We start from the raw sequence: 68,005 nt of genomic DNA, 5'->3' as shown, positions 1-68,005 counted from the left end.
ATCCCAGCCATGGAACTCTGGACCAGCTCTATACCCTCTACAGGGTGCTCGAGGGTTCACTGGAGTTTGCCCAACCAGTCCACATGTGTTTTGTGGACCTGGAGAAGGCATTCGACTGTGTCCATCGTGGTGCTCTGTGGAGGGCGCTCCAGGAGTATGGAGTCGGGGGCCCTTTATTAAGGGCCATCCACAAGCGGAGCAGGAGTTTGGTCCACATTGCCGGCACTAAGTCGGAACTGTTCCGGGTGCATGTTGGGCTGCCTTTGTCACCGGTCCTGTTCATAACTTTTATGGACAGGATTTCCAGGCGCAGTCAAGGGCCGGAGGGGGTTTGGTTTGGGGACCAGTGGATTTCGGCTCTTCTTTTTACAGATGATGTATCAAACAATTGAGGAGTGCTTACCTGTATAATTCCCTTTTTACCAGGCAACATTAGAGCTCTTTGAGAGAAGGGTCTCAATCCCAAGAGTAATCCCCTTAATTAATGAACATGCTTGCACCATGCAGTACTTGCAAAATCCGGAAATGTCACCAGTGTTTCCGTCAGAGAACATGTGGCAATTATAGAATCCCTAAGCATAATGACAATGGCCACATTACTTGACCCCAGGTTTAAAACTCTTGGCTTTCTCAGTCAAAACAAGGCACAAGAGGCAGTATGGCGGCTAAAATCTGAATGTACTGCACTAGCAGTGAAGCTCCATTTCCACATCCATCAGATGCAGGAGAAGGCACTGGCAACTCTAGTGAGTTTTTATTTATTCTGTATATTCCTTGACCTTGACATATTAGTACTGCTGTATTTCAGCTGCTGGTGTATGATTATATGTAGTTTTTTGTTTTTTTTCTTTTGCTATTTATAGGTGAACTGAGGGCTGCTAGATGAAACAGTGGACCAGAAGAGACGAAGATCCAATCCCACAGCAGATGCCGTAGTAGAGGTGGAGCGATACCTGGCAGAAGTTAACTTGAGGAGACATGAGGACCCCCTGGAGTCCTGGCATACACAAAAACGTGTATCCCCAGCCAAACAGTTCCTTGTCACACCAGCCTCCTTTGTTCCCTGTGAAAGAGTATTTTCCAAAGCTGGAGAAATTGTCTCAAAAAAAGAAACCATTTGAGCCCGTCTGCTGTGCAGAAATTACTTTTCTTGAATAAAAACACCTGAAGTAACACAAGCACCCTCTTTATTACACCAAGCACAATGTCCAAAAACAGTCAGTACACCAAGCACACTCCCAGAGAAAATATGAATGACAAATCAAAAAATGTCACTTCATTCATATTTTATTTGTAATTTATAATGGGACAGTGGAATTTCATAAAACATATGACAAATCACATTAAAGAAGCCATCTGTAATCCCCTACAGTTCACATTCTTTTTAAATTATTATTTTTTCATGGGTTAATTACTAAGAATCTTTAATGAGTTACTAAGAACACATATGTACAACACGCATATATACATACATAAGTGCCATTATTTACACAATAGATGCATCACATTTGCAGGGCTTCATTTGGTGCAACAATCACTACTGCCAGTAGATGTCACCCAAGGGAATTGAATGAACCTTCGGGTAGTGAACCACTTTATGACACAATGGTTCAAAATGATTCTATGCTTCAAAAAGCATAATTTTGACATCACTACTGACAGCTCCACCTTTTTATACTCCTCCAGATCATGATAATTGGCAGCACCTGTTCCCCTCAGCACCGGAGGCTCTTGGCGGCATCTAGTGGTGAGTAAGTGTTTGCAGCAGGCAATAAACAATACATAGAACTCCCAGACTCCGACAGAGACTGGGCTTAAGGTTCACCTCCCAGCAGGTCAAGGATCTTAGACATACAGCTAGAGCTACAAGGGGTCAGCTTAAATCCAACATGTTAACCACAAGGCCCACAGGTCACATTCAGCAAAGATACTTTCATTTATTTATTAATGTAAAGTATCACGCTCACACCAATCACACTACATATCCCATAATGCATAGAAACTGCTACTCATGGCTGGAGAAGAGGGTGCACAAGTTGCACATCCAGATGGAGCTCCTAGAGCTGCAGTTTAACAGCAGACTCAAGCATGACTCTGTGGGTCAGGATCAGTTTTTCCTCTTCATCCCTGAGACAATGCTCCAAGTTCGCCTCAATGCTCTGCATGATTGGAGATACTTCTGCCAGCAACCATCCTCTACCTCTAAAGATTTTAAATGTTTTCACACATCAGAACTCAACACTAAGCATGAAAGAGCATGTTGCTAATCAAGGAACCTAACATGCTGCTCAAACAAAATGGCATACAGAGCAGAGAAAAGAAAATAAGTTCAGTTGTTAACATTTAAATCTGAACTTTGGCAAGGGCAGTCAGAAACATCATTTTTTCTCTCACCAAGGATTATCTTGAAGAATCTGGAAATGAAGTTAAGTTAGTCTTGGAACCAACTTAGGCAATAATCAGCAAATGTTTAGACAACCGTTCACAATGCAAGATCAGATAAAATATTATTTTAATAAAATAATGTTTTAAGAATGATCTGCTGAATAAAACCAATCTTCTGGATGACCATTTCTCAACGGTGTCTAATTAGCTGCCTTTATTTATTAAAAATAATATTTAAAGAAATATTATTAAGGGAGTATTTTGGAAAAGAGCCAAATCTTTCTGGAGAAATGTGGCTTAATGGTGTTTACTTAGTTATCAAATTTAGTAAAATGATGTTTAGGGACTATTATTCACTTGCTTGAAAGCTAACAACCTTTCTGTTCAATACTCTTTAGTAGCAAGCACGTGTTCTTACCGGTTAGCCGTTGAGCTAACAAAGAAGCTAATAGCTTATCACCAGAATTAACACATACCTTTAAAATACCATTAATAAAAGGGTTAAAATGCATAAGCGCGGACGGCGCGTTATGATCAACCTTCTGTTTAAAATCACCCTTTAAATAAAGTTTGTCTTAACTTTAAAAACTACGGTGGCCGGGGGGTGCAAAACACTTTTACAAGTACCAAAACAAATGTACATTTTAGAAAACAAATTTACATTTCAGAAAACAATTTAACAAGATGCGAAACAAATTTACATTTCAGAAAACAAATTTACATTTCAGAAAATCAACCGGAAAGGGAATGTACCAACGCCGAGGCTGACCCGGAAGTCAGCCTCAGGGGCTGCATCCTTCGAAGGCCGTATTTGTAGGCTGACTACGTTACAGCGCGGCGACGAAGGCTGTCCCAATTCATGAATCATTCCGAGCAAATGCTGCCGACAAATGTGTCCTTATTTTGCCCAATTTGAAGGATGGGTCGTGAGTATCCTTCGCGGCCCATCATTTCCCATCATTCATTGCGGGTCGAAGCGGAGTGGTCAAGCAGGGGAAGCCATGGCGGACCATAGCAACAAAAGCTGTGAGTAAATTGTGGAAAATTACACTTTCTGTGACACAAATTAACTTCTACAATGTTTTTAGTGCGGGAATATAACTATGTAGACGTGAAATACCTGCTTGATTTATCTAGACATCGCTTAATTTCAAATGTGCTCCGACGTGTTCGGAGTTTTGCGTTCCCGGTGTAGTAACCGGCTCGCCTCGCCAGCCCTACCGGCAGTGAGGTGAGATAGCCCGATAGAGATCTGACCGGACTATCGGCACTAAGCTCCCGCTGGCAGTCATCACAGTGAACGTTTAACACAAGTGATTTCTAACAGTTTATGTTATTATTTTAATTGTTACTGAAAACCGATTTAACATTTCAGGTGATATTAAGGTTAACCAGAATAAATGGACAGTTTTATGTAATCCAACTGTATCACTGGAGAGTGTGATTGAGAATAAATGAGCTTTTCAATATTAATTTTTAATGAAGAAATGTGCTATATGTTTTAAAAGTTTATTTATAATTCAGTTAGCATTATAATTTCTGATTCCAGGTACAATCCAGAGACAATCATGTTCAGGTAAAAAAGATGTTTGATTTAACTAGCCAATAAACAAAGAGATAGCAACTTTATGGCTAATGTATGTCGACATATTTTATATATATATATATATATATATATATATATATATATATATATATATATATATAGTATGTTAATCACTGTATGGATATTTATGAAAGTTAGAAAGATAGGAGTTATTGAAACTGGACAGAAACTGACTGCAAAGAATGTTGTTATTGTACCTCCAAGCCACGGTGGCTGAGTTTTTTGTTTTTTTTTCGTTCTCTGCTTAACTGTCTCATCAGCACAGCTATTTCTCCTATGGAAGACAGAGTTACCCAACTCTATCCGTTATTTAAACATCAGGATGACGAAGATGAGGATGTGACTGACTACTTTTCTGGCCTGTATCCAGATCCATCTCTATATGATTCTGTGATTTAAATGTCATTAAGTACCTCTGAGTATAATTGTCTTTGTACTCATGAAAATAATCTTATAGTTAAAAATCTAAGAGAAGTGGCTGTTTAAGCGATATGAGAATATGAGCAGATATAAGACAAACAGGGGGGAAATGTTGGAATAATTGAATAAAGATTTTGTCTTATATTTTCTCCTATTCTTTAACTTGGCTATTTGATTATATAATCTTTCATGATGTGTGTGAGTAAAAAATGTGATGAGTTGTCTGCAGGCAAAGGTCATAAATGGAGCTGAACTTGCTAGGAGGAAGCGGTCCAGTTGAGGAGGTCATAAAGATGAAGGCTGATTGCGCTAACCAAATGATGCACTGATCCTGGAAGATGGGGGAGATTGTGGAAGTGTGTTGTTAAAAGATAAAGGAGTTTATGACCTGTTTACGATGCAGCTGTTGTTTCCCATCCTTTAGAGAACAATGTTTTTGTAAATAGGGACCCTCAAAGATAATAAAAAGAGAGGTACAGGCAGATGCTGTTCAGAGCAGTGCGAGATTTGTAACTGAACACATCTTGACCGTTCTCCTCGCTATGAGTATATAACTAATTCTTTGTCTCTCTCTTCTTTTTGTGATGTTATAAGTATTGTAGGTTGTTTAAACCTGACACTAGGTTCTTCAAAGTAGCCACCTTTTGCTTTGATTACTGCTCCACACACTCTTGGCATTCTGTTGATGAGCTTCAAGAGGTAGTCACCTGAAATTGTTTTCCAACAGTTTTGAAGGACTTCCCAGAGATGCTTAGCACTTGTTGGCCCTTTTGCCTTCACTCTGCGGTCCAGCTCACCCCAAACCATCTCGATTGGGTTCAGGTCCGGTGACTGTGGAGGCCAGGTCATCTGGCGCAGCACCCCATCACTCTCCTTCTTGGCCAAATAGCCCTTACACAGCCTGGAGGTGTGTTTGGAGTCATCGTCATGTTGAAAAATAAATGATGGTCCAACTAAACGCAATCCGATGGAATAGCATGCCGCTGCAAGATGCTGTGGTAGCCATGCTGGTTCAGTATGCCTTCAATTTTGAATAAATCCCCAACAGTGTCACCAGCAAAACACCCCCACATCATCACACCTCCTCCTCCATGCTTCACGGTGGGAACCAGGCATGTAGAGTCCATCCGTTCACCTCTTCTGCGCCGCACAAAGACACGGTGGTTGGAACCAAAGATCTCAAACTTGGACTCATCAGACCAAAGCACAGATTTCCACTGGTCTAATGTCCATTCCTTGTGTTCTTTAGCCCAAACAAGTCTCTTCTGCTTGTTGCCTGTCCTCAGCAGTGGTTTCCTAGCAGCTATTTTACCATGAAGGCCTGATTCACACAGTCTCCTCTTAACAGATGTTCTAGAGATGTGTCTGCTGCTAGAACTTTGTGTGGCATTGACCTGTTCTCTAATCTGAGCTGCTGTTAACCTGCGATTTCTGAGGCTGGTGACTCGGATGAAATTATCATCCACAGCAGAGGTGACTCTTGGTCTTCCTTTCCTGGGGCGGTCCTCATGTAAGCCAGTTTCTTTGTAGTGCTTGATGGTTTTTGCGACTGCACTTGGGGACATTTTTTTCCCAATTGTTCGGACTGACTGACCTTCATTTCTTAAAGTAAAATGGCCACTCATTTTTCTTTACTTAGCTGCTTTCTTCTTGCCATAATACAAATTCTAACAGTCTATTCAGTAGGACTATCAGCTGTGTACTGTATCCACCTCCTGCACAACACAACTGATGGTCCCAACCTCAGGTGATTACCTCTTGAAGCTCATCAACAGAATGCCAAGAGTGTGCGGAGCAGTAATCAAAGCAAAAGGTGGCTACTTTGAAGAACCTAGAATATAAGACATATTTTCAGTTGTTTCACACTTTTTTGTTCAGTATATAATTCCACATGTGTTAATTCATAGTTTTGATGCCTTCGGTGTGAAGCTACAATATTCATTGTCATGAAAATAAATAAAAATCTTTGAATGAGAAGGTGTGTCCAAACTTTTGGTCTGTACTGTATAATTGTTGAAATTTGGGAAAAAGAAGGTAAATGTAAGATAATTGATTTTTATAATCCATGTAAAACATTATCAATGGAGTTGATGGAAGTTGATGGATGGTGTGGGGATTTTAATGCTAATAACACAAAATGGGGAAAGTGTAATGATAAAAACAGAAGTTATAGAAGAAGTGATAGAAACAAAATATTTAGTATGTCTTAATGATGGAAGGGGAACAAGAATTAATCTAAGAGCAGGAGAAGAGTCAACAATTGATTTAACCTTGGTATCAAATTCATTAGCTGGTATATGTGAGTGGGATATTGATAAAAATACAACTATAGGTAGGGATCATTATCCCATTAAGGTCAGAACAGGATTAACATTAAACATTAATAATGTAAAAATAAATAAATGGAATTTTAATAAGACAGACTGGATTAAATTTCAATATTTGAGTGAAAAGATCTAGGAAAAATAGACCTGACAATGGATGTAAGTAATATAAATGAATGTGTTTGTAAAACAATTACAGAAGCTGCAGAAAATTCAATAAAGAAAGGAGGAAGACGGTGTGATAAGAAAATGGTACCATGGTGAACAAGTGAATGCAGAGAAGTAATAAACTTAAGAAAGGAATGCAAAAATAGTATATTGGAGGAATTTTTGTAGTATGATAGGGAGAGAAACAAAAATTTATAAAATATGGAAAACAATTAAAATAATGAATGGTATTAAGAAAAAATATGGATATCCAATATTAAAAGTAGAAAACACAACTATAATAAAAGATGAAGAAAAAGCTGAAATACTAGCTAAAACATTTGGGAAAATTCATAGTTCAAGTAACATTAGTGATGAGGGACGGAAAGGGAGGGAAGCTACATAACTGAAATACAAATATTTACTACAGAATAATGAAGGAACAAATAACTTAATGAATGAACCATTTACAAAGGCAGAACTGAACTCTGTGCTCAGGAAAATTAAGAATACGGCACCTGGTAAAGATCAGATTTGTTACACAATGATACAACATCTCAGTGAAACATCCAAAGACATCATATTAGAGCTTTATAATAAAAATCCTATGGAATATACATATTCAGAAAGTGATAGATAAATGTAAGAAAGTATTAAATATTATGAGATGTTTGGCTGCCAGTGACTGGGGAGCAGACAGGGAAGCATTAAAACAAATTTACACAGGATTGATCAGATCAAATATAGATTATGGAAGTATTATATATGGTTCAGTAGCAAAAACACATCTGGAAAAATGTAATATTATACAACATCAAGCATTAAGACTTTGTACAGGAGCTTTCAAAACAACCCCAACAACAGCATTGGAAGTAGAAATGGGAGAAATGCCGTTAGATTTTAGGAGAAAACAATTAACAATAAATTACTGGATACATTTACAAGGCAATAACCTGGATCATCCAACACGAGACATCTTGAAGCCATGCTGGGAAAAAATTTAAAAAGAGACAAGACGTTTTGGATGGATCATTAAAAAAATAACAGGTAGATATGTCATTAATGGGAAAAAAGAAAAGAACATGTATATTAGAGTTAAATATGATACAGGAATATGTAAACAATTATTACCAATACCTTCAGATTTATATAGATGCATCAAAAACAAATGATAAAATAGGAATAGCATTTATAGTACCGGAATTTCAAATAAAAATAGGAAAGCGAATCACAAATGGTTTATCAGTAAACACAGGAGACATGTTAGCAATAGTTTTAGCAGTACAGTGGGTGGAAGACAAAAAAACCTTTAAAAACAATAATTTGTTCAGATTCAAGCTCAGTATTATTGAGTTTAAAACATAACCATTCAGACAGTAGGCCAGACATTTTACTAGAAATACAGCATACTTTATTCAGACTACAAATGATGGGTTAATCAATAGTATTTTTATGGGTTCCAGCACATGTTGGGGTTAAAGGAAATGAGATGGCAGATAAGATGGCTAAGAAGGCAACACAAAATCATATAAATTTGACAGTACATTTAAGTAAGAAGCAAAGAGCATCATCAAACAAAAACTGAAGGAAGAATGGCAGAAAAGGTGGGATGGAGAAAGAAAAGGAAGATGGTTTTATAGGATCAGAAAGGCAGTCGGTGAAAAAGAACTGGAAGGAGTAGAAAGGAGGAAAGGATAATAACAAGACTAAGATTAGGACATAAAGAACTGAATTATACACTTTTTAAAATACATAAACATAATACAGGAAAATGTGACCACTGCGGGAAGGATGAAACAATTGAACATATTTTTATAGTGTGTCAGAAATATGAGCTGGAAAGAAGAAGAGAGAGAATTTGAAAGGATTAAAGAAAAGTTTAGCATAATAGATTCATTACAAAAGAACATAGAAAGCAAACATATACAAATTATTTTAAGATTCCTAAAAAGAACAAAATTATTTAATAGAATTTGAGTATATATATTAATCCATGTTGAACCACACTCCATACCAGTGGTGGAGGTAATGCACACCTACAGATTCTTCCCAACCGCCATTAAACACCAGAAGAAGAAGAAGAAGAAGAAGAAGAAGAACAAGAACAAGAAGAAGAAGAACAAGAACAAGAAGAAGAAGATTGCTGACCAGAAATGAGGTGGACAGGGCTGAGTGTCGGCGGAGCGCGAAACTTCGGTCTGAAAACGCTGGTCTACTTAGAACCCCACAGTGGTAGAAATTATTTACTTTTGGAAGTGGCAGTAAAAGGCATAAACTGGTATGTGAATGGTTTAGAATGGATACACAGGAGGATAATATGGACTTTAATGAATGGACGCCAGTAAGTAGAGGGAGAGGAAGAGGAAGAGGTAAAGCAGAAGAAGGGAAATTGTTAGACAGCCAAAGGAGTAAAAGAGAGCTGGAAGAAAACAGTTCTGAAGAAGAGAGAGTAGTTAGGAGGAAAATCGGAATGGAAGAATGTAAAATAATATTAAAGATAAAAAATGAAGAAGAAAAATAGAACCTGAGTCCTATTTCACTATCTAGAGAAATAAAAAAAAAAAGATAGGAGATGTTGAAATGGTGAAGGTCTTGAGAAATGGAAATATACTGGTGGTGTGTAAAACTGAAGAACAAAGAAGAAAGGCTTTACAAGTTGAAAACATTTGCAAGAAAACGGTGACAGAGAGGAAGATTATAGGAGAAGATAAAATCATTCAGGGGGTAATTTATGGCATTCCTCTGGAGGAAGATATAGACAAGTTAAAAAAAAGCATTGTTGCAAAGATAAAAAATCTCAAAAGACTGACAATAAATGTAAATGGAGAAAAAGTAGGAACCCTGTCAATTTTAATAGACTTTGAAGAAAAGGTGTTGCCACAAAATGTTAAAATATGATATCTGAGTTTTTCTGTGAGGCCTTTCATTCCTCCACCACTAAGATGTTTTAAATGTCAGAGATATGGTCATATAGCAGCTGTCTGCAAAGGAAAACAAAGATGTCCAAAATGTGGAGAAGATCACAGAATTGAAGATTGTGGGGAAGAAGTGCAGGAAAAATGTTGCAATTGTGGAGGGCAACATAGAGTCACATTCGGGGGATGTGAGGTAAGGAAGAAAGCAAAAGAAATTCAACAAATTAAGATGACTAAAAACATAAGCTATGCTGAAGCAGTTAAAAATGTCCAGAATGAAAGATCAAGGGATGAAGGTCAAATTAGGATTCAAGATTATCAACAAAGAAAAGTAGAATCAGAGGAAAATGTTACAATGTCTGTGGAAAAACTGATATTATTCATAGCTTATGTCATTAACTGCACTGAACAGGCTAAACACAAAACAGAAAAGATTAAAATAATAGTCAGAGGAGCAGAAAAGTTCTTAGGGTTTAAAGAAGGATCTTGGGAAAACATTAATAAGTTGGAAACAAATGGGAGGCAAGGAGGAACCCCAGCTGATAGAAATATATGATAATATTACAGTGGAATGAAAGAAGGTTAATTGCTAATGGACAGGAATTTAAATGGTATATAGATGGAATTGAAGAAAAACCAGAAATTATATGTATACAGGAGACGTGGTTAAAACCAAAACTAGATTTTGTAGTTAAAGGGTATAATAGTATCAGAAGGGATAGACAAGAAGGAAGTGGAGGAGGATATGGAATATTTATAAAAGAAGGGATACAATATCAGATATTAGGAAAAGGCAAAAATTTAGAATACATAGTAGTTGAAATTTACAATAAAAAAGAAAAATGTAAAATAATACATTTTTATAATCCATGTAAAACATTATCATTCGAGTTGATGGATGAATTAATGGGGTATTTAGAAGGAAAAGTAATCTGGTGTGGAGATTTTAATGCTAACAGCACATTATGGGGAAAATGTAATGGAAATAAAAAATTTGGTATGTATAAATGATGGAAAAGGAACAAGAATTAATGTAAAAACAGGTACAGAATCTGTGATTGATTTAACAATAGTATCAAATTGTTTAGCCAATAACTGTGAGTGGGACATTGACAAAGATACAACAATAGGCAGTGATCATTACCCCATTAAAATCATAACAGGAATATTAATAAATAACAGGAATACAGGATTATATAAAAGATAGAACTTTAATAAGATTGGGAAAATTTTTTATATTTAAGTCAAAAGAAATTGGAAGAAATAGATGAGTCAATTGATATAAATTGTTTAAATATAAATATCTGTAAAAAAATCTTACAGGCTGCAGAAGAATCAATAAAAAAAGGAGGAAGAAAGAACGATAAAAAAATTGTGCCATGGTGGACAAAAGATTGTAGTGAAGTAATAAAATTAAGAAATAAAGCATTTAAAATGTTAAAAAGTAATCCAATTTATCAGAATTTAATTGAGTACAAAAGAAAGCAGGCAAAGGTAAGAAAGATCATTAAACATACAAAAAGAGAATATTGGAGAAACTTTTGTAATACCGTAGAAAGAGAAACAAAAATTGATCAAATTTGGAAAACGATTAAAAGAATGAAGGGTATTAGAAATGAATATGGATATCCTATATTAAAAATAAATAATACAACTATAACGGAAGATAAAGAAAAAGCAGAAATATTAGCTAAAACATTTAGCAAAATTCATAGTTCAAATAATATTAGTGAAGAAGGAAAGAAAGGTAGGGAAATCACAAAGATGAAATATAAAGAATTAATGCAAAATAATGTCGATACAAATAAATTAATAAATGAACCATTTACACAAGGAGAATTGAACTTTGTTACCAGGAAAACAAAAAATACATCACCTGGAAAAGATCAAATGTACTATATGATGATAAAACATCTTAATGACAAAGCAAAAGACAAAATATTATAATTATACAATAAAGTCTGGGAGGAGGGAGAGTTGCCACAGAGCTGGAAGGAAGCAATAATTATTCCAATAGCTAAACCAGGAAAAGATAACACAAAACCAGAAAATTATAGACCAATCGCATTAACATCAAATATTTGTAAAATAATGGAAAAAATGATTAATAATAGATTAACATATTATTTAAATATTAATGGATATATATCTAGAAATCAAAATGGGTTTAGAAAAGGGAGAAGCACAAATGACTCTGCATTATGTTTAGAATATGAAATTAGGAGAGCACAAATAAACAAAGAAAATGTAGTAGCTGTATTTTTCGACATAGAAAAAGCTTATGACATGATGTGGGTTGAAGGATTATTAATTAAATAAAATAAAATGGGTATTACTGGAAAAATGTTTAACTGGATTAAAGATTTTTTATCAAATAGAACAATACAAGTAAGAATTGGTCAAGAATTGTCAGGTAAATATATAATAGATAATGGTACTCCTCAAGGAAGAATTATAAGTCCGTTATTGTTTTCTATAATGATAAATGATGTATTTAAAAATATTGGTAAGGAAGTCGGTTGCTCACTATTTGCAGATGATGGAGCTATATGGAAAAGGGGTCGTAATATCAAACTTATTGAAAAGAAAATACAGGATGAGATTATTAGAATAGAACAATGGGCAAATCAATGGGGATTTAAATTCTCAGTGGAAAAAACAAAAGTAATGGTGTTTACACAGAAAAGGAAACAAGAAAATATAAAACGAAAATTATACAATCAAGTTTTAGAACAAGTAAAAAATATAAAATTTTTAGGTATAAGGTTTGATGAAAACATTATATGGAAAGTACATATAGAAAGAATCATAGATAAATGCAAAAAAATATTAAATATTATGAGATGTATGGCTGGTGTTGATTGGGGAGCAGATCGAACATCATTAAAAATAATTTATACAGGATTAATTAGATCAAATATTGATTATGGAAGTATAATTTATGGATCAGCAGCAAACACTCACCTTATAAAATTAGACAATATACAACATCAAGCTTTAAGAATTAGTACAGGAGCAATCAGAACCAGTCCAATAGCAGCACTTCAGGTAGAGATGGGAGAGATGCCATTAGATCTAAGAAGGAAACAGTTAGCAATAAATTACTGGATAAACTTACAAAGCAATAATCCGGATCATCCTACACGTGATATTTTAAAACCATGCTGGGAAAACTAAAAAAAACAAGTTAAGAGTTTTGGTTGAATTATCAATAATATAGCAGAAGAATTTCAAATATATGAAAAAGAAATAAGTTTAATGTTGCCTTTGCCAGTAGTGCCACCGTGGCTGTTACCAGAAGCAGTGGTGGATATGGCGTTGATGGAAAAGAAAAAGGATCCAAAATGTAGATTAGATTCAAGTATAATACAAGAATATATAAACAATTACTATCATTATGTCCAGATTTACACAGACGCATCAAAAACAGATGAAAAAATAGGAGTAGCATTTATAATACCAGAATTTGGAGTGAAAGTAGGAAAAATAATTACAGATGGATTATCAGTATATTCAGGAGAATTATTAGCAATATTGTTAGCAGTGCAGTGGGTGGAGGATATAAAACCATTAAAAACAATCATTTGTTCAGACTCAAGTTCAGCATTATTAAGTTTAAAATATAATCATTCAGAGGGTAGACCAGACATTTTGTTGGAAATAAAACATACTTTATTTAGAATACAAAGAATGGGATAATATTAGTGTTTTTATGGGTACCAGCACATGTAGGAGTTGGAGGGAATGAGAAGGTGGACAGGATAGCAAAGAAGGCAACACAAAACAACATTAACTTTATAATTAATATTAGTAGGTCAGAGGCGAGAAATATAATTAAACAGAGAATCAGGAAAGAGTGGCAAAAAAGGTGGGATGAAGAAAAGAAAGGAAGATGGTTTTACAGAATCAACACAATAGTAGGAGAAGTAAGAACAGGAAGAAGGAGCTGAAAAGAGGAAAGATTAATTACAAGATTAAGAATAGGACATACAGGACTTAATTCTACATTGTTCAAGATAAAGAAACATAATACAGGAAAATGTGATCATTGTGGAGAGGAGGAAACATTAGAACATGTAATATTGAAGTGTCAGAAATATGAACAAGAAAGAACAATTTTAAGGAGAGAATTTGTAGGTATTAAAGAAAGTTTTATTTTGAGAGATACTTTGCAAAGAAGTTTAGGTAGCAAACATATTCAAATTATAATTAGATTTTTCAAAAAAACTAAATTAATAAATAGAATTTGATTGTTGTAATAGTAAATAAGATTTAAAACCATGAAGAACCACACTCCATACCAGTCGGTGGCGGTAATGCACATCATAACGTTATTTGCCAACTGCCAAAAAATAACACAGAAGAAGAAGAGGTCCCTCCGAGGACGATGAGAACCAGGAGCTCCAAGAAGGGACACATAGCTCTGATTCTGGCTAGAGGGGGGAGCAAAGGGATCCCGCTGAAGAACATCAAGAAGCTGGCTGGGTTCCCCCTCATCGTCTGGGTGCTGAGAGCGGCCATCGATTCCAAGATTTTCGAAAGGTGGGTTCTACGTTATGTACCGACTTCTGGACTAGACTGCTGCATCCCATATTTGACTGTTATATTACTTTCCTGCTTGTCCCAATACCCACACTACACCCTACGCCCCTCTATGAAGTGTTTACTTTGTACAAGTGCATGTAGGGGTTGAAGTGCGCAGGTTACAAGCGTGCAAAATTGGAGAATAGGGACAGTAGGGGTTACGTCATCGACTTGCACCTCTGCACCGTAACTGCAACATCAAAAAGGGCGGGAATCGGCGCTGTTTTCACAGTCTTGCTGCTAAAAAAACATATTTTAAAACTGCAACAAGCAATTGTTTTGAGGAGAAGAAAGTGCGGGAAGCAAATGAGGTTTATACACCAGACTCTCGCCGCGCCAGTGTTTGTTTGAAAGGTAACTTCAGTGTTATGGGCAACTGACTGCCCAGACTCACTCTGAACCCAGTGGTTTCTTACAATGTTGAGCCTGGAAAACCAGTAAAAATATATATTTGTCGGCTTGCTGTCTAAAGTTTACGCAGTTCTTATTATTCTGATTGTTTGGCTGGTTACGTTGACGGTTGTGATTTGGTTTTTGCTCAGGACGTCATCTACAGCAGTGAATTGTGGGTAATATACTTCTACGAAGTCGGCTTCGATGCGGGCTTCGCCGAAGGGCGGATGTGGGGCACAAAGGGGGCGGGGCTAAGGACCACTATGCACTCGAACCCATCAACGGGAACGCGCAATTCAGGGACACAAGGGTGGAAGTGCGAGTATTGGGACAGGGCCAGTCTGCACCTGGGTCCCTTTGACCAGGCTCGCAGTTAGACCTGGACTTCCTCTGTCGTGAGAGACACTGGGGGAAAAAAACAGCCCAAATGTAACCTTTTCCATCCAAATTACGTCAAAAATGTTCTTCTAACTGTTTCAATCTGACTGTCACCAGTTGATCTAAGTCTGTTCTCAAAAACGTCAATAGCTGTCAGTTAATATTGAACTGATAACAGCAATTACTGCTGCAAGTCTCTTGGGGTTTGCCTCTATCAGTTTTGCACATCGAGAGACTGAAATTCTTGCCCATTCTTCCTTGCAAAACAGCTGGAGCTCAGTGAGGTTGGATGGAGAGCGTTCGTGAACAGCAGTCTTCAGCTCTTTCCACAGATTCTCGATTGGATTCAGGTCTGGACTTTGACTAGGCCATTCCAACACCTGGATACGTTTATTTGTGAACCATTCTATTGTAGATTTGGCTTTATGTTTTGGATCATTGTCTTGTTGGAAGATAAATCTCCGTCCCAGTCTCAGGTCTCTTGAAGACTCCAACAGGTTTTCTTCCAGAATGGTTCTGTATTTGGCCCCATCCATCTTCCCATCAATTTTGACCATCTTCTCTGTCCCTGCTGATGAAAAGCAGGCCCAAACCATGATGCTGCCACCACCATGTTTGACAGTGGGGATGGTGTGTTCAGGGTGATGAACTGTGTTGCTTTTACACCAAACATATCGTTTTGCATTGTGGCCAAACAGTTCGATTTTGGTTTCATCTGACCAGAGCACCTTCTTCCACATGTTTGGTGTGTCTCCCAGGTGGCTTCTGGCAAACTTTAAACGAGACTTTTTATGGATATCTTTGAGAAATGGCTTTCTTCTTGCCACTCTTCCATAAAGGCCTGTTTTGTGTAGTGTACGACTGATTGTTGTCCTATGGACAGACTCTCCCACCTCAGCTGTAGATCTCTGCAGTTCATCCAGAGTGATCATGGGCCTCTTGGCTGCATCTCTGATCGGTCTTCTCCTTGTTCGAGATGAAAGTTTAGAGGGACGGCCGGGTCTTGGTAGATTTGCAGTGGTCTGATACTCCTTCCATTTCAATATGATTGCTTGCACAGTGCTCCTTGGGATGTTTAAAGCTTGGGAAATGTTTTTGTATCCAAATCCGGCTTTAAACTTCTCCACAACAGTATCTTGGACCTGCCTGGTGTGTTCCTTGGTCTTCATGATTGTCTCTGCGCTTTGAACAGAACCCTGAGACTATCACAGAGCAGGTGCATTTATACGGAGACTTGATTACACACAGGTGGATTCTATTTATCATCATCAGTCATTTGGGACAACATTGGATCATTCAGAGATCCTCACTGAACTTCTGGAGTGAGTTTGCTGCACTGAAAGTAAAGGGGCTGAATAATATTGCACGCCCCACTTTTCAGTTTTTTATTCGTTAAAAAAGTTTGACCAATAAATTTCATTCCACTTCATGATTGTGTCCCACTTGTTGTTGATTCTTCACAAAAAATTAGAATTTTATATCTTTATGTCTGAAGCCTGAAATGTGGCAAGAGGTTGAAAAGTTCAAGGGGGGCGAGTACTTTCGCAAGGCACTTTTCTACGCAGCTCAGCTGCGACTGAAAGACGCGCCATCAAACCGTATTTCCACGTCCTAATCGTTGCATGATATGTAGCTGTCTGGGTTGTCCCTGCAGGGGTCATGCAGAACTCGGTGTCTGAATTAGTGCCATGGTTGTCATATTTGCACTTGTGTGCAAATATAAGTGGTATGTCTTGAATAATATATGGATTTATATTTGCTTTCAGGAATTTACATACTGGGAGGACTTGTTGCTCAAAGATATCTGTTTCGCTTTACAGTATATGGTAAGCAAGAGGAAAGAAACTCCATTGTGAAACAGATTTTTTGTTTTTTATTCACAAGTACGTTTGTCACTAAACGAAGACAGAAAAAGTGTTGCTCAATAAACCAGTAAAATATCTCCTGGTTCCAGTAAGACAGTAGAAAGTGTAAAACTAAGCCTCCCTCTTCTCTTTCATATCTTCTGTGCTGATTCTAAACATAAAGTTCTGGGTTTAAAGATGCAGGATAATTAAGAAATAAATCATAGCAATTAATCACAGGTGGACCATTGATTAGTTAACTATTTCATTTTTCTAAATTACACATGTAATATTATATAAACTAAACTACTTAAATGAGGATACAGTTTTACTGAAGGTGAGACATACATATCATATGTATACAGTTATTAATAACTGTAATATTAGTACTGATAGGATGAGGCTCTATGCTATATTTTAAACACCACAACTTAACCTTTCCTCTCAATGTTTAATAGTAAGAACTGCACTATTGTCTCTCATGCTCAGTGCAGAACAAAAGACTGTGTTGAAAAATGTTTCATTTATTATTTTTGGCAGGACAAATTTCTCCAGAAATGGAACGAAGGGTTGAAAAGATGGCTGTAAAAGAGAACAGGTTCATAAAAGAAACATTTTAATGTTAATATTTCGAAAGCTCTCGGCATAATTAAAATAAATAAATGTGCGTCAGGATTTTACCATTTGACTAAGACTAAGAAAATCAACTTTATACCAGTTTCCTTTTTTGAAATGTAAGAAGACAATGGAGCCTTAGGAGTGGAACACTGATGAGAATGTAACGTTTAAAAAAGTAATTTATGTAGATGAGAAAATAAGCACATTTATCTGGTCCATAGTAAACGTCTTTGAGTTTAAGAAATAGTTTGTCAGCAAAAATTCAGATACCACAAAATATGTCATTATCTGATTCTGTTTCTCCACACTAAAAACTGCTGGGTTAAAAATAACCCTATTTGTAACCCATTGCTGGGTCACATTTGGACCGAGCCAACCCTGTGTTGTTTCAACTCAACAGGGCTGGGTTATTGGTTTGACCCAGCATACTGGATTAAGACAACAGTGGAAAGATTGCGTTAAAATGGGTTAAAATGAATAGTCCATCAAAAGGGATATTATACCACTATTTGCACAGGGCAACACAGGGACATGCATTCACACACTCATACCTAAGTGCTATTTAGTAATCAGCTAACCTAGCAGTCATGTTTCTGGACTGTGGAAGGAAGCCAGAGTACCCAGAGAAAACCAACACATGCACAGGGATAACAAACAAAGACCATGCTGAAAGATCCCAGGCTGGAATTCGAACCTCGGACATCCTTGCTGCAAGGCAATATTGCTACCAACTGCACCACTGTGCAGCCCTAGAATAACCCAATAATTTGCAATTCACAAAAACCCTATCTCTTTTAAATTGTTAGAGTTCACTATTTACTTACTGTGTTTTACATTAGAGAAAAATGTCAGTTTGTGAAGATTGATGTTGCTTCTTCTGAGGCTTGTCTTCAACCCAACCAATTGGGTAAAAGTTTGAGCCGAAGACTCTTTCCCAGCAGCTGAGTTATGAAAATAACCCAGCATTTGTTAGTGCTTCCTTTCCTTCATTCAGCTTCTAAACCAAGTAAAATTGTTATAAACCTTTTTTGTGTGATTCACAATAATTAACATGGAGTCTAAACCCAGCCGAGACAGAGAACTGGTACAACATGTCCTATGTTATTTTAACGTAAAATGACTTATAAACTGTCTTATGGAAATTTAAATATTTTAGGTTTGGGCTAAAGCCCCCAATGTTTTTAGACCCTAAAAACACCCCTGCCTTTGACACAAACATGCTCTTTTGTAGCCATAGAAATATGTGTTACCTATAAATACACTGCTCAAAAAAATAAAGGGAACACTAAAACAACACAATATAACTCCAAGTAAATCAAACTTCTGTGAAATCAAACTGTCCACTTAGGAAGCAACACTGATGGACAATCAATTTCACATGTTGTGTAAATGAAATAGACAACAGGGGGAAATCTTTGGTGATTAGCAAGAAACACTCAATAAAGGAGTGGTTCTGCAGGTGGGGACCACAGACCACTTCTCAGTACCGATGCTTTCTGGCTGATGTTTTGGTCACTTTTGAATGTTGGTGGTGCTTTCACACTCGTGGTAGCATGAGACGGACTCTACAACCCACACAAGTGGCTCAGGTAGTGCAGCTCCTCCAGGATGGCACATCAATGCGAGCTGTGGCAAGAAGATTTGCTGTGTCTGTCAGCGTAGCGTCCAGAGCCTAGAGGCGCTACCAGGAGACAGGCCAGTACACCAGGAGACGTGGAGGAGGCCGTAGGAGGGCAACAACCCAGCAGCAGGACTGCTACCTCCGCCTTTGTGCAAGGAGGAACAGGAGGAACACTGCCAGAGCCCTGCAAAAGGACCTCCAGCAGGCCACAAATGTGCATCTGCACAAACAGTTAGAAACCGACTTCATGAGGATGGTATGAGGTCCCGACGTCCACAAATGGGAGTTGTGCTCACAGCCCAACACCGTGCAGGACGCTTGGCATTTGCCAGAGAACACCAGGATTGACAAATTCACCACTGGCGCCCTGTGCTCTTCACAGATGAAAGCAGGTTCACACTGAGCACATGTGACAGACGTGACAGAGTCTGGAGACACCGTGGAGAGCGATCTTCTGCCTGCAACATCCTTCAGCATGACCGGTTTGGAGGTGGGTCAGTAATGGTGTGGGGTGGCTTTTCTTTGGAGGGCTGCATGGCCCTCAATGTGCTCGCCAGAGGTAACCTGACTGCCATTAGGTACCGAGATGAGATCCTCAGACCCCTTGTGAGACCATATGTTGGTGCGGTTGGCCCTGGGTTCCTCCTAATGCAGGACAATGTTAGACCTCATGTGGCTGGAGTGTGTCAGCAGTTCCTGCAAGATGAAGACATTGAAGCTATGGACTGGCCCGCCCGTTCCCCAGACTTGAATCCAATTGAGCACATCTGGGACATCTTGTCTCGCTCCATCCACCAACGTCACGTTGCACCACAGACTGTCCAGGAGTTGGTGGATGCTTTAGTCCAGGTCTGGGAGGAGATCCCTCAGGAGACCATCCACCGTCTCATCAGGAGCATGACCAGGCATTGTAGGGAGGTCATACAGACACGTGGAGGCCACACACAATACTGAGCCTCATTTTGACTTGTTTTAACGACATTACATCAAAGTTGGATCAGCCTGTAGTGTGTTTTTCCACTTTAAATTATTTGTGTGTGACTCCAAATCCAGGCCTCCATTGGTTAATAAATTTGATTTCCATTGATGATTTTTGTGTGATTTTGTTGTCAACATATTCAACTTTGTACAGAACAAAGTATTCAATGAGAATATTTCATTCATTCAGATCTAGGATGTGTTATTTGAGTGTTCCCTTTATTTTTTTGAGTAGTGTATATCTTATACATCTTAACCTTCTACCCTCAATCATGATGCACACCGTTCTGTACCACAGCCCCCAACCTTTGGCTCTGGTCCGAGAAACACGCACCAAGAGGGAGCCCCCGTCTAAATTTCTTCTGAAATTTTCTAATTTATTACTATTATTATTGTGTGAATGCTGAAGAGTGAATAATTTTAAACAGCAATTTCATAGACTTTTGAATATAGGCTGTAGTAAGCATTAGCAGTTTAGCTAATTTTAGCTTATACATTGCTTTTTCCATGGTAGATGGGTTAAATTAATATCAGCATTCATGCTAGTGATAGCCAATATGCTAATGTTATCATTTTAGCTTCTCTTTCTCCTCTCTTCTCTCTTAGCTGAAGAACACATTTGCGTTTTTTAGGCAACTTCTTGTTTGTTTTTGTGTTTTTTCAGCGTATTTGTTGTTAGTTAATTTTTTTCTGAAATTTCTGCAATTTTTTATGTTTTTTACCACTGACTTCAACTTCTTAGGCTATATTTTTTCTTCAGTCTGCGTTTTCAGCTCATCTATGGCAGCTCTTTCCTGCTTTTTTAAGTTTTTGTCAGTTCTTGCATTTCAACACCTCTTTCAACAAGTAGGTTTGAGGTAACTTTACATTATTAAGCTGTTTTATAGCTAATAGTCTTCCTGCTCAAACAGATCAGATGACAGTTTTTCTTTGCTGTTTCTGCTATTTCTACTAATTTATCAGATTTAAGCAGATTTTCTGCAGTCAATTTCAGCTTGTTTCTGTCAACTTTCAACTAAAAAAATTCAGCTTACACTGCATTTTCACAGGAAATGCAAATTTTTCTAGTTCAGATCTAGGATGTGTTATTTGAGTGTTCCCTTTATTTTTTTTGAGCAGTGTATATATCTATGTTTACAATTAATGCCATTATTAACACAAGTCCTCATGATCTAAAAGAAGAATTATTGATTAAAAGCCATTTGATAGGTGCATATTTCAGGGAAATTCCTGCAGGGCCAAGCTCAATTTGTGGCAGTGGCAGGTAAAATTGGCCACCGGAAGTGTCACAGCTTGCTGGATCTTGACAGGGGATGTCGCGAGGATGCCAGAAGGTGCCAGACCGGCTATAAAAGCCTGCCTCGGCAGCTGACGCTGTTTTTTGTGGAAACTAATGCTGATTAAAGGCAAACGGGATGTCATTATAGGTACTACTGCCTGTGGAGCTGTCAACGGAAGTGCTGTCGCTGTTTTTGTGGAAACACTGGCACTCTGTGGAAGTCCCTGGCCACAGGGGTGCCAGAGAGACAAGACTGACGCCTCTGTTTTGGGACACTGTAAGTTGTCGTCTTTGGACCGGAGTCTTTGAAAAAGAAACTTAGTCAATCACTCAACCTGGATGGCATTAAATTGACCTCTGATGATAATGTAAAAAACCTTGGTGTTATTTTTGACCAGGACATGTCATTTAAATCCTATATTAAACAGGTTTCTAGGATTTCCTTCTTTCATCTCCAGAACATTTGTTACTTCAAGGCTGGACTATTGTAATTCTTTACTATCAGGATGTCCACAAAATGCAGTTAAAAGCCTTCAGCTGATTCAGAATGCTGCAGCAAGAGTTCTGATGAAAATTAAAAAGAGAGATCATATTTTTCCTATTTTAGCTTCCCTTCATTGGCTCCCTGTTAAATCCAGAATATAATTTAAAATTCTCCTCCTCACATATAAAGCCCTTAATGATTTAGCTCCATCATACATCAGAGATCTGATTGTTCCATATGTTCCTAACAGGGCACTTTGTTCTCAGACTGCAGGTTTACTGGTGGTTCCTAGAGTCTCTAGAAGTAGAATGGGAGGCAGATCCTTTAGTTATCAGGCTCCTCTCCTGTGGAACCAGCTCCCGGTTTTGGTCCGTGAAGCAGACACCCTGTCTACTTTTAAGGCTAGGCTTAAAACTTTCCTTTTTGATAAAGTTTATAGTTAGAGAGGGATAGGTTATCCTGAGCTATCTCTGTAGTTATGCTGCTATAGGCTTAGGCTGCTGGAGGACATAATGACCACTTTCACCCTCTTCGCTACATTCTCATACTACTCTCCAATTTTGCATTATTTGCTGTTATTTCAGCTTTTAACTTTCTGTTCTCTCTGTTTTTTCTCCTCCTAGAAGCTACACCTGGCCTGGCTCTGTGTCTACCTGTGACACCTCCCTACACTTGGCTCTGTCTTTTAGTGTTTAACCCTATTTTTCTCCTAGACATATCTACTGACTGAGCTTAACTGTAACTAATTATATGTGCTCTCTTTCAGACTCTAACCTTGAAAACTGGCTCAGAGTTTATCTGTTCTTTCTTTCTAGATGAAACGACTAAAGGAGCTACATCCATTAACATTTACTTTTCCTTCCCATAGAAAGGACTCCTGGATCAGTGCTTCTTTGTTCTTTTTGTGTCTCTGCTCTGTTCTCTCAAACCCCCAGTCGGTCGTGGCAGATGGCCGCTCACACTGAGCCTGGTTCTGCTGGAGGTTTCTTCCTGTTAAAAGGGAGTTTTTCCTCTCCACTGTCTCTACATGCTCATCTGGGAGGAGGGAATGCTGCAAGTCACTGACTGGATGCAATCTGCTGGGTTTCCTTAGACAGAAAAAGTTTTTATCCAATTTGAATAAATAACTGAATCTGGCTTCACTGTTCAATTGTTAGGATTAATTGTAATGTATGTACCTGACTTGGAATCTGTATGATTCGATTGAATTGACGTGGTAAAGTGCCTTGAGACGACATGTGTTGTAATCTGGCGCTATATAAATAAAACTAAATTGACTTGAAAATCATCTGAACATGGGTTTTCATTCTCCAGGTATTGTTCGAAACTCTAGTCTGTTACTCATTCTTAAACCTAAATTTAAAGTTACATTTTTTTTAAGAAGAAACATTGACAGACATACTTTTGTGACCTCTATTGCTCAATAGTCCATAGCTCAGCTTCCTTCTGCATAGTTTGTCTGTGGCACTTAAATTGCTTTTTTTCTGTTTGTGTACATGCTTTAGGATTTATTTATGATATTCAGTTTGAGAAATACAACATGACCTCAACCTGGAGCTGGCACTTCTGGAAGCGGCACTTCAGCTGCCACCAGAAGTGCTGTTTTACCACTCAAAAACATCTCAGCCATGGCAGCATGTTAAAGGCCTTTACAGCCGGTCTGGCACCCCGTTGCATCCTCATGGTATCCTCTGGCACCCCCGTGGCAACCGTGTGGCCAGGGACTTCCACAGAGTGCCAGTGTGTTTTCAAGCAACAGTAACTGGTCAATGCTCTATAATAAACCGACTGTTTGTGCAATGAGTCTTTGTAATAACTAATGACATCCCGTTTGCTGATAATCAGCATTAGTTTCCACAAAAACAGCAGCAGCCACCGTGGCAGGCCTTTATAGCCGGTCTGGCACCTTCCGGCATGCTGTGACACAGCTGAAGCTGCCACAGGAACTGACATAAATTGAGCTTGCCGTCTCTCGGAAATTATACAGGTCCTTCTCAAAATATTAGCATATTGTGATAAAGTTCATTATTTTCCATAATGTCATGATGAAAATTTAACATTCATATATTTTAGATTCATTGCACACTAACTGAAATATTTCAGGTCTTTTATTGTCTTAATACGGATGATTTTGTCATACAGCTCAAGAAAACCCAAAATTCCTATCTCACAAAATTAGCATATCATTAAAAGGGTCTCTAAACGAGCTATGAACCTAATCATCTGAATCAACGAGTTAACTCTAAACACCTGCAAAAGATTCCTGAGGCCTTTAAAACTCCCAGCCTGGTTCATCACTCAAAACCCCAATCATGGGTAAGACTGCCGACCTGACTGCTGTCCAGAAGGCCACTATTGACACCCTCAAGCAAGAGGGTAAGACACAGAAAGACATTTCTGAACGAATAGGCTGTTCCCAGAGTGCTGTATCAAGGCACCTCTGTGGGAAGGAAAAATGTGGCAGAAAACGCTGCACAACGAAAAGAGGTGACCGGACCCTGAGGAAGATTGTGGAGAAGGGCCGATTCCAGACCTTGGGGGACCTGCGGAAGCAGTGGACTGAGTCTGGAGTAGAAACATCCAGAGCCACCGTGCACAGGCGTGTGCAGGAAATGGGCTACAGGTGCCGCATTCCCCAGGTCAAGACACTTTTGAACCAGAAACAGCGGCAGAAGTGCCTGAACTGGGCTACAGAGAAGCAGCACTGGACTGTTGCTCAGTGGTCCAAAGTACTTTTTTCGGATGAAAGCAAATTCTGCATGTCATTCGGAAATCAAGGTGCCAGAGTCTGGAGGAAGACTGGGGAGAAGGAAATGCCAAAATGCCAGAAGTCCAGTGTCAAGTACCCACAGTCAGTGATGGTCTGGGGTGCCGTGTCAGCTGCTGGTGTTGGTCCACTGTGTTTTATCAAGGGCAGGGTCAATGCAGCTAGCTATCAGGAGATTTTGGAGCACTTCATGCTTCCATCTGCTGAAAAGCTTTATGGAGATGAAGATTTCATTTTTTAGCACGACCTGGCACCTGCTCACAGTGCCAAAACCACTGGTAAATGGTTTACTGACCATGGTATCACTGTGCTCAATTGGCCTGCCAACTCTCCTGACCTGAACCCCATAGAGAATCTGTGGGATATTGTGAAGAGAACGTTGAGAGACTCAAGACCCAACACTCTGGATGAGCTAAAGGCCGCTATCGAAGCATCCTGGGCCTCCATAAGACCTCAGCAGTGCCACAGGCTGATTGCCTCCATGCCACGCCACATTGAAGCAGTCATTTCTGCAAAAGGATTCCTGACCAAGTATTGAGTGCATAACTGTACATGATTATTTGAAGGTTGATGTTTTTTGTATTAAAACCACTTTTCTTTTATTGGTCGGATGAAATATGCTAATTTTGTGAGATAGGAATTTTGGGTTTTCATGAGCTGTATGCCAAAATCATCCGTATTAAGACAATAAAAGACCTGAAATATTTCAGTTAGTGTGCAATGAATCTAAAATATATGAATGTAAAATTTTCATCATGACATTATGAAAAATAATGAACTTTATCACAATATGCTAATATTTTGAGAAGGACCTGTAATATTAACAGAAGTCCTCAGTTGATAGGTGCATAGTGCAGGAAAATATATCTGTGTCCAATGTAAAACAACAAAACGTTATTTTAATACCAGCAGAAATCCCATTTAAAGAATTGCACTGTAGTAATAAAAATGGCGACTAAAGAAGATTGATCTATTTAACTTAAAATCCTTCTAAAAGACTTAAACATGCAGAGCAGTGTGGCCCCAGGACCAGGATTGTCTCAAAGCTGTTAATGCCATAAATTAAAGAAAACGGAGGATGAGACATTTCTCCTTTTTTCTCATTATTTAGCCTCCAAGCAGCTTGTTTTTCATGTGTTCTTGAGCAACGTTTCTCCAGGCTTTCTGAAAGGGTTTAATAGTTGTTCTTTGGACTTTTGCTGTTTTTTTTAATACTGACTTTTAGTTCAGTTTCTAGTTCAGATAAATACCACAAATCTCACATTTTTATTTATAATAATATTGCAAACTATGTATCCATTTTTTTCAATTTCACAGTTATACATGACCTAAAATCCCAAACAAGTTGCAATATGAGTAAATGTGAAAAGGTTCAAGGTGTACGAATGCTTTTGTAAGAGATTATATATTATTGAATTATTCTGGACTGGGAAGAAACGTGAATTAAATTGAGTTTATGATGTTTTTATGTCTTGTTTTCAGTGTCTGGGTGTCAACAGACCACGATGAGATTGAAAAAGTTGCCAAATCCTGGGGGGCCAAAGTCCACCGCAGGAGCGAGAAAGTCTCCAGGGACTGTTCCACTTCTCTGGAGACCATACAGGAGTTTCTCAAGAACCACCCAGGTATGAGAAGCTCACCTGGACACAAGATGTCTGTCACTGAATTTATCCCCGGTGTGACCCAAAGGTTCAGGGTGAAAAATCACAGATTAGTGTTTTTCTTTTTACAGACGTGACGGTGGTCTGTAACATCCAGGCTACATCTCCGTGTCTCCACCCGTCTCACTTACAGGAGGCCCTGAAGAAGATGATTGACAAGAAATGTGACTCAGTCTTCTCTGTGGTCCGGAGATACCAGTTCCGCTGGAAGGAGGTCAGGAAGGGAAGTGAGTCAAACAAACTCCTGACCTTCAGGATGAACTTCATCCTCCCCAGTTTGACTCATTCAGGTTTCGGTTCTGCTGTAGGTTTTAAAGAACCTACAGCAGAACATGTTCTCCATCTGAGGTTCTCTGTGTGAATGCTTCTGCTGTCGCCTTTTCTTCAACCTAAGATGTTTCTCCTCCTTCCTTCCAGGCAACATAAAAACTAAGCCGGAGAATCTGGACCCTGAGAATCGTCCGCGGCGTCAGGACTGGGATGGAGAGCTCTATGAGAACGGCTCGTTTTACTTCGCCACCAGAGACCTCATCATGAACAAAACGGGGCGCTTGAAGAAGAATAGATGCTTGCAGGTTAACTCTCAGCCCCTCACATCTTAATCTAGAAGCCTTCCTGTGATGGAGCTCCAGTCATGAGTTTACATAAAATCCTCATCTGCATGAATGTCTGTAAATTAGGGCGTTTAAAAGAACATTTGAAGCATCGAATGATTTTACACTATTTAAATAAATGTCCCTTAGCAACCTGCAGAGCAACAACACGCTGGGATGTAATCATCTCCAAGCTGATGTTTGGATGGACCTTTGAACCTTGGACCTTCTTGAAAGTTGGTAGTTCATTTTGGTTTTCTAACATGGACTCAGCTTTTCATCAGTCCACACATTTCTGGTCTGGTTTAGGTTGCAATCATTCTCCAATCCTAATCGAGTCTCCTTCATTGATTCCAAGTCCTGCCCTGATGTGTGTTTGTAATCATTGTCCTGTTGTTTCTAAGTTTCAACCGTCCAATGGTTAGTGAGTTGAAGTTTGGTCTTCCTCCTTCATCATATCATCCACTTTAAGCTATACATCAGAACCATGGTACTGCCACCTCCATGCTAATCAGGTGGTGCAGCTTTTTGGGTTCTTTAGGCCTCAATGTGACTCCTCCAAACATACATCTTCTTAATGTGGCAAAATAGCTCAGTCTTCGTCTCGTCCGACCATGAAACTTTTCTCTGGAGGACATATGGCTTGTCCACGTGGGCTGCTGCACGTTTTCACTTGTGCTTGAGACGAGGCTTTTATCATAGTGAGCGCCTTCTCAGTCCTGATGAAAAATGATCTTCTCATGTTGCAGCATCTTTAGGTTCATGGCAGGCTTGATCCTTGGTGGCTCCTGATCAAGCCAACTGGTTTCCTTACATCTATGTTGGGGTCAGTTGGTTGAAATTAGACACATGTGGATGTTCCAGCAGGACAATGAGCCCAAACACTCGGATAAAGGAAACCAACAATACACTCCTGGATCAGCTGCACGTTTAATCCAAGTTTAAATTTATACACTATACCTAAAAGCCACGTCTGGGCCAGAAACCAATCAGTTTGAATGAGCTCTGTCTGCATCTTTCAAAAGAATGTTAGAAACTTAGATGTGGACGGAGTATTTTATTTCAACCAGATTTATCTAAAATTATGAATCTGTGCATTGATCCAGAGGGGTCAGGGCAGATTGTAGAGGTATTTCCTGTTGATCCCTAGACAAAGCCTCTTTAATAGACTTATAAATATCATATTTAGCTTTATTGATGCTACGCAGCAAACAATTCCAGCTAGATGCACAATCGTCTCTAAACGCACACGTTCTCCCATTATTTTGTATCCATCCTACTGTGGCTTCAGACAGTTTCTACATATGTTCAGGAATACAGACCTTAGCTTTTTTTATCACTCTCAACATGAGCATCAGGCTTAGGAATGTGCTAGAAGCCATTGTATCATCAGACATCGAAGTATGAATTGAAAAACAAAGTGAACAGAACTGATCCTGTTGTGTTGCTGCTGGGAGCTTGAGAGTAACGTAAAAAATAGTTGTTAGATTAATCAAAAAAATAATCGTTGGACTAATACCTAAAAAAATAATCATTGGGTGCAGCTCTAGTTTATTTACCACTAATACCTGTTAATAGATATTCTTCACATGCCAAGGATCTATTGTAAACACTTTGTCACCATCTAGTGGTCAGAGTTATGCTCAGTTATGCCTGATTCACAAATTTTCACACTGAAAACCTAAAGTCATGTTTGTTACAGTTGAATCAACAATTAACTTAGAATCCGTTTGACAACAAACAAGCAAGGTTCAGGCAGTAAGGGGTTAAAATTCCCTGAAAATAATGGTTCAATAAAATTATATTCAACATGTTATGACCAGATGTTTCACCAGTAGTGTGTTGATCAGTTTTAAACGTTCAGCTGCTCTGATGTTGGTGTCGGACTCTCTTCAGGGCGGTAAGGTTGCCTACTTTGAGATGGAGCCACAGCACAGCGTGGACATCGACGTGGACATCGACTGGCCCGTGGCAGAGCTGAAGGTTCAGAGGTGAATTTAAACCTGTATTTAATAGTTCGACTGCTTTAACTCTTAAAAGAAATTATTATTTCGGATTCTTCAGCTTTTACCTTCAAACCTTCTGTTTTAAATTCTCCATTTTATATTTCAGTCATTTTTCTGTCAGGAGGTCCTGCTGTACTTTTTTCTGCTATTTATTTTTGGTTCTGTGCTTCCAACAGGTACGGTTACTTCGGCCGGGAGAGAGGAGCTACTGAAGGATGTGTCCCTACATCGGTAAAAACCTGGACTTTTAAAGTATTTATGACTTGGTCAAGTTAATGTTTAAAAAAACACTTAAAATTTTGGGATATTTTGAAAGACATGAATGTTTGAACTGTCAAATATCTGTTTATAGTCTTTTATCAAACAAGCTGCTGGTGCTAAAATGAAAGAAATGTACTTAATCCTCCCTCAATCTTAGAGGGGTCACACTGGGCTGCAGGGAGCTCTCCACATCACATTTCCGACCATTGCTCTAGATTTTTGGTCCTGAGGGGGGTCAGAGCAACTTCGGGCACAGTTCTTTCTGGCGCCTCCCGTGACTTCCGCCTCGCTTTGTACTAGCGCTTAGCCAGGACTGCAGGAGGGACTGACAGCTTTTGGAGACGTCAGAACATTTTGGGCTGTTATTTAAACTTTATTTAAACCAGTTAAAACATTTTCTTCAGTAAAAACATGATCATTATTTTGATATTTACTCACTAAAACATATTTTAAAGTCAGCATGATTTAAGGCAGAGCTGTGCTCCCAGACGGGTACAGATCTGCAGCCCCTCAGTCTCCCAGCAACCAGCGCAGCCGAGCCTCAGCACACTTTGAGGTTGGACCATCCTTTTCCAAGAGAGCAGAGCATATTGCTCCCAAGGGTCAAGAGGTCATGTTGGCTTTTCAGCATTAATGTGGAATAGTTTATTTCTTTAAATATTCCTGGATTATTTTATGTTCAGCAAAAGGATCTTTTAACTGGTTAAAAGTGAGAGGATTGTTTAATGTCTGCTCATGGAGACAAGATGGCTGTTCTTCCACTCAGTGTAGATCTGTGAGTTAAGCTTTAATGTAAATGCAACAAACTATAAACTGACAACAAAGCAACTAAATCCGACGACAAGGCAGCAAATATACTTTAACCCTCCCGCAGTCTTGGCTAAGCGCTAGTACAGAGTGAGGCAGATGTCACTGGAGGCACCTGAAAGAACATTCTTCCTGGAGTTGCTCTGACCCCCCTCAGGACCAAACATCTAGAGAAATGGTCAGAAATGTGATGTGGAGGGCTCCCTGCAGCCCAGCATGTGGGAAAACCATGAAAGAGATGGGGGGGAACTCAAGTAGCACACGCAGGGTCTGTATGCAAAGCACTAAAACCTCTTCTGTTTGTTGTTTTGTACCGTCCACCAGGCCCTTACTCTCAATTTTTAGATCAGCTTTCAGACATTGTATCTGATTTAGTGTTAAATACAGATAAAGTTATTATAGTGGGGGATTTTAACATTCATGTTGACATTGAAAGTGATAGCCTAAATATAGCGTTTAATGCTATCTTAGACTCAATTGGCTTTGCTCAAAACATTAACAAATCTACCCACCTTTGTCTTCATTCTCTGGACCTTGTGCTGACCATATGGCATTGAGTGTAAAGACATAAAAATATTCTCTCATAACCCTGTCCTGTCTGACCATTTCTTAACCTTTGAGTTTAATTTAACCGAGTACTCCACACCTGAAAGAACATTTCATTTTAGTAGATCATTATCAGGCGATGCTGTAACAACCTTTAAAGAATCTGTTCCACTTTTAATTTCCTCATTATCACTGAAAAGCACAATGAAGGGCAATAATTCTGTTTCTGCCCCTTTACAAATTGATTCTCTTGTTCATAGTGTTTCTTCATCATTGCGTGGTGCATTAGACAATGCAACCCCCTTGAAAAAGAAGGTAATCATTAATAGGAGGCTAGCTCCTTGGTTTAATTTAGATCTGCGTACTTTAAAGCACAATGTAAGAAAATTGGAGAGAAAATGGCGCTCTGCACACCTAGAGGATTCCTACTTAATCTGGAAAAATAGCCTACTGTTGTATAAAAAGACGCTTCGCCAAGCTAGAACAGCTTATTTCTCATCATTAATAGAAGAGAACAAGAATAATCCTAGGTTTCTCTTTAGTACAGTTGCAGTTATGACTTTATGGGATTCTTCTTAAAACAAATTGATTCTATTAAAAATTAAATCTTTGACATACTCCCGGAGATAATTACTTCATCCTCAGCAAGTGAGACAACATTGGAAATAACTGCAGAACCTGATCTGTGTTTGGACTGTTTTGATCCTGTGAAGCTTCCTGAGGTATCAGAAATATTAGCTTCATCTAAACCTTCAACTTGTATGTTAGACCCAATCCTGACCAAATTATTTAAGGAAGTGTTCCCTCTGATTACCAGCCCCATTTTAGATATGATTAATCTATCTTTAGTAAATGGATATGTACCACAGGCTTTTAAGTTAGCTGTAATTAAACCTTTACTTAAGAAACCTTCGCTTGATCGAGATGACTTGAAAAATTACAGACCTATATCCAATCTTCCATTCTTATCTAAAATTTTCTGCTTCTAAATTCAGACAAGACAGAAGTAGCGTCTTTGGACCGGGGTCTTTAAAAAGGAAACTGCTTAGTCAATCACTTAACCTGGATGGCATTAAATTGACCTCTGATAATAAAGTAAAAAACCTTGGTGTTACTTTTGACCAGGACATGTCATTTAAATCCCATATTAAACAGGTTTCTAGGATTTCCTTCTTTCATCTCCGGAACATTGCCAAAATTAGAAATATCCTATCCAGGTGTGACGCTGAAAAACTAGTCCATGCATTTGTTACTTCAAGGCTGGACTATTGTAATTCTTTACTATCAGTATGTCCACAAAATTCAATTAAAAGCCTTCAGCTGATTCAAAATGCTGCAGCAAAAGTTCTGATGAAAATTAAAAAGAGAGATCATATTTCTCCTATTTTAGCTTCCCTTCATTGGCTCCCTGTTAAATCCAGAATAGAATTTAAAATTCTCCTCCTCACATATAAAGCCCTTAATGATCTAGCTCCATCATACATCAGAGATCTGATTGGTCCATATGTTCCTAACAGAGCACTTCGTTCTCAGACTGCAGGTTTACTGGTGGTTCTTAGAGTCTCTAGAAGTAGAATGGGAGGCAGATCCTTTAGTTATCAGGCTCCTCTCCTGTGGAACCAGCTCCCAGTTTTAGTCCATGAGGCAGACATCCTGTCTACTTTTAAGGCTAGGCTTAAAACTTTCCTTTTTGATAAAGCTTATAGTTAGAGTGGCTTAGGTTATCCTGAGCTATCTTCCTTATTTTTTACCTCCGTCTTCTTCCCTCCCTGTTGGTTGGAGTAAGGGGGAATCAGGTTTAGCCTAAACTGGCTCAGTTATGGTTGAGGTGCAAACACACCCTCCATTTCTGCTACCTGTATGACCCCTTCTCTTTTCCAATGATTATAATCAGTCTGACAGAGGGAGGTATCCCAATCATTGTGGTTTTTAGTATAACAATGACCATCAGTGGGACCCTTTGTGGGGTGCCTTGAGACGACATTGTTGTAAATAAGCGCCGTTTAACTAAATAATCTGAACTGAAACTATCTGTGTAGTTATGCTGCTATAGGCTTAGGCTGCTGGAGGACATAACGACCACTTTCAGCCTCTTCGCTACATTCTCATACTACTCTCCAATTTTGCATTATTTGCTGTTATTTCAGCTTTTAACCTTGTTCTCTCTTTTCTCTTCAGTGTGAGCGGCCATCTGCCACGACCGACTGGGGGTTTGAGAGAACAGAGCAGAGACACAAAGAGAACAAAGAAGCACTGATCCAGGAGTACTTTCTATGGGAAGGAAAAGTAAATGTTGATGGATGTAGCTCCTTTAGTCGTTTCATCTAGAAAGAAAGAACAGATAAACTCTGAGCCAGTTTTCAAGGTTAGAGTCTGAAAGAGAGAACATAGAGTTTGTTACAGTTAAGCTCAGTCAATTTCCATGTCTAGGAGAGAGAAAGGGTTAAACACTAAAAGACAGAGCTATGTGGATCATCAGTAGAGGGTGAGCATTAAGTTGTTGCCAGCAGAAGCTCGGACGATGCCCCTCTCCAGAAAGGTGTCACAAGTTGAGGTGCAAGCACACCCTCCATTTCTGCTACCTGTGTGACCCCTTCTCTTTTCCAATTGTTGTGATCAGTCAAAGTTTATCTGTTCTTTCTTTCTAGGTGAAACGACTAAAGGAGCTACATCCATTAACATTTACTTTTCCTTCCCATAGAAAGGACTCCTGGATCCGTGCTTCTTTGTTCTTTTTGTGTCTCTGCTCTGTTCTCTCAAACCCCCAGTCGGTCGTGGCAGATGGCTGCTCACACTGAGCCTGGTTCTGCTGGAGGTTTCTTCCTGTTAAAAGGGAGTTTTTCCTCTCCACTGTCGCTACATGCATGCTCAGTATGAGGGATTGCTGCAAAGTCAACGCCAGTGACTGTCCACTGTCTCTACATGCTCATCCAGGAGGAGTGACTGCTACAAGTCTCTAACTCGATGCAATCTGCTGGGTTTCCTTAGATAGAAAAACTTTTTATCTAATTTGAATAAATAACTGAATCTGACTGCACTGTTCAATTGTTAGGATTAATTGGAATGTATGTAACTTACTTGAAATCTATATGATTCGATTGAATTGACTTTTGTGAAGTGCCTTGAGACAACATGTGTTGTGAATTGGTGCTATATAAATAAACTAAATTGAAATTGAATTGTGACCCCTCCAAGACTGGGATAGTTAAACAGATGCTTCCAACCAATCTGTCAGAATATTATCTGTTTTTGTTACTGTTTTTACCTGATGAGATGGTGAATAATATTAACAATATATTCACCGTAATATTAACAGACTGTGTTGAAACCTTGGATCCAGGGTTAGTCTGGAAAAATATTTAATTAGTGTTTTCAAGTCTGAATAACTGTTGGAAATGAAAAATAGAGAATGGAAAATTATTGGATTTTATGGCTTCAGTGTCTGTTCCTTTGCCTAAAAGTTGAATCTGTCCATTCATCCATCCATTAGTCTGCCAGATCATCCGCCCATTTGATTTTTACAGGTTCTACATTTAAACCCTGACCAGAGTAGAAATATCTGCCACAGATCCACATTGAACTAAAACAGACAAGGAACTTTAGAAATTAGCATGTGGAGAAGTCTGTATTTTGCTAAACTAAACCCACAGTAAACCAGTCTTTCTAATGGCTGAGTTATGTTGGTGGAGCAGTAAAGTGTTTGAGTGTAATTATTTTCTTAAATGTCCCCACCCAGGCAACGATACAGCAGACGCCAGCTGTCTGAAGCTGGCGGGTCTGAGAGCCGTACCTGCCGACGCTCCATTCACATTGACAAAAACTTATCGGGTAAGATCGGGCGCATCCCCGCAAAGGAACGAGCAGCGAGAAGAGGAGCTTGCAAAAGGATCGCACCCACCCTGTCACCTGAGTGTCTTGTTTTGAGAGTTCTTTCTTGGTGGTTTAGTTCCTGAGGTCAACAAAAGAAACAGAAATAAAACTATTATATCTGTATCAATGTTACAGCAAAGGTGTGTCTCTTTTTCTCCATATAAAATTGCAACGTTCTCACCGTGTAGGTGTTGGTTTCACGCTTTCGTCGTTTGTCATAAATATCTGCAAATTTACATTTTAAACGTTGCAAAATTTTGAAATTATAAACTGTATTTCACACAGGAACTATATATTACAGATCTCACTGAAGGCATGAATTAAGTCCCAACTGGCCAAAAATCGATGTTTTTCTCTGCGAAAAAAATCATTATGGCCAATATGTCCTGACCAATGAAATGTAATTTCTGCCATAAATGACTGCTTTACTGATGAGCTGAATTTCACACCTCTCAGAATGCACTCTGTGCACTTTTAAAATAGCCATATATCTACCGTAGGTTTTTTCCTCTGCCAAAAATTGATTATGGCCTTTTTTCTCTGACCATTGAAATGTAATTTCAGCCTAAAGTGCTCTGCTTCAGTCTGGGAAATTATATTTTACTGAATTTACTGAACACTGCCCATTCCACACTAAACAAAATGCATAAAATGAAAAATACTGCACTGCATGTGAAGTTGTCCTGAGTGCAGTCCTGTGTTTGACAGATCATGTGAAAATAATCAGCAGAGACAGGACTTGTTGAGGGTGGACTAGATAAATGAAAATATGAAATGTTGCTCCTCCCCATTCCTAACCGATGCAGTGATGTTGCCTCAGATAGCAGCTTAGAAGAAATAAGATTGGTTTGTTCACTTTTATACAAATAAACTACCAGTTACACAGAACAGAACATTCAGGTTTAACAACTCACTTCCCAGAATACTATGAGAAAAAGATCCAGAATGGTAAAGGATAACAGCCAAATCACAGTGATAGGTGATTCTGAAGTGACCTGTGCCCTTTGACCTAATTCACTTTCAAACGTTTATGCAGTGTGCATAAAGTTGCAAACTGATCCTTTTGACAACGCCAAAACACGAAGCACAAGAGTTTTATATCTTGGAAGGTGCTAGATAAATAAAGTTTTACTCTCAGTCTGTAATAGTTCAGTTTTTTTAAAGAAAACAATGGGAAGAAGTCTATAAAGACTCAATGCTCATCGGCAAAAAATATCTTAGATGAAGGACATCTACAATTAAGTTTTCTCCAAAGGACTGAACTAAAATGAGCACCAAGACCCCCTGGAATGATCCCTGAATTCAAATCCAAATCCAGGATTAAGAGGTTCAGTGAAGGTGGTGCTGAAGGTGTGGAGGTGGATCAGTGTGTCTGAGGAGACTCTGTAAAAGGACAGGGTCCCAGCATGATAGTCCACATAGACTGCTACTCTGCTGGAGGAGGAGGGGGAGGAGGAAGAGGAGGAGGAGGAGGAAGGAATATAAGCTGTACGATTATGCCAAACGGTGTAACCATCATCTGAGCAGATTAGACACCAGGAGCGATCATTAAATCCAAACCAGGAGTCGTCACTGTGTCCCTTTCTTTTGATTCCTCTGTAACTCACTGATACGTCAACCCTCCCACTCCACTCCACCTCCCATTAGTCTTTTAGCATGAATACAAGGAGATTACACTGTTGTTAATGATACGACTAATAGATGTTTCAACACTTTTAAGTACATCCGAAACTGAAAGTAGAACGACTCGTTGAGTCTTAATTACTGTTCACATTAAACTTATATGGACACCCATGAAGAACAAAAGACTTTTTGGATAGATGTTTTGATAATTTAGTTTTCTTGGTGAACATTAATGAACAAACTTCATGATGAAGACCAATGAACAGAGGAGACGGGGTCAGTGATAAAGTTAGAACTTATAATTGTCCTTGCAGTTTAGAATTAAGGTGTTGTTGTAGTTGTTGATTAAATGGTGCTGGTGTCTCACATAACATCCATTAAAACGTAGTTATAACCTGACAAAATGTGAAAAGGTTCAAGGAATTTTCCAAGCTGCTTTAAATTACTTCAGTGTGAAAGAGACTGGTTCTTTTTGGAGTGAACCGGATGCTTTATTAAGTCAAAGACAATCCATGTAATTAATGACACCAGTAATCAGTAATGCTGATCATTGTTGTACCCAGTATCTAACAATAAGCCACTGTGTTGCTGCAGCAGAGGTTTCCCTACTTGAGAGTCTCCAGCTTCCAGTCTGCATTCATATCTCCAGCTGCCAGAAGCTGAACTCCTGCCTCTCCTGGATGATTGTAACTCAGGTCCAGCTCTCTCAGGTGACCATGATTCAAGGTCAGAGCTGAGACCAGAGCAGCAAAGCCTTCCTCTGTGATCAGACAGCCAGAAAGCCTGCAGACACAAAAAACATAGAAATCTATCCAAAGCAATGCAGAAGTATTAATTAATAATGTCCTATAAAACCTGCCTGCTTGTTTTTCCCCTAATATCTTTATTGGAATTTTCTGTTATTTAATTTAAAACAAACATTGTGGCTGCTTGTTTATAATCAACAACTTGCAGAGTGTTTTGAAGTTTTCTCATGATTTAGAGGCAGTGGAGAGGAAATGGTAGGGATTTGGAAAGATATATTATCATATAATAGCAACTTTATAGCAAGCCATTTGTCTTTTCAACATCGCCAATATCAAGTGGTCTTTTTGCCAGAAACAAATTCTTAGCTTTAAGCAGTTCATGAAATATGTTTTGTGCCTGAATGATAATATTTTTATTAGCCCTACCCCATCTGTAAGTGAATGTGAATTTATGAAAATAAAGCATTTTTATTTAATATATGTGTGTAGCACTTTCAATATCCACAGCTAGATTTAGCGCTCGGGGTTCTATTTATTTTAATTTGCACCCCAAGAATATTGGTTTCATTTTACTTACCCAACACCCATTTGTTGATTTTATAACCATCTGCCCATGGTTGACTTAATAATAACTGACCCAACTTACTAGGACTTTGTAAAATTAAAGTGTTTATTTGCAAAGCTGCAAAATTAAAGTTGACCAAATATGAAATCTCAGAAATAAACCGTCCAACTAAATATTGCTGGAAACAGACTATATGTCTGGCAGAATAATTAAAAATAAAACGCAGGTAAACAAAACAGGGTCTGACAAATACCCTTTTCAGAAATAGGGACACTCCTTATTTCTTATATGAACCTGTAAAACATTTTACAAGTTATTTGAACTACGATAATATGTTCAACTAGGCATTGGCTGGTAATGGACTAGTTTGCAGGCTCTAATAGTAGTTTAACTACATGCACATAACCTTTCTGTTTTACAGCTTTTATCCTTGATTCAGTCAGAGTGCAGGAATAGCCCCACCATGTGGCTATAATCTGAGTAAAAAAGGTCTTAAATGCCAGCTCTGTGTGTGTGTGTGTGTGTGTGTGTGTGTGTGTGTGTGTGTGTGTGTGTGTGTGTGCCCTAATCTTGTCACATTTCCCATATTGCAACTGCTGCCTCTCATCATTAGCGTTTTCTGCTTTGCATGTGTGTCGAAAAAGGCCAAAGTTTGTTTACAGAGTTTATATTTGAGGATTAATATACTTTAGGAAAAGTGTTTTTTTTTTCCTTTCTTTAATAAAAGGTTGTGACACAGGGCAGCTCCTCTGAGATAATGATCAGTCTCTCCCTGATCAGCCAAAGATAACTTTGACTCGCTTGTGTCTTCATTGCATACCTTCTCTGAGTTTATCAGTGTATCTAACTCTGACATTTCTTTTGGACCTTTCGAGCCGGACCACAGGTGTCCCTGTTCGGGGGAGCCTGCTGCCTGACTGAGGGTTAAGTCTGCATGCAGCCTCCAGAACAAAAATCCTCCACAGTGAATTCTGTGTGGGTAACCGCTCCGTGGGCCGCGGGACTCCGGACTGTGGACCAACGTGATCCCGAACAGAAGGTGTGATTGAACACACGAGGTAAAAAGTTAAACCTAGGTAAAACGCATGCAGATGGGCATGGCGTCCACGGTAAAAAGAGTGAAAAGGATAAATAAAAATCAGTTAAGGTAATCTCAGCCCCCTTAAGGAGACTCAAAAGCAGCTGACTCCTTTGAAAAATCCTCACTCTAGAAATAAGTAAACATAACCCCAGTGCAATAGTGGCTTGTTTGAAATTCTTGGATGTTTGGTTTGACAAACAATCGCCACAACAAACTCAAAAGATAAAAGCGATTATTTGTAAAGTCAGACGTATGTCAGCATCCATGTTATTAAAACCTGCAGTAAGATGTTCAGTCTGTGTTTATCTCATGAAATCAGTCTGACTCTCAGTCAGCTGACACAACTCTGTTATTTAATATGGTGAACAACCGTTTACAGAGATAATATATTTTATTACCTTGCATTGATTTTGCTTTCAAACAGTAAACATGTTGTTAGATTATTTACTGTATTTTATAAGCTGTTGTTCAGATGTTGTTCCTCTCTAAGGACCGAACATTGATTCTCTCCGAGGTGTCCTTGAAGGCAGCATTTCTCTGTTACTTTTTACCATCAATGATTTGTTGCAGCACTTTCTCATTCACAAACCTTTGGGCTGAGAAGATGGTTGGATTCACAGAACATCTGGATATGTCTGATTTATTTATTGTCTGCCAGTTTTTATCTGTGTGAAGCTTTTAGAACCCAACCAGAACTCAGTAGAACCTCTGCAGACTAACAGATCGGTTTCTACAGCAGGAAGTCATCACAGCACTGATAGAAACATGTTACCTCTCTGTGTTTCTAAATGCAGCTTCTAGGTCAGTATATTAGTGAGAACATCCTGATTTTAGATCTTCTACAACTGGTTTTCTTTTCTTCCTCAAACTGATCAGCAGACTCAGATGGATGAAGGTTTCTGATGAAGATGATCAGACTTATTTCTACAGAGGTTTCCTGGTTAGTTTCAGTATCTGGATGTTTTTGATCAGAGATGATGGACTGTGGAGAAAAATGTTCCCATCATTCATAGCAACAACTTTGCTACCAGGACAAAGAAGATAACAATAAAACTTTGCTGCTAAAGATATGAATAAGTAAAGAACCAGAACAAAACGTGATTGGTTGGTTTGGTTTAAGAGGCGGGGTCTGTTGCTCCACCCCACAAAGTAGTCTGCATGTAAATACAACTGTTAAGTGATCAAAACGTTGGAGCTATAAATCATATAGCAGGACATCAGTACGAATGTAAAAAAGACAACAACGCAGTGAACAAAACACTTTATAAAATGTTTCATCAGAAAACCAAAACAGAGAGAAAGTATAAATAAACTATAATATAATCCAAACTGAAGCTCTTAGTAAAGCTCAAACAACAAAGGAAACATTAAAGGGTATGTAGTTCCTTATTCATGCTGCAATACATTTTACCAAATGCTGAACACAACACTTCTGTAAAACCTCCTGAATATTTGAACTGCTCTGAATTATTTTCCCTCTGATGATGGCAGAAACTCAGATTTAGTTCTTTTAAATTATTATTGATGATCACCTTAGAAGTTTAGAATACTTAGAAATGTTTTATTTTATTACAAAATAATTTAAGATACATTTAAATAAAGAATTAAATTGGTGTTTTGTTTGAGGTTTAGTTAGTTACAATTGAAAGAATAAAAATCACAAATCCCTGCAGTAATTAATATTTTTAATAATGATAATGTTCTCATCTCATGAATCGTGGCAGAAAGATTTAACCTCCATAAAAAAGTTTAAAACTTTCTGCTCTGACATCAGATTAAATTTAACTTGGAGTCAGATTTAAATGTTTGCAGTTTTAGACCCGAAACCTGCTGCTGTATTTATTTATGTCCACAAGGTAGCAGTGGTGATCTTTTTTTAGGTTCTTGAAGCATTTAGTGGCAATTTTAATAGATCCATTTTATTTTTTTTTACACATATTACAATTACAAAGTAAATTTTTCATCAATGTTCCAGATATTGAAGTTATTAAGTTCAAGAGTTTCTATCTAATGAAACTAAAAGTTAGACTGTAGATATTCCCAAAGTATTTGTCTACTTTTACATGTGCATGAACTTTGATGATATCCTATTCTTAATCTATGAGGTCCAGTTTGTCAATGGATCCCCCTTTCCGGTAATAGCAATAGAAATTATAATTGTTGGTCCTTAAAGAAAGCTAGGGTCATTTTGGCTGATCCTAGCCGTCCTCTGGGAGCAGAGTTCTCACTTTTACCATCAGGACGGAGATGCCATGTTGTAAAATGAACAGACTGAAAAAGTCCTTTATCATTGCTGTTATTAGCCTGGTCAATTCCAGGTCCACATTGTAAGGACAATTTTTTTTTCCTTTTTGTGTGTGTGGTTGTTTTTTTTATGTTTTTACTGCTGTCTGCACTACTAATTGCTCCTTGGGGATAATAAAGTTTACTTGACTTGATAGAACTTAAACTATTCAGTAAACATCTTCCACAAGGTTTAGGAGTGTTTTCACAGTTAGATGAGAAAACCAGAATTGCAGCCTCCGCTCTAATTCATCCCAAAGGTTTTTCAAGAAGACTGAGGTCAGGACTCTGTGCAGGCCAGGCATGTTTCTCCACATCAAACTTTATACACCTGCAGCCAAGGAAGTGATTTTAACACCAGAATTCATTGATTTAGCAGTATGACCCAATACTTGGGTCATACTGCTCTGGAACCCATCTCCTTGAGAGGGGTTGGACTCTCTTCTACTCTGGAGTGGCCCACAGGGAGAGGCGGCGGGCTGGTGTGGGTTTGTTTGTTGCCCCCCAGCTCAGCCGTCTCGTGTTGGGGTTTACCCCAGTGGATGAGAGGGTCGTATCCCTGCGCCTTCGTGTTGGGGAGAGGTCTCTGACTATCATTTCAGCCTACGGGCCGAGTGGTAGTGCAGAGTACCCGGCCTTCTTGGCGTCCCTGTCGGGGGTGCTAGATAGTGCCCCTCCCGGGGACTCCATTATTCTGCTGGGGGACTTCAACGCCCACGTGGGGAACGACAGTGACACCTGGAGAGGCGTGATCGGGAGAAATGGCCTCCCCGATTTGAATCCGAGTGGTGTTTTGTTATTGGACTTCTGTGCTAGCCACAGATTGTCCATAACGAACACCATGTTCAAACATAAGGGTGTCCATCAGTGCACTTGGCACTAGGACACCCTAGGCAGGAGGTCGATGATTGACTTTGTTGTCGTATCATCAGACCTTCGGCCGCATGTTTTGGACACTCGGGTGAAGAGAGGGGCTGAGCTGTCCACTGATCATCACCTGGTGGTGAGTTGGATCCGCTGGAGGAGGAGAAAGCCGGACCGACTCGGCAGGCCCAAGCGCATAGTGAGGGTCTGCTGGGAACGCCTGGCGGAGCCCTCGGCCAGGGATGTATTCAACTCCCACCTCCGGGAGAGCTTTGACCAGATCCCGGGGGATGTTGGAGACATAGAGTCCGAGTGGACCCTGTTCTCCGCATCTATTGTCGATGCTGCTGCCCATAGCTGCGGCCGTAAGGTCTGCGGTGCCTGTCGTGGCGGCAAACCCAGAACCCGGTGATGGACACTGGCAGTAAGGGATGCTGTTAAGCTGAAGAAGGAGTCCTATCAGCTGTGGTTGGCTTGTGGGACTCCTGAGGCGGCTGACGGGTACCGTGAGGCCAAGCGTGCTGCGGCCCGGGCTGTGGCAGAGGCAAAAACTTGGGCCTGGGAAGAGTTCGGTGAGGCCATGGAGAAGGACTACCGGTTGGCCTCGAAGCGATTCTGGCAAACCGTCCGGCGCCTCAGGAGGGGGAAGCAGTGCTTTGCGAACACTGTTTACAGTGGGGGTGGGAGGCTGCTGACCTCGACTGGGGACATTATCGGGCGGTGCAAGGAGTACTTCGAGGATCTCCTCAATCCTGCCATCACGCATTACCTGGTGGAAACAGAGGCTGGGGCCTCAGGGTTGGACTCTTTCATCACCCAGGCTGAAGTCACCGAGGTGGTTAAAAAGCTCCGCGGTGGCAAGGCTTCGGGGGTGGATGAGATCCGCCCTGAGTACCTCAAGTCTCTGGATGTTGTGGGGCTGTCATGGTTGACACGCCTCTTCAACATTGCGTGGCGGTCGGGGACAATGCCTCTGGATTGGCAGACTGGGGTGGTGGTCCCCCTTTATAAGAAGGGGGACCGGAGGGTGGGTTCCAACTACGGGGGGATCACACTCCTCAGCCTCCCTGGTAAGGCCTACGCCAGGGTATTGGAGAGGAGAGTCCGACCGATAGTCGAACCTCGGCTTCAGGAGGAGCAGTGTGGTTTTCGTCCCAGCCGTGGAACACTGGACCAGCTCTATACCCTCTACAGGGTGCTCGAGGGTTCATGGGAGTTTGCCCAACCGGTTCACATGTGTTTTGTGGACCTGGAGAAGGCATTCGACTGTGTCCCTCGTGATGCCCTGTGGGGGGTGCTCCAGGAGCATGGAATCGGGGGCCCTTTATTAGGGGCCATCCGGTCCCTGTACGAGCGTAGCAGGAGTTTGGTCCGCATTGCCGGCACTAAGTCGGACCTGTTCCCAGTGCATGTTGGACTCCGGCAGGGCTGCCCTTTGTCACCGGTCCTGTTCATAACTTTTATGGACAGGATTTCTAGACGCAGCCAAGGGCCGGAGGGGGTCTGGTTTGGGGACCAGTGGATTTCGTCTCTTCTTTTTGCAGATGACGTGGTCCTGCTGGCCCCCTCTAGCCAAGACCTACAGCATGCGCTGTGGCGGTTTGCAGCCGAGTGTGAAGCGGCTGGGATGAGGATCAGTTCCTCCAAGTCCGAGGCCATGGTACTCGACCGGAAAAGGGTGGCTTGTCCTCTTCAGGTTGGAGGGGAGTTCCTGCCTCAAGTGGAGGAGTTTAAGTATCTCAGGGTCTTGTTCACGAGTGAGGGAAGAATGGAGCGAGAGATCAATAGATGGATCGGTGCAGCTGCCACAGTAATGGGGGCGCTGTGCTGGTCCATTGTGGTGAAGAGAGAGCTGAGCCGAAAAGCAACGCTCTCAATTTACTGGTCGATCTACGTTCCTACCCTCACCTATGGCCATGAACTTTGGGTCATGACCGAAAGAACGAGATCCCGGATACAAGCGGCTGAAATGAGCTTCCTCCGTAGGGTGGCCGGGCACTCCCTTAGAGATAGGGTGAGGAGCTCGGCCATCCGGGAGGGGCTCGGAGTAGAGCCGCTGCTCCTCCACATCGAGAGGAGCCAGTTGAGGTGGCTCGGGCATCTATACCGGATGCCTCCTGGACGCCTTCCTCTGGAGGTGTTCCAGGCACGTCCCACCGGGAGGAGGCCCAGGGGACGGCCCAGGACACGCTGGAGGGACTATGTCTCTCGGCTGGCCTGGGAACGCCTTGGGCTCCCCCCGGAGGAGCTGGAGGAGGTGTCTGGAGAGAGGGACGTCTGGGCATCTCTGCTGAGTCTGCTGCCCCCGTGACCCGGTCCTGGATAAGCGGAAGACGACGAACGAACAAACCCAATACTTTTGGCAATATAGTGTACCGTATAAATTGTCTCAGCAGTCTACAAACAAGAGGCAGGGTACATCCTTTACAGATCACCACTAGAAACAACAATAATGAACACCTATGGGGTAATTAGAGACCAATGAAGCTGACAGTCATGTTTTTAGACTGTGGGAGGAAGATGGAGTACCTGGAGAAACCCACACATGCATGGGGAGAACAAACTCCATGCAGAAAGACCCCAGTTCAGGAGCCAAACCCAGGACCTTCTCGCTGTAAGGCAACAGTGCTACCCACTGCTCATCCATGCAGACCTCATCTGAATCATCTCATTTGTTTCTCAGATTATTGAAACTGAGGACGTGACACTTTCTCAGGGTCTAAATAAAGGCTTTATATTTACAAATTAACCTGTCATTTATTTTCTCTAATTCCAACAAAGTCCATAAAGCACTTGCCTACATATTTCGAGTTTCCATAATCCATTTAGTTTAGATGATGCCAAATTGTTTCCATACCTCTTTACTAGATGATACACATCAATTTTCTTTTTACACGGGCATAAAACTGATTGCCTCTGTCCCATCTCAACACACCTGAGCACCCTTTAATCAGGATTAAATGGGTGTGGAGACAGTGACAGGTAATGTTTCTACTCCCTCTTGTGCTGACAAGTTGCAATAAGACTACCAACCAAAGATGGCTCTAACAAACCTAATTACAGGTAAAGTATTTAATACAACAGTCTGTGGTTGAGTATAAAATACACTGATTTTGATATAAACTGCTTTAACTTTAAGAATAATTAATAAATTCATCATACTAGTGTTTTTATTATATCTGATTGATCAACATTTCACAAAAAGCCTCCTTGATGCTTCATTTTTATTTAAACAATCGTCTCATAATGACAAAATAACACATTTTCTTTATGTTATTCAATTCAGTTCAGTTTTATTTATGTTGCGCCAATTCACAACACATGTTGTCTCTAGGCACTTCACAGAGCCAATTCAGTTAAATTGTACAGATTTTAAGTCCGGTACATACATTCCAATTAATCCTAACTATCGAACAGTGCGGTCAGATCCAGTTATTTACTCAAATTGGTTAAAAAGTTTTTCTATCTTTGTTATCAAATATTAATTTCAGATGTAACTATATGTTCAAAACAAATAACATGTAAATTTAAAAATAGCAAATTTAAAAAAAAAACATTTAGTTAAAAGGTTGAAGTGTTTGTTTGACTCAGGACCTACAAAACTGATAAAAGTGAAGAAATGACTTTAAACGTATGAGTTGGTAACATGAGGGTTATGGCCCTGATGGTGTTAAAGTAAACTCAGCTGTTTCCTTGTTCTTGGTCTCAGTCACGTGTGAATCTGATGCAGCAGCTTAAAAGTCACCTGATCTACAGGAGGCTCGCCTATAAACTAGTGAGTATCTGACACAGTTTTACATTTGGAGTCATTATTTTGATTTTTTTTTAATTACTATGTGCTGTTATTGTTTACAAACAATCACTGATGCAACAGCTGAACAACCTCTAGTTTAAAGCGCTTTGAGTGACTAATCTGACTGGAAAAGAGCTACATAAATTTACCATTTACCACATCCTCATAAATCAAATAGTCTTTCCATCCATCCATCCATCCATCTTCTATACCTGCTTCTTTCATACAGGGTCGCGGGGGGGTTGGTGCCGTTCTCCTGCAGTCTACGGGAGAGAGGCGGGGTACACCCTGGAAAGGTCGAAGGTCAAATAGTCTATCCTTTGTTCAGTACCCTTTGTTTGTTTACATTTTTTAATAGATTTAAAGGTCATCAGTCAGTCATTTTCTACCGCTTATTCCATAGTGGGTCGCGGGGGAGCTGGTGCCTATCTCCAGCAGTCTATGGGCGAGAGGCAGGGTACACCCTGGACAGATCGCCAGTCCATCGCAGGGCAACACACAAACAACCACGCACACACTCATTCATACACCTAAGGGCAATTTAGAGTTACAAATTAACCTAACAGGCATGTCTTTGGACTGTGGGAGGAAGCCAGAGTACCCGGTGAGAACCCATGCATGCACGGGGAGAACATGCAAACTCCATGCAGAAAGCCCCCAGGCCAGGAATCGAACCCAGGACCTTCTTACTGCAAGGCAACAGTGCTACCAACTGCGCCACCGTGCAGCCCCAGATTTAAAGGTAATACATTTTATTTGCTTTCATTCTACTGGAAAATCCCCACCTGGTTGTTTTCTAATGTTTTTTTTTTTTATCTTATTATCTTATTATTATTTATCTTATTATTATTATTCTTATTCAAAATTATATTTCCTCCAATATTATTGTACTTCATAAAGGCAGCTAATTAAACATAATTGAGAATTTATCATCCGGAAGGTTGGTTTTATTCAGCAGATCATTCTTTAAAATATCATTTTATTAAAATAATGTTTGATCTGATCTTGTTTTGGGAATGGTTGTTTGAAGGTATAACAATTATTGTCAAAGTTAATTCCAAGACTAAATTAGCTTAATTTCCAGATTCTTAATAATCCTTGGTTCTCAAACATAAATAACAGAAAGGTGATGTTGCATCATTTTATTGGTCATGGTTTTTAACCCCTCCTTGAACTGTCACCTTAACGTGGTGGAGGGGTTTGAGTGCTCAAATGATCCTAGAGGCTATGTTGTCTGGGGCTTAAATGCCCCTGGTAGGGTCTCCCATGGCAAACAGGCTCTAGGTGACGAGTCAGACAAAGAGCGGTTCAAGAACCCCTCATGACGACTACGAAATCGAGGCACGTGACGTCGCCCGGTACGGTGGAGCCGGGGTCCCACCCTGGAGCCAGGCCTGGGGTCGGGACTCGTCGGAGAGCGCCTGGTGGCTGGGTTGCTCCTCGCGGGACCCACCAACTGCAAGTTTTTAACCATCTTTGATTCACTTATTCATATTGTACAAAGTTGGTCTTCCTTATTTTTCATTTTGCTTGGTAGTTTAGTTGGATTGTTCTAGTATAGTAAAGAGTTTGTTGATTGAAAAATGTTTGACTTTGAGTTAACTTATTTTTTTTAAATAAATTACTGTGTTTTAAGAAATTGTGTGAATTTTGTGCAGAGTTTAGCAGTTCAATAATGTCAGCGCATGGGTCATCCCTTTCATTATTGTCCTAATACCACCGCTTTTTGGGCTGGATTTCACAGGACAACACTTAACAGGCCGAATTATTATTTAATAAACTATTAAACTATTAATATGACATAATAAATAATCTATTCATAATAATAACCACAACATAGGAGATTATTGTTTTCTGCTAAATCTAGATGAACAATCATCAGATCTCCAACCAACACTAGATCCTTAGAAAGATCAGGTCCAAAGGAAGAAAGTTCACTGAAAGCTGCTGACTGGAACAGAAATTCAGACAGAGTGAGACCTCTGTGTCCTGAGTGAGTGGAGTGATGTATTGACCACTTTATGTTTCATCCTCCACATTCCAGAAAGCTCTGTAGAAGAAGTCATACAACAGCTTTTACATATAAGTGAGCTGTCCCAACCACTGTTGCACAATTCAGTAAGGGACATTTTGAAGCTACACACAGATGTGGATGATTCAGTTGTGAAAAAGGTAATCAGGGCTGCCTCAGAGACCAATGTCATACTTAAATTGTGTGGCAAAGGTGGCTCCCGATCAACCTCTAAAAAGAGAGCAGCATATGTGAACAAAAATTTTGAGGTGGTTATGCCAGTTGAGTATTTTATTGACGGGGAAAAGAAATCCAGCGATGTATATGTTTCATTAGAAACTGCAGACATCAGAGAAGTCTGGAATAGAGATGTTTTCTTCTCCCACAGTTACTTAAGTTCACTTGATGCAGAACCTTTCATTTGTCCACATTATTGTTTGCTGATCTCAGAGCAGGAAAATCACCAGAACGTTTATTGTTCTGACCTCCATGTTCTCTGAGTTGAGCTTTTTCTAAGAAGGAAGTATTTTGTGTAATATTTGGTGAATTTATTTTTGTATGAACTGGGATTTAAATGATGACAAAATATTGTATACATTTTCCAAAGAGTTTCATAAATAAAATAATCTGTGGTGTTCTAGTAATTGAGTGTGTGCTTGTGCTGATTGTGTGAAATGTTTCAAAATATCTCTGGTTGAAGATTTGTGTCAAAACAATCCTAAAAAACTGTAATCTGAGCATTTAATGAGGGAGAAAAGGAGCAATGATGTTCAGTTAAGAGCGACAGCGAGAAGCTAAAACATTTTTTCAACTAATGACCCAGCAGGAGTTTGCAGAAGTTTGAGGACTGTTACTAGCTACAGAAGCCCGTCCCCCGCTCTGTGATCATCCCTGACTGGCTGACAATCTCAAAGCTTCTTCTCTAGATTTGAAAACCAACCATTCATACCCACTTCCACACAAAAGGACTATCTGCACCACCACCAACAACTTGACCTTCTTCCCTCTGTCCCCCTGCCTGCTATAAACATCACTGAGGAAGCTGTAAATTGGGTCTTTCAATATCAGAAAAGGTGAAAAGCTCCGGTACCCAATGGTATTTCCCTTTTGTGACTGAGAGCCTGCGCCAACCAACTGGCAACCCATCTTTACTCAGATCGTCAACAAGTCTCTTGAGCTGTGTGAGGTTCCGTCATGTTTTAAACACTCCAACATTACCCTAGTACTCAAGAGACCCAGAAACCCACCATCACAGGATTAAATGACTACAGGCCTGTTGTTTTGACGTCTGTGGTCATGAAATCCTTTGAGCAACTAGTGTCAAAGCATCTGAAGGACATCACAAGTCACCTGCTGGACCCTCTGCAGTTTGTTTATCTGGCAAACAGGTCGGAAGATGATGCAGTCAACTTAGGTCTTCACTTCATCCTGCAACACCTCGACCACCTAGGGGCGTACACCAGGATCCTGTTTGTGGACTTCAGCTTAGCCTTCAACACCATTAACCCAGACATCCTCCAAACGTAGCTCACCCAGGTCACAGTGCTGGTCTTCACCTGTCAGTCCATCATCAGCTTCCTGACTGACCGGCAGCAGCAGGTGAGACTGGGGAGCATCTTCTCCCACTCAAGAACCATCAGTACCAGTACCCCTCAGGCATTTGTTCTCTCCCCGCTCCTCTTCTCCCTCTATACAAATGACTGCACCTCAACGGTCTGTGAAAATACTAATGTTTGCAGATGACACCACTGTTATTAGTTGGATCCAGGACAGTCATGAGTTTACAGACAGGCAGGAAGTGGATCAGCTGGTCCAGACCTGAGATGGTCCTCACACTTAGCGTATGTTTGAAAGAAGGCTTAGCAGAGTCTGAACCTACTGAGGCAACTCAAGAAGTATAACCTACCACAGGAGCTGCTGGTCATCTTCTACACTGCCATCATTCAGTCTGTCCTGTCTTCATCCATCTCAGTGTGGTTTGGTTCATCCACAAAACAGGACAGGTCCAGACTGCAATGAACAATCGGGCCTGCAGAGAGAATCTTCAGGGCTGACCTTCCATCCAGCCAGGACTTGTACAGGTCTAGGGTCAGGAAAAGGGCAGCTAAAATCTCTGCAGACCCCACACACCCTGCACATAAACTGTTTAGGCTTTCACCTTCAGATGGCGCTGCAAAAACCAGCAGCCACAGAAATGGATTTTTCCCACCAGGCTGTCTGTATGATGAACACAATGAACACCTCACAGCCTCAGAAGTCAGCTACTCTGACGTGAAGCTAAATAAGCACATTTGCTCTATCACAACCTGTTTTTTTTTTTATATACAAAAAGAAAAAAATAGCTTTAAGTACACATAAATGCACATGTATCTAGTGAATAGTTTGCATTTTTCAGTTAGTTTAAACTATAAAACTCTGACTGTAGTTATGAAAGATATTTTATTAAAATAATTCAGACTACCAGGTGTAACAATGAGCTCAGCAGCTGCTTGAATGAAAGATAAAAATCCTCCTGATCAGCAGCAGTTTGACATATTCATGTAATTTCTAAATAAGTTTGATAATTCTTGTTTCTCAGCTTCATTACATCATGTAATCCATCAGTGTTTATTCTAATCCCAATGTGTGTTTCTCCTCCTGCAGGTTCTTTCAGACTCTTGTGGTTCTGATGCAGGTAAAGTGAACATGTTAAATGGATCAACTTTATATAGAGCTAAACGTTGTTCTTTGAGGGCATCAATAAAGTATCAATCAGTTCGAATATTTCCTTGTTAATTATGCATGTTTTTTTTATTTTATTTTCTCAAACCTACCTCTGTAGGCCTCACAACAGTGAGACAGAACATGAAAAACATGGGACTGTATGACAGATTTACACCAGAATCTCCTGTTTTAGTCCAGTTTAGGAATTACTTGTGGATGACCCTGCAGGTCCCAAACTGCAAATAGGAGGTCTGATCTAACCAAATATGTTTTACAATTACAAAGTTTGCTAGGTCTACTTTTCTGCATTACCACTCTTAAACACATTGACACTAGGTGTATTAGAATTTTCTAATTTTAAAATATTTAACCCAGAAAATAATAATTTAATGTGAATGGATCCTTAAAAATCTTTTAGTTCCACCATTTCCATAATTAAATTGCTGCATTTTTAACATCTTGAAAATGCTAGCAACCTGTCCATGCAGTGAAAATATGCAGCACAAACTGATTTAGTAAAACGTTTTGGCTCTATCAGTTATAACATTTAAAAAGTAATAAGTTGTTTTAATCATTATTTGTCAGAGGTGAACAGCTTGGTGACAGAGTGCTGTTACCTGGGTCTTTGCAAACATTTGCAAGATAGGTGACCAGCAGAGTAAGGCTGCTCACATTTCTTACCTACTTTTATAGCATTTAGACAGAATACCTCTGCAAGGGTCATGGTCTATGCTTACAGTGCCTTGCGAAAGTATTCGGCCCCCTTGAACTTTTCAACATTTTGCCACATTTCAGGCTTCAAACATAAAGATATAAAATTCAAATTTTTTGTGAAGAATCAACAAGAAGTGGGACACAATCGTGAAGTGGAATGAAATTTATTGGATGTATCAAACAAATTTAACAAATAAAAAAACTGAAAAGTGGGGCGTGCAATATTATTCGGCCCCTTTACTTTCAGTGCAGCAAACTCACTCCAGAAGTTCAGTGAGGATCTCTGAATGATCCAATGTTGTCCCAAATGACTGATGATGATAAATAGAATCCACCTGTGTGTAATCAAGTCTCCGTATAAATGCACCTGCTCTGTGATAGTCTCAGGGTTCTGTTCAAAGTGCAGAGAGCATCATGAAGACCAAGGAACACACCAGGCTGGTCCGAAATACTGTTGTGGAGAAGTTTAAAGCCGGATTTGGATACAAAAAGATTTCCCAAGCTTTAAACATCCCAAGGAGCACTGTGCAAGCAATCATATTGAAATGGAAGGAGTATCAGACCACTGCAAATCTACCAAGACCCGGCCGTCCCTCTAAACTTTCATCTTGAACAAGGAGAAGACTGATCAGAGATGCAGCCAAGAGGCCCATGATCACTCTGGATGAACTGCAGAGATCTACAGCTGAGGTGGGACAGTCTGTCCATAGGACAACAATCAGTCGTACACTGCACAAATCTGGCCTTTATGGAAGAGTGGCAAGAAGAAAGCCATTTCTCAAAGATATCCATAAAAAGTCTTGTTTAAAGTTTGCCACAAGCCACCTGGGAGACACACCAAACATGTGGAAGAAGGTGCTCTGGTCAGATGAAACCAAAATTGAACTGTTTGGCCGAATACTTTTGCAAGGCACTGTATGTCACTCCAGTGCATAGCAGTAAAATAATGAGAGGACTTCTTTAAATCATCTGATCACATTTGATCTTCAAGCTGTTTACCTATTTCTGTTTATGCCCCAGGTTAACATAAAGCCGACAGGTAAACCATGCCAAAAAGACCAGATTCCATGCTTTGGTATGATGCAAAACATGTTTATTATAAATAATTTATTACAGCTAATAAGATTTTTGTTTTTAGATTTAAAAGCTTGTCAGCCTGGCAGGGGCCCCAGCCATGCTGACAGTTCTGATCTTCATCCCATCCTTTGTCCAATATATTCACTATCCCTTATATCTAAAGATTTTAAATACCTGACTTCAAACTAAGCTCCTGATCCTCTGTTTCATCTTTATCCGATACAAGTTATTATAATCACAAGTACCAGATAAAACTGATATTATTTACAGTCAAAATGTTTAGCATGTTTATATGGTCATAGTCTTGAACATAAACCAGACACTGTCTACTTATTGACTCCTACCTGCAGTAATTAGATGTGAATCTGGTTGGCACCAGTAATGCTATTGTTAGCTTTAGATTACGTCTGGTAACAACATTATCAATATATATATATATATATTAACATGTCCTGCCACACTGTCCAAGAAAAATGAGCATAGTTTCTCTCTAAACTCTATAACCTTTTTTTTGTATTTGCCTCCAAGTGCTTGTGTTGAGTCAATGTTGAGTTTTTAAATGAAGACAGTTTGATCTATAGGAAACTAAGTTTACTCTGTATAATAAAGTTGTTGCCTGTATTGTACTTACAGTTAAGCTCATCCATGAAGTAAGGCCATGGCTTTTCTTATTTTTCTTGAAGGACAACTTTAACTGCCAATGGTGTGTTCAGACCAAACATGAATGATGCGTTCGGAGCGAGTGATTTACTTGTTATACCTATGTAGAGGTGTTCAGGATTGAAGTGATGCGAAGGACGCGTTCTAGCGATCTGAGCGGCGTGATTAAGGAGAATAGAGCGAAGCAAGAGTGAAGTCAAACCCGCGATTGACGCGAAGCGAATTTCGCTGGAATTGAAAACTCTGACCTTTTCTGTCAATTCGCATTGCGAATCAGTCAGTGCAATCCCTGCAAAGAAAGAAGGGAAAACAATCCCTACAATCTGCAAACATCACATACATGAAAAAGACAGAAATATATATAATGTACACATAGGATGAAAAAAGGTTTGCTCTTAAGAGGTTTGTGGGTGGCTTTGAAAAAAGCCTTTGAAATTTAGTCCTGAAAAGGACTGTTCAATCCTGCCATGGGGAGCCATGGTTCTGCTCCCTCCGACACGAAGAATTCTTTGAGTGCATCCCTGATGCTCTATGCCTCTGTTGAGAAGTTGTTGGCAGCTACTTGACTCAAACCTTGCAGTCGCACCTCTCCAGCTGCTGGACCCCTCATAGCAGGTGGCTCATCACTCACTAAAGTACACATTAACTTGTGAAGCACACATGTGTCCTTGACACAGCTTTCTATTGAGCTGCAAATTTTTTCACAGAGGACAGATATTCTGCAGCAGGGATACAGTGCCTGTAGTTAGTGTCCAAAGGGCTGATTTGTCCCCCAACACGGGACAGTAGGTCCTCAAACTGGGTCCTGGATAGACGGAGGTACCGCTGAAAGCGACCGTCATCCAGACGCAGCTCCTGGAGTAGGTGCTGGTACTCTCCAAACGGGTTCCGCCTATGGACGTTCCAGTCAACCCTGGAACGTCAATGCCAGCGGCGTTGTTCGGCTTTCAATAAATAGAGCACCATGACTCACTCCATAAAATCCAGGTCCGCCATATTGAGTTGACACTGGCAAGCAGTAGATAAAAGCTCCTGCTATTTGATGACGTGGTGAAGCGAGTAGAGCGTTGTCGGCCATTGGCCACGCAAATTGCTGGCAAAATGTCTGGCAAGCGACAGCACCTGAATGAGGTGAAAAATTCGCAGGAACTGCTGCAATTGTTCTGTCATAATGATGGTAGGCCGAACCAGGTAGGCTGAAACAGTATGAGATCTCTATTTGACCCAAAGGGGCAAGGATGCAACCCTCTTCATCCACAGGGTAAAACCCATCAAGACCTATCTTAGGTCATCTTAGGATCTATTCTTGTGTCACTTTATATGTTTCCTTTGGGGTCAGTTCTTAGGAAATATGGTATGTGTTTTCATTGTTTTGATAATTACGCTCTTCGCTGTTCAGTATGTTTCTCAGAAACCTTTTAGATCATTGAGAGTTTCTGGCTCAGAGGCAGTTTCCAATTATGCTTTTCTCCTGTTCTTATGTTTAGATTTCTTAGATGGTCCTTTTTTCCCCTTGCTGATCTCCATTTTGTTGTTTTTTAGAGACCTTCTCCTTTTGAACATTTAACAATAAATCTGTCGTTGCTTGTGTTGAAATCGTTTGATAGAGTGGTATTAATTTACACCTGGTTTACTGTACAACTGTGTTGGAAGTTAAGCTCATCCATTTCTCATCATTAATAGAAGAGAACAAGAATAATCCTAGGTTTCTCTTTAGTACAGTTGCTAAACTTACACAGAGTCATAGCTCTGTTGAGCCATCCATTCCCTTAGCTCTTAGCAGTCATGACTTTATGGGATTCTTCTTAAATAAAATTGATTCTATTAAACATTAAATCTTTGACATACTCCCGGAGATGATTACTTCATCCTCAGCAAGTGAGACAACATTGGAAATAACTGTAGAACCTGATCTGTGTTTGGACTGTTTTGATCTTGTGGAGCTTCCTGAGTTATCAGAAATATTAGCTTCATCTAAACCTTCAACTTGTATGTTAGAACCAATCCCAACCAAATTATTTAAGGAAGTGATCCCTCTGATTACCAGCACCATTTTAGATATGATTAATCTATCTTTAGTAAATGGATATGTACCACAGGCTTTTAAGGTAGCTGTAATTAAACCTTTGCTTAAGAAACCTTCGCTTGATCGAGATGACTTGAAACATTTACAGACCTATATCCAATCTTCCATTCTTATCTAAAATTCTTGAGAAAATAGTTGCTAATCAAATGTGTGAGCATTTACACAGCAATGACCTGTTTGAAGAGTTTCAGTCAGGCTTCAGAGCTCATCATAGCACTGAAACAGCTCTGCTGAAAGTCACTAATGATATTCTTATGGCCTCAGATAATGGACTTGTGTCTGTTCTGGTTCTGTTAGATCTCAGTGCTGCATTTGATACAGTCGATCATAATATTCTCTTAAAAAGGCTGGAATATGCTGTAGGGTTCAGGGGATTACTGCTAGGCTGGTTTAAATCTTATCTGTCAGTTTGTTCATGTAAATGATAAATCATCTTTAAACTACAGGGTTAATTGTGGAGTACCACAAGGTTCAGTACTTGGGCCAATTCTCTTTACTATATATATGATTCCAATAGGTCAAATTATAAGGCAACATGGGATAAATGTTCACTGTTACGCTGATGATACTCAGCTTTACTTATCCATAAATCCTGATGAGCCCAACCAGTTAGACAGACTACAAGCATATTTTGAAGATATAAAACTTGGATGACTTTAAATGTTTTGCTTCTAAATTCAGACAAAACAGAAGTTGTTGTCTTTGGACCGGAGTATTTAAAAAAAGAAACTGCTTAATCAATCACTTAACCTGGATGGCATTAAATTGACCTCCGGTAATAAAGTAAAAAACCTTGGTGTTATTTTTGACCAGGACATGTCATTTAAATCCCATATTAAACAGGTTTCTAGGATTTTCTTCTTTCATCTCTGGAACATTGCCAAAATTAGAAATATCTTATCCAGGTGTGACGCTGAAAAACTAGTCCATGCATTTGTTACTTCAAGGCTGGACTATTGTAATTCTTTACTATCAGGATGTCCACAAAATTCAATTAAAAGCCTTCAGCTGATTCAAAATGCTGCAGCAAGAGTTCTGAGGAAAATTAAAAAGAGAGATCATATTTCTCCTATTTTAGCTTCCCTTCATTGGCTCCCTGTTAAATCCAGAATAGAATTTTAAATTCTCCTCCTCACATATAAAGCCCTTAATGATCTAGCTCCATCATACGTCAGAGATCTGATTGTTTCATATGTTCCTAACAGAGCACTTTGTTCTCAGACTGCAGGTTTATTGGTGGTTCCTAGAGTCTCTAGAAGTAGAATGGGATGCAGATCCTTTAGTTATAAGGCTCCTCTCCTGTGGAACCAGCTCCCAGCTTTAGTCCGTGAGGCAGACACCCTTACTACTTTTATGGCTAGGCTTAAAACTTTCCTTTTTGATAAAGCTTATAGTTAGAGTGGCTTAGATTATCAGGGAGGGAGCCTTCCTCCCTCCCTGTTGGATGGAGTAAGGGGGAGTCAGGTTTAGCCTAAACCAGCTCAGTTATGGTTGAGCTGCAAACACACCCTCCATTTCTGCTACCTGTATTGACCCCTTCTCTTTTTCAATGGGTATAATCAGTCTGACAGAGAGGTCTCCCAATCCTTGTGGTTTTTAGTATAACAATGGCCAGCAGTGGGACCCTTTGTGGGGTGCCTTGAAATGACATTGTTGAAAAAATAAGCGCCGTTTAACTAAATAATCTGAACTGAAACTTTCTGTGTACTTATGCTGCTAGAGGCTTAGGCTGCTGGAGGACATAATGACCACTTTCACCCTCTTTGCTACATTATCACACTACTCTCCAATTTTGCATTATTTGCTGTTACTTCAGCTTTTAACTTTGTGCTCTCTCTTTTCTCTTCCTAGAAGCTACACCTGGCCTGATTCTGTGTCTACCTGTGACACCATTCTGGAGAGGGGCATCGTCCAAGCTTCTGCTGGCAACAACTTAATGCTCACCCTCTAACGATGATCCACATGGCCCTGTCTTTCAGTGTTTAACCCTTTCTCTCTCCTAGACATGGCGATTGACTGAGCTTAACTGTGACTAACTCTATGTGCTCTCTTTCAGACTCTAACCTTGAAAACTGGCTCAGAGTTTATCTGTTCTTTCTTGGTGAAACGACTAAAGGAGCTACATCCATTAACATTTACTTTTCCTTCCTATAGAAAGGACTCCTGGATCAGTGTTTTTTGTTCTCTTTGTGTCTCTGCTCTGTTCTCTCAAACCCCCAGTCGGTCGTGACAGATGGCCGCTCACACTGAGCCTGGGTGTGCTGGAGGTTTCTTCCTGTTAAAAGGGAGTTTTTCCTCTCCACTGTCGCTACATGCATGCTCAGTATGAGGGATTGCTGCAAAGTCAACACCAGTGACTGTTCACTGTCTCTACATGCTCATCCAGGAGGAGGGAATGCTGCAAGTCACTGACTGGATGCAATCTGCTGGGTTTACTTACACAGAAAAACTTTTTATCCAATTTGATTAAATAACTAACTCTGAATGCACTGTTCAATGATTAGGATTGATTGGAATGTATGTACCTGAATTTTGTGAAGTGCCTTGAGACAACATGTGTTGTGAATTGGCGCAATATAAATAAAACTGAATTGAATTGAACTGAAGTCAGCACCCAAGGGAAATAGCCACATTTGGGATTAATTTGCTCCACAGGCAGACCACTTACGGGTGTCGAAATAAATAATATGCCGGGAGCCGCTATGTCTAGATTCGCCACCAGAGGGCATAAGTGATGACTACATGAGTGAAGTGATGGTGTAAGAGGTAGCTATCGGTGAGTCCAAGAGTCAGTTTGAACAGTGAGAGGTCAGCGGACACAGAGAATGACTTGAAGACGCATCAGACAACACCACCAGCTGGTGATGGTGTTCGACAAGGCTGTATTGCAGGTTTGCATGAAGCAGGTTGTAGAGATTCATAAACCTGGCTTATGGGGCATATAGATGCAACAGCGACCAATGACGGGACCAGACATCTCTAAGCTCCACATGTCATGTATTGACTCGAAATGCCCACCCATGCTCACCAAGTGGCATGTGGGGCAAACAGATGTATGGTTTCAACAATGGGCCACAATAACATCTGTACACCCCACATGCCAGGCAATTGTACGAAACGCCCACCCAGTCTCATTGCCTGGCATGTGGGGTGTACAGATGTAGGGTTCCAACATGGGTCCTCTGTAACATCTGTGCACTCCACATGCCAGGCAATTGTACGAAACGCCCACCCAGTCTCATTGCCTGGCATGTGGGGAGTACAGATGTCTGGTTCCAACAATAGTCACCATCACATATGTACACCCCACATGCCAGACAAGGCACAAAACGCCCACCCAACCTTAATAAGTGGGATGTGAGGAGTACAGATGTTTGGTTCCAACAATAGCCACAATACCATCTGTGCACTCCACATGCCAGGCAATTGTACGAAACGCCCACCCAGTCTCATTGCCTGGCATGTGGGGAGTACAGATGTCTGGTTCCAACAATAGTCACCATCACATATGTACACCCCACATGCCAGACAAGGCACAAAACGCCCACCCAACCTTAATAAGTGGGATGTGAGGAGTACAGATGTTTGGTTCCAACAATAGCCACAATACCATCTGTGCACTCCACATGCCAGGCAATTGTACGAAACGCCCACCCAGTCTCATTGCCTGGCATGTGGGGCGTACAGATGTCTGAGTCCAACCTTAGTGCGCTGTAACATCTGTACACACCACATGCCAAGCAATGGTACAAACCCCCACCCAGTCTAATTGCCTGGCATGTGGGGCATACAGATGTCTAGTTCTAACATGGGTCCACTGTAACATCTGTACACCTCACATGCCAGGCAAGGCATGAAACGCCCACCCAGTCTCATTGCCTGGCATGTGGGGCATACAGATGTCTAGTTCTAACATGGGTCCACTGTAACATCTGTACACCTCACATGCCAGGCAAGGCATGAAACGCCCACCCAGTCTCATTGCCTGGCATGTGGGGAGTACAGATGTTTGGTTCCAACAATAGTCACCATCACATATGTACACCCCACATGCCAGACAAGACACAAAACGCCCACCCAGCCTAAATACATGGCATGTGGGGAGTACAGATGTCTAGTGCCAATAATAGTCACCATGACATCTGTATGCCTTACAAGCCAGGTAAATGGATCTCTACAACACATCCTCACACAAGCCTACAACACAAACCCTATCCAACTCCATCAAGAGCTGGCGATGCTGTCCAATGAGCCTGCGAGTCAGACTCTGTGTTTTCTGACCTTCACCCGCTGCTCTGACTGACTGTCGGACCCTCCAGTAGCTGCCTGTGACACCACTGCTTCACTCACGATGCCACCACTCATGCTCTCTGGTGCCTGTTTCTGATGTAGCGGCCTCCTCCAAGTCAAAAGTTTTGACACCCGTCATTTATCTGCCTGTGGATTATATTATGTGCAATTCAAACCGTTGTTATTGGGTGCTGACTTGATGATGCAATTGTTTTGTTTTGTTTAATGTTTTGCATTGTTTTTTATTGTTTTTTATTTTTACTTTTGTTTAGATTTTTTACTTGAAATATTCCTTTAATTAAAAACGATGGATGATTTTAGATAGAAATAAGGACCCTATAATGGAGGAACATGAACATTAATGTTGTTGAACTTTGTGGGGGAAGCCGGAGCACCCGGAGTGAACCCACGCATACACGGGGAGAACTCTGTCACCGTGCAGCCCTTGCTTTTCAAATCTTTTACATCCCAGTGATATTGGTGCATCCTTTTTCTTTTTTATGTGGAATATCCCTTTAGGGTATAATTTTTGATGTTCACAATTAGAAACATCCATCCTATCAAAGACAAGAGTTGAAGTCTACTGAGGCCGGTTTTCCTTAATGTGTTTGTACTGGCGTCGATGTGATGGAGTCATAGCTTTTTTGAAATGCCTCCACAGTGAAACCTCTTTTATTTGGCCCTCTTCTTGTTCAGAACCAGTTTCCTGCACAGATAACTCTTTTGATCCATGTGTTTCTGGTCCCTGAAGTGATGTGGAGATGACATCTTCCACTACTTCAAACTTCATCTGTGGAGCGGATGCTACTGTTTCTGGTTCTGAAAGAATTTGTGTTTCATCTACAACCACTTCTTCAGAAACTGTTAAATTATTGACTGTTTGAGGCTCAGAGTCAGTTTCTGTTTTTGGCTTCTTACTTCTAGACTTTTCATATTGTAATTTCTTACATTTCTGGATAGATTTCTCTTGGGTTTTAGAGGCTCTTTCTGCTTTGTTTACCTTCAGCACCTTTAAGATTTGCTTTTCCTTTGGACCACCCTCACTTTCAGCCGAAGCTGCATGAGCCTTAACTGATTCTGCCTCTGAAATTTTGCAGATATTTGTCTCATTTTGTTCAAAAACTGTCTGAGGGTTCCCTGTTTTTGTTTCTAAAACAATTTGCTGTGTCACAGTCTTAGCTTTTTTGACCATGTTTTGAGTTTTAGAAGTGACCTTTTCTTCTTCAGTGACCTGCTGCTGTTCAGAGATCAATATTTCATTTGTATAGATCTCATTTTTTAGGGAAACTGTCGGATCCTTGACTGTTTCTGGTACTGAAACCTCTTGCTGTTCAGTATTTTCTTCAGAATCCTTTAGATCATTAAGGGGTTGTGGCTCAGAGGCAGTTTCCACTGATGCTTTTCTCCCGTTCTTACGTTTAGATTTCTTAGATGGCTTTTTCCCCCCTTGCTGGTCTCCATTTTGTTGTGTTTCAGAGACATTTTCTTCTTGAACATTTAAAAATGAATCTGTCTCTGTTTGTGTTGAAATCATTTGATGGACTGGTATTAATCTAGACCTGGTTTCTGGTACATCCATCTCAGTTTGTGTTGAACCAGCTTGATAACAGAGTGTTTTCAACTTTAAGGTTTCTTGTAAATCTGTCTGAATTTGTACAGAAATGATTTGCTGGGGCACATTTGGAAATTCTTTAAAGTCTTTAAGTGCTTCTTCATAAAGGTGGATCTGTGTCAAACAGTCGTCATACTTTTGTTCCGCCTGCAGTCTCTTTTCCGTTTGCACAGAGAGAGATATGCTGTTTTTCTGCAATTCACTCTGGAGATATTCTAACTGCTGTGTAAGGTTGCTTATCTGCCTCAGATAAGGTGGTGCCATTAGCGGTGGTGGTAGCCAAGGGTAAGGCATAGGCAGAGGGATTTGGGAGTTGTGCAACAATTGGAAATTCTTGTCTTCCATGTTACCATAACCTAACATCACATTTAGCAGTTTCGTTAAGTATTCCTGTACTTTGTTATATTCCAATTTGGACTTCTTAAGTGTCTCTTCATTAAGGCGGAGCTGTATCAAACAGTCATCATACTTTTTTTCCGCCTGCAGCCTCTTTTCAGTTTGCTCAGAGAGAGATATGTTGTTTTTCCGCAAGTCATTGTCGAGATATTCTACCTGGAATCTAAGATAGTTTATCTGCATCATATAAGGTGGTGGTATTGGTAATGGTGCTTGCCAAGAGTTAGGCACAGGGATTTGGGAGTTGTGGTACCTTTGGAAATTTCCCTCTTGCATGTTATCAAAACTCATTTGTGGATTTTGGTAACCTGCATGAGGTGTCCATTGTGGCCTAATTTGATGTGGGCTGGTGTTCGGTGGGGCTGAGGACTGATTCCAGAACCTCTGTCTGTTGTTTTGATGGTGTGTTGGGCAGTTGTAGGTGGGAGTCCATCCCCTTCTGATGTGCCGTAAGCGGGGATTATTCTCTGAATCCTCTGAACTTTGATGGTCACAAGCTTGTGTAAAACTTTCGTCCTGAGTGCTATCTGAAGTTTGAATGTCAGAGATCTCGGTCAGGTTCTCCAGCTGCATATTGTCTGGCTCCAAGAATGTTTCCCATTCTTTTTCAGTGACCTTTGTTTGTGCACAGATAACGGTCTGCTTTGTATAACTCTCATTTTCAGGCAGCTCCCCTAATTCTCTTTCTACACAATCACCCCATGTTTCCTTCTCAACAAAAGGCTTGTTTGACTCCATCTGAACTTTTGCTTGTTTCAGATTATAAGACAAATTATCTTTCTAGAAAATCAGGACAGATTTCACACAAAGCTCTGTGTAAATTTACAACAGAGTTGTGTGTCAAACAAAGTTGAAAAACTGCGAACTGAACTGCGAATCAGGAGAAATGTCTCAGACACGTCAGACAAGTGAGGTTATCTGACATAAAGAAATAGACTCTTGTGAGGTCACAGAACTCTGCCTTTGAGACCCTGGTGTGATGTCACATGTTGTGATGTCACTGCTTCTATTTTATTTCTTTTTCTTTATCATATCTAGAAATGGTACATCTAAAAGAAAAGCAAAGTTTTGATTTTTAGAAAAAATAAAAATACCAAAACTTAAAATTTTGAATTATTTTGAAGAGTACTTATGCTTGTCTTTGTATTGCTTTATGCTTCATTTCCCATAAAATAAATATCATGATATCTTTAAACAAACTTATAAGAATCAGGCTATAAAGTTTTTTTTAATCATCTGGAGTTTATAAGCAACATGAATCCCTTTGACCCTGTTGCTAGGCAACATTCAAACGGGGAACCGTCCTCTGCTAAACTGATTCATTGGGTTTTAGTTCTGATCTCTCTGTGTTACTGAGGCCCGGTACATTCAACGTCTTTAGATTAAAACAGAAAAGATTTGTTGTGTTTTTACTGTTTGTGTACACCACTCTGAAAACTGCACTACTCGAAAACTATGTGAAATCATTAGTTTAGTTAAGCTTAGTTTATTAGTTAATACAACATAAATTAGCAAAAACTAATAATAATACAATGTTAAAAGCAGTACAGAAATAATAAATGTGATGGCATGATAGAAACCAGTATCGGTGAATCCACTATTAAATATTTTACTTTATAGACAACAGCAGAAGTTTGCAAAATACTGTTATCTAATATATTCAGTAATTTCAGAATAAAGATTAAAGGAGCACTTGGTGCTTCTCTTCCAGAAACTGTTGCCAATCTAACAAATCTCTTCTGAAGTGACTGTTGCTCAGTAGGAACAGTAGTTGTCTTGCAATCAGAAGGTTGTGGGTTCAATTCCAGCTTCCTCCTGCCATATGTTGATGTGCCCCTGGGCAAGGCACTTAACCTCAAGTTGCCTACCGATCTGCGTATCGGTGTATGAATGTGTGAGCATTAGTGAGTGCAATTGGGTGAATGTGGTGCTAGTGTAAATCGATGACTGGAAAAGTGCTATATAAATTCAGTCCATTTGAAGCAGCAGTATTTTATGCAGATAAGACAGAAATGTACCAGCCCAAACAATACTGCAATATGTTAAAAAAGGATAAAGAAGACTACAGTACAAAGATAGAAAAGTAGTAATTTTTTGACATCCAATGATAACTTATTTGTTGAACCATTAGGAATAAATATTAAAATTTTGCTTTATTGTTTTAATCACATTAGTCAAACGTCCATTAGAAGAATAAAGACAGGTGCAAAGGAATGGTTGGATATTTTAGTCAGATCATTCATATAAATAATAAACAATAAAGATTCCAATATGGATCCTTGAAAGACACTATTGTTTATTATATTTTATATATATTATATATTCCTGAAAGCCATTCCAAGAACTATGTTGTTCTTGATTTAAAAAAATATTAAGATAAGATAAGATACACTTTATTGATCTCACAATGAAGAGATTAACTTGTTACAGCAGCTCTTAGTAACAAACATGTAGGGTGCAGATAGTTGTGAAAAAATGTGCAATCAAATAACAAAACAAGGTAAATGTGCAAAAACAAGTAGTAATATTAGAATGAAAGAAAATGAAAATAAAGATTATTTATGCACGGTAAAAACTGTAGGTCATTTGTGTTACAGTGACAATGATTGCAGGTATCTACAAATACAGAGGTTATTACACTAGTTATTATATGGTAGAATTGAACAGGCAGACAGCGGTGGGGATGGAGGAGCTGCTTTTCGGGAAACCATACTGGTGATTATAATTGCATCATATATATTGCATCCACCCAGGATTGTTTTATGTACTAGTTTCTCCAAATCTTTGACAACATTGACTGAACTGACCTGTATAACTCTTTTTTTTATAGGTAGTCTTTCTTATCTTAATCTTTAGCATTATTGTGCTGCATGGTCTATGTCATCGTGGTGACACAGAGAAACTACATTTTGATTCCTCACATTTGGTGAATTGACAATAAAAAGTCTTGAATCCTGAATCTAGACTAAGCTGATGGTTTGTAAAGGTCTCAGGTTCTCCTGATTTAAAAAGTGGAATAACTTTAGCAACTTCATGTCAGAAGGTATTATGCCAGTTTCCACTGATGAAGGAAATTTGGATGCCACAGGCTTGATGATGAGAGTCATGACTTCTTTGACTAAGGAGACATCACCTCCATCATGACCTGGAGCAGATTACCTCAAATCTGATATATCACTCATTTTTTGAACCTGGCAGATCAAATGTAACTCGGGTAGGAAAAATCCGTCTCTCTCCCTTTCCCTTAGTATGCACTCATGCATCCCTCCATTATTAGCCATTTGCGAGAGTACCATCATACAGACATGTGACCTTAATGTGCCAATCAGTAGCTTATATCATCTGTTCAGCAAACATGTCGGGAGACTACCGTGAATTTTGGAAAGGAATGCTGAAGGAGCCGACTTTCAATGCCACTGAGAAGCAGCAGGACTTTGTATTTAGCTTAGAAATGGAATTGGCCAGGTTTTATACAGATGGCGAGCTACAGAAAAGAGCCCTGAACCTCCTCCAACAATTGGGATCCTTGATTCCTAGTCTGGAGGAAATAGTTGGATCCATTTGCTCTGGTCGGACTAGTAGGAGGCTTCTGCAGCCAGTTTTCCTTTTCCTTTTCCCTTGGTTTTGGGCAGTTTCAAACCTACATGTTCCTGTTGTTGGATTCACCCACCTTTAAAGGCACCATCATGTTCAACATGAATTATTGACTTTTGCCTTCTACAAATACATTTATTAAGGGACTGTTTTGAACTATAAAATCCATAACCTTGGGTGTTGAGGAAAGTGTAAATTGATAATTGGCACAAGAAAAAAAATAATTAATTTAATTGTTTGTCTGTTTTTTGCAATATTTCACTGTATATAATTCAATTGAATGGCCATTCAGTGTTTGTCTATTAATTATTCATGGTGGCTGTTGCACAAAATTTAAATACATGGTGCACGGTAAACATAATTTCATTCCGTGGTTCTGTGTTTATTCTTAAATACCCTCTCTTACGGAGACTTACCTAAATCTTATGATACCTAGCCCAGTGAATAGTGAGATCGATTAAGGTTGTTATTGGAATATTTTATCTAAACAAATAACATACTCGCTACTAAAAGAAAGAAAATAACATTTGATGAAGATTGTAGCCCTAACCCTTGTATTTACAGTTAAGCTCATCCATGAAGTAAGGCCATGACTTTTCTTATTTTTCTTGAAGGACAACTTTAACTGCCAATGGAAAATGGAAAATAACATTTGATGAAGATTATTAATTATCACAGCTAACTTATCAGCAAAGGAATCTCCAACATTTCCAACACACATTTCCTGTTAGTTTGTTGTTTTGCTGTTTTTCTAAGCCTATGTAAATGGCTGGTGTTATGCCTTTTTACTCACTGAGCAAAAATCTCCCTATTGGGACAATAAATTTTCTATCTATGTCTCTGAACAATAATTACAACACTGACAGCACCTTTAAATCTGCTCTGCTTCTCATGGGTGCGACAGGATAATGGTAATAATTTGTTGAACCTACCGTGGATGAATTCTGTTCTCACCTCCTCCACATCCTGTTTCCCATCAGGATCAGACTGGCTTGACTCCAGCAGAGCAACACACAGATCAGTCATCACGACAAATGTGACGAGATGAAGACTATAAAGGTCCAATAGAAACACTCGTTTCATTGTGGCTGATTTTTATGCTTTAGGAGAGTTTGTAAAGGGGCTTTACAAGCATCTGTCTCACTTTTCTTAACTGTTAGGAATAAAAACAAACCTCTGAACCACTCGGTCAGTCGTGGATTGACTTTGGTTCAGTCGTTTCTGTTGACGAGCTCAGTTTAGAATCTGAAGCAGTTCTAATGTCCTCATGTGCAAAAGTGTTCATATGAATTGACCTTTAGTCACATTAGAAACTTAAACTATCATGTTTTTATCTGGATTTGATGTGATAGAACCAAGTAGTGCATATTTGTTATAGTTGAATAGAAATGATACATAGCTTCCTGCATCTTTACAAATTAAAGAACTGAAAAGTGTGGCATCCATTTATTTTACCTTTCACCTTGTTGGGACCCACAGCCATGGATTTCAACATTAAACTCCGGTACGAACTCTTCTGGAACTTTTCAAAATAAAGTGCATTAACCTTCTTCTGGCACAGCCAGGAAACGGGATAACTGCGGACATCCTGTGACGCCACTACCCAAATAAAAGCACAGCTGTTGCTACATCAGCCCTCTTCCACACGGCCTTCCAGAGGGACCGGATAGGGGAGACAAGCACGCTGATGTCTCTTTGCTGGCAAACAGACATAAACCCTCCAACTGGATCCAAGGATGTCATACGATCATCGATCATATGCAAAGTTAAGTACGAATGAAATACTGTCTGTGTATCCGGTATTTTCATTCATGAACGGGGAAATTAAGGTGTAAGAATTGCTTACTTTCTCTCTGAGGCCTGCAGAAGCAAACTGTCCCAGAGAAGTTCCCTACAGAGAAACAGTCTCTATGAAGCCGAGCGGAGCGGTCTCCCAGTCTGGAAGGAAGACAGCAGAGACCCCATCACCGTGGTTACGGTAACGTGCAGTGTGGTTGGCGGACAGAACGGGCCGTCTTTCATCCACAGCCACGGAGGTTAGCTAGACAGAACAGCCGCTACTCCCCACAGCTAAGGAGGTCAGCTGTAGCTAACCGTTTAAAGACTGTGGATGTTTCTTCAAACTTCTCCGCCTTGGACAACGTTCCTCACCACAGTTCATGAGGTTAAGTGTTTGGACAGAATAACATAGAAGTGATTTAGATTGAAATGATCTAAACGTTTTTCATTTTATGAAGTTTGGTTTTGTTTGTGTTGAACTCAGCTATCTTGGTGCTAGCAGACTGTCTGCAGCACACAGGTTCAGGTTGTGTTCTTTGTATGTTTTTAAAGTTAAGACACACTTTATTAAAGGGTGATTTTAAACAGAAGATTGATCATAATGCGCCATCTGCGCTTATGCATTTTAACCCTTTTATTAATGGTATTTTTAAAGGTGTGTGTTTAATTCTGGTGCTAAGCTATTAGCTTCTTTGTTAGCTTAACTGCTAACAGGTAAGAACATGTGCTTGCTACTAAATAATATTTACCCAGAAAGGTTTAGTTTTCAATCCAGTAAATAATGTGTCCCTAACATCATTTTACTAAATTTGATAACTAAGTAAACACCATTAAGCCCCATTTCTCCAGAAAGATTTGGCTCTTTCCAAAATATTCCCTTAATATTTCTTCAAATATTATTTCAATAAATAAAGGAAGCTAATTAGACACCGTTGAGAAATGGTCATCCAGAAGGTTAGTTTTATTCAGCAGATCATTCTTAAAACGTTATTTTATTAAAATAATATTTTATCTGATCTTGCATTGTGAAGGGTTGTCTAAATGTTGCTGATTATTTCCTAAATTGGTTCCAAGACTAACTTAACTTCATTTCCAGATTCTTCTAGATAATCCTTGGTTCTCAAACATAAACATTGCATGGTAATGTTGCATCACTCTTTTTGATCATGATTTCTAATCATCTTTGATCAACTTGTTTATATTGTACATAGCCCATTAGTCTTCATTATTCTTTAATTCTGCTTGGTCGTTTAGTTGGATTGTTTTAGCAATCAAACTAAACGACCAAGCAGCTAAAATTAACCTAGTCCATATATCAAGAGCCAGTTGTAAAATTAGGGAATGAGCAGCCGTGAACAAAAGTGACTGTTGAAAGTGTGGATGACTGCGATAGGCTACTCAGTCGTCCAGACCTCCAGTTGAAGAAGGGGGAGACTTTTGTATGAAGGCTGTCAGAGGCTAGGCGAGTCATTTCCCGACACCAGCTTAAACAGAACTTTCATTAAACCTGCTTAGTAAGATCTTTCAGGTTTAGGGAAGTCCGGACCCGTTGGATGGAGAGCTGGATTGAGCAAACCCTTTAGACATGGGGAAGTAGGAGGGAGGGGTTAACTCATCGGACAACAAAAAGTTGAACTAGGA

General features: G+C 39.8%; 2 protein-coding genes across 3 annotated transcripts; one reads left to right on the top strand and one right to left on the bottom strand.

The window, feature by feature from the left end:
• The first annotated feature begins 14,062 nt into the window (after positions 1-14,062).
• LOC124880384 (N-acylneuraminate cytidylyltransferase-like) lies at positions 14,063-34,610 on the top strand. Of its 2 annotated transcripts, XM_047385454.1 has the most exons (8): positions 14,063-14,339; positions 16,919-16,978; positions 26,226-26,368; positions 26,476-26,631; positions 26,822-26,979; positions 28,894-28,988; positions 29,180-29,234; positions 34,354-34,610. In XM_047385454.1, exons 1-8 carry the CDS (start codon positions 14,185-14,187, stop codon positions 34,381-34,383), a joined length of 852 nt encoding a protein of 283 aa, XP_047241410.1. In that variant the 5' UTR covers positions 14,063-14,184; the 3' UTR covers positions 34,384-34,610. The 2 variants fall into 2 exon arrangements, with proteins under 2 accessions (XP_047241410.1, XP_047241411.1); XM_047385455.1 differs by lacking the exon at positions 16,919-16,978 and having other exon boundaries at positions 14,070-14,339.
• A 22,907-nt stretch (positions 34,611-57,517) lies between these two features.
• LOC124880951 lies at positions 57,518-62,723 on the bottom strand. The gene is made up of 2 exons (XM_047386407.1): positions 60,479-62,723; positions 57,518-60,304 (listed from the first exon to the last, which is right to left on the bottom strand). The coding sequence occupies exons 1-2, from the start codon at positions 61,727-61,729 to the stop codon at positions 59,564-59,566; spliced, it is 1,992 nt and encodes a 663-aa protein (XP_047242363.1). The 5' UTR covers positions 61,730-62,723; the 3' UTR covers positions 57,518-59,563.
• Between the last annotated feature and the right edge of the window lie 5,282 nt (positions 62,724-68,005).

The sequence above is a fragment of the Girardinichthys multiradiatus genome, chromosome 14 (assembly GCF_021462225.1).
Source record: "Girardinichthys multiradiatus isolate DD_20200921_A chromosome 14, DD_fGirMul_XY1, whole genome shotgun sequence".
NCBI lineage: Eukaryota > Metazoa > Chordata > Actinopteri > Cyprinodontiformes > Goodeidae > Girardinichthys > Girardinichthys multiradiatus.
The sequence above is the reverse complement of the archived record's forward strand: the minus strand, read 5'-3'. Positions and strand labels throughout refer to the sequence as shown.

What these genes read in the sequence shown, in the direction of transcription:
- LOC124880384 (XM_047385454.1), top strand. Translation starts at nt 14,185, where the DNA reads ATGAGAACCAGGAGCTCCAAGAAGGGACACATAGCTCTGATTCTGGCT. An exon ending in GTTTCGCTTTACAGTATATG is followed by an intron (nt 16,979 to 26,225) that starts GTAAGCAAGAGG and finishes TCTTGTTTTCAG; the next exon opens with TGTCTGGGTGTCAACAGACC. An exon ending in GTTTCTCAAGAACCACCCAG is followed by an intron (nt 26,369 to 26,475) that starts GTATGAGAAGCT and finishes TTCTTTTTACAG; the next exon opens with ACGTGACGGTGGTCTGTAAC.
- LOC124880951 (XM_047386407.1), bottom strand. Translation starts at nt 61,729, where the DNA reads ATGGAGTCAAACAAGCCTTTTGTTGAGAAGGAAACATGGGGTGATTGT. An exon ending in AGACAGATTCATTTTTAAAT is followed by an intron (nt 60,305 to 60,478) that starts GTTCAAGAAGAA and finishes GAACAGCAAGAG; the next exon opens with GTTTCAGTACCAGAAACAGT.